The 72,089-nt window shown below is 44.7% G+C and overlaps 2 protein-coding genes across 2 annotated transcripts; both read right to left on the bottom strand.

The window, feature by feature from the left end:
- Window positions 1–22,324: 22,324 nt before the first annotated feature.
- LOC135057422 (paraneoplastic antigen Ma1 homolog) lies at window positions 22,325–23,302 on the bottom strand. Its single transcript, XM_063963314.1, has one exon. The coding sequence runs from the start codon at window positions 23,300–23,302 to the stop codon at window positions 22,325–22,327; it is 978 nt and encodes a 325-aa protein (XP_063819384.1).
- Window positions 23,303–39,224: 15,922 nt separating this feature from the next.
- LOC135057421 (myb-related transcription factor, partner of profilin-like) lies at window positions 39,225–68,941 on the bottom strand. Its single transcript, XM_063963313.1, has 6 exons — window positions 68,907–68,941; window positions 58,530–58,716; window positions 57,841–58,360; window positions 57,219–57,314; window positions 57,034–57,128; window positions 39,225–39,320 (listed from the first exon to the last, which is right to left on the bottom strand). The coding sequence occupies exons 1-6, from the start codon at window positions 68,939–68,941 to the stop codon at window positions 39,225–39,227; spliced, it is 1,029 nt and encodes a 342-aa protein (XP_063819383.1).
- Window positions 68,942–72,089: the final 3,148 nt, after the last annotated feature.

Raw genomic sequence — 72,089 nt, 5'->3', positions numbered from 1 at the left:
GGGGAATATCTGGCACTGGGGGCATATGTGGCACTGGGACCACAGCCCTAGCAACAAGCACTATCCCCTAGCAACGAGCATGACACCCAGTGCATGAAACCCCTGGCAATGAGCATGACACCCAGTGCGTGAAACCCCTGGCAACGAGCATGACACCCAGTGCGTAAAACCCCTGGCAACGAGCATGACACCCTGAGCATGAAAACCCCTGGCACCGTGCATGGAACAAAGAGCATGAAACCCCTGGCAACGAGCAGGTAATTTAAAAGTAATTAGAAGCCTTACTGTAGAACTTAATGTGTAATGGGCATTACGGTGTGTGGCATAATGTATCACGGACATTGCGATGTGTGTCATAATGTGTCAGGCATTACGGTGTGTTGTATACTATATCACGGGCATTGTGGTATAATGTCTCGGGGTCATTGCGGTGTGGAATAATGTATAACGGGCATTGCGGTATGTGTCATACTGTGTCACAGATACGGTGTGTAGCATAATGTATAACGGGCATTGCGATTCCTGTCATAATGTGTCGGGGGCATTACGGTGTGTGGCATAATGTGTCGGGGGCATTACAGTGTGTGCATATTGTGTCATGTGCATTGTTGTGTGTGGCATAATGGCTAAGGCCATTGCAGTATGTGGAATAATGTATACTGGGCATTACTATAAGGAGGAAAAATGACAAATAATGTAAGGGGCATGAATCAGGATTATTTTTCTTTCCTGTGGTGGCTAACGTCTGGGCATGCAGGTTGCAAAACTGGGGTATAAGGCAGTCTTTTCCTGCAATGCCAACCCCCTTTGCGCGAAGCCACACCCATTCCAACGAAGCCACATATTTCTCCCTTTACTTCTGCCAATTATGGGGGGGAGGGGGGGGGGGGCGCCGAAGAATTTTTTGGCTTGGGGGAGAAAAATTTCTAGTTACGCCACTGTTCCTATGGTTTGGTTCCAGTAGCTTCTACAAGCAACCAAGGGGAAGGTAAGACTAAGACAGATACGTCTGTATGGCAGACTACACAAGATGATACATCGGATGATGATGCGGAAACAATAGATTCAACTCCGTATGATGATCAGTCGCAGAGCTTTAGTTCAGAAGATGTAGCTGAACTTATTAATGAAGGAAGGCTGTGCTTTCTCTTGAAGAGCCAGCCAAGACAGCGTTAAAAGCAAAAGCACCTGTATTTAAACGAACAAAATCAGTGAAAGCTGAATTTCCAGTGTCAGATGAGTTGACGGAAATGATGGATGAGTCTTGGGCAGCGCCCAGTAAAAAGTATAAGATTCCTAAGAGATGGGATTCTTATTATCCATTTCCTGCTGTGGATTGTTCGAAGAGAGAAGTTCCTCCAAAAGCATGTTCTGCAACTCGTGCATAAATCTGCTTTACCACTGTCATCTACCTCATTGAATGATGTCACAGACAGAAGGGTAGAGAGCCTATTGAAAAATATTTTTTCTCTTGTAGGAGCAGTGGTAAGACCTGCTATGGCTTCGGCCTGGGTAGCAAAGGCAATGGGCGAATGGATAGAGGAACTAGAGAATGACATCCCCTCTCCTACTAGGGAGCAAGAGGAACGTTTTTGCCGTTTAAGACAATCTGCCCAGTATTTAGAAGAAGCAGCAATTGATGTAGGCACTGTTGCTTCTAAAGCTTCAGCCTTGACAGTAGTCGCTCGCAGAGCAGTTTGGCTACGGACCTGGAAGGCGGATGCGGAGTCCAAGAAAGAATTGGAAGCATTGCCTTTCGTGGGTAATATATTATTTGGATAACCTTTATCGGATATCCTAGAATCAGAGGCTGAATCGAAAAAGGTCAGATTTCCGGCTACCTATAACCCTAAGTCAAAGGGTTAAAATTTCGCTCATTTCGCTGGCAAAGCAAAGCGAAAGCTAAAGAGGAGCCTAAACAACCCCAGTTTAAATCCAGGGGTAGGAAGCAGTGGGCTAGCAAAAAGCCAGCTTCCAAACCTGAACAGAAACCCTCAGCCTGAAGAGACGGGCCTCCGTCTGGAGGATTCCAGGGTTGGGGGGCCGACTCCTGCAATTTGCACAGATATGGCAACAGTCAACAGCAGATGCCTGGGTGCAGAAGGTAGTATCTCAGGGGTATGGGTTCCCATTCAGGAGGCAGCCTCCTCAAAGATTTTTTTGCACCAGCCCGTCTCGTATAGAGTTGAAGGCCAATGCCCTGCAAGAAGCAGTCCAAAAATTACTGCAGTCAGGTGTGATTGTCCCAGTACCTCCATCACAAAAGGGACAGGGGTATTACTCCAATCTATTTCTAATCCAGAAACCAAATGGGTCATATTGACCAATTCTAAATCTGAAGATGTTGAACAACTATATATGGATCCCGAAGTTCCACATGGAGACGTTACGCTCCATAATGTTGGCTATGGAACCGGGAGACTATATGGTATCTCTGGATGTACGGGATGCTTACCTACATGTGCCTATAGCACTATCACATCAGTGTTACCTCAGGTTTGCCATCCTCAAGGAACACTTCCAGTTCCAAGCTCTGCCCTTCGGGCTAGCTACAGCACCCAGGGTGTTTACCAAGATCATGGTGGTTATGGCAGCTTGTCTGCGCAAACAAGGGATAAGAATATTCCCATATTTAGACGACTTATTAATCTTAGCACAGTCGCAAGATTTACTGTTGAGCCATCTCCAACAGACGATAGTTTGTTTACAGAGACACGGGTGGCTCATAAATTGGGAGAAGTCGTCCCTGAATCCGTCACAGCGGATGGTTCATTTGGGAGCCATATTGGATTCAGACCTACAGAAGGTTCTCTTGCCAGAGAAAAAGATAGTCAAGGTGCAGGTCATGGCTCAGGAAGCGTTGCAAGCCCAGACAATGTCGGTCCATGCAGCAATGCGACTGTTAGGTCTGATGGTATCAACCTTCGACATGGTGGAATATGCGCAATTCCACTCCAGACCGTTGCAGCATCTTATTTTGACCAAATGGAATGGAAATCATCAAACGATAAAGAAGCAGATGATAAAGATTCCAGTAAATGTAAAAAGGTCTCTAGCGTGGTGGCTACAGACAGACCATTTAAACAAGGGGAGACCCTTTTGGATAAAAGAGTGGCAAGTCCTGACAACAGATGCCAGCCTGCAAGGCTGGGGGGCGGTGCTCGGAAGCCTATGGTTCCAGGGAAAATGGACCGCAAGGGATAGTCGCCTGCCGATAAATCTGTTAGAAATAAGAGCCATTTACTTGGCTCTGGTTCAGGCAAAGGACAATCTACAAGGAAGACCAGTCCAGATCCGCTCAGACAATGCGACGGCAGTAGCATACCTCAATCATCAGGGAGGAACTCACAGCAAGAGTCTGATGGTGGAAGTAACCCCCATTCTAAAATGGGCAGAACTCCATTGTCAGCAGTATTTGTCCCGGGTGTACTAAATTGGGAAGCGGATTTTCTCAGTCGGCACACCATTCAGGAAACCGAATGGGCACTACACCCAGAAGTGTTTCAGACACTGGTGAACAGATGGGGTCTACCGGAGATAGACCTTATGGCGTCTCGTCTAAACAACAAAGTTCTGAGGTACGGATCAAGAACAAGGGACCCAGGAGCGGTCCTGGTAGACGCACTGTCAGTAGAATGGAGGTTTCAGCTGGCATATCTGTTCCCTCCAATATCTCTGTTACCCAGAGTAGTGAGAAAGATAAAACAGGCAAAAGGAGCAATCATTCTAATAGCTCCAGCTTGGCCAAGAAGGCATTGGTACACAGATCTCTTGAGAATGTCCATGGAACCACCGATACTGCTCCCTCAACGACCAGATCTGTTAATGCAGGGTCCTTGTTGTCACAGTCATCTGGATCGCCTATCTTTGACGGCGTGGCTGTTGAAACCTCTATCTTAGAGGCTAAAGGATTTTCAAAGCAAGTAATCCAAACCATGCTTAGAGCAAGAAAGCCTTCTTCGGCCCGTGTATATCATAGAATATGGCAAGCCTATATTCAGTGGTGTTCTGGAAAAAATTACAATCCGAGATCTTTTAAAGTAGCTAGAATTTTGGATTTCCTGCAGGCAGGATTGGATAAAGGGTTGAAGGTTGCTTCCTTGAGGGTGCAAGTCTCAGCGTTGACTGTATGGTTTCAGCAGAAGATTGCTGACCTACAGGATGTACGTACGTTTTTCCAAGGAGTAGTACATATTCAACCTCCATTTGTTCCTCCTGCAGCTCCCTGGGATTTGAATTTAGTTCTTAAATTTCTCCAGGGTCCTTTGTTTGAACCACTTGAGAGAACAGATCTTAAGTGGTTAACGGTTAAAGTTCTTTTTTTACTGGCAATGGCGTCAGCCAGAAGAGTGTCAGATTTAGGAGCATTATCATGTAAGTCTCCTTTCCTAAGTTTTTTTCCAGACAGAGCAGTTCTCAGAACGAGATCTAGTTATCTTCCAAAGGTGGTATCAAAATTTCACCTGAATGAAGAGATTGTAGTCCCAGCTTTTCAGGTATCGGGACTATCTGCGGGAGAAGCGTCGCTGGACGTGGTCCGGGCTTTTAAAATCTACATAGATCGTACTAGTGCCATCAGGAAAACAGATTCCCTCTTCATCCTCTATGGATTCCATAGAAGAGGATGGCCTGCTAGTAACCAGACGCTGGAGAGATGGCTCCGAATGGTAATATCTGAAGCTTATTCTCATGCAGGCCTCCCCATTCCGGCTAATGTCTCTGCACACTCTACACGTAAGGTAGGTCCTTCTTGGGCAGCACAACAGGGTGCATCAGCAGAACAGATATGTAGGGCAGCCACATGGTCTTCCATAAACACATTCATCAGACATTATGCCTTGGATACTTTTGCCTCTCATGACGCAGACTTCGGGCAAAAGGTCCTCCTGTGCAATCAGGAGCGTCCCCACCACTAAAATGGCTTTGGGAATCCCAATGTTATCCTGTGGATAATCCTGTGGACCCAGCCAGAGAAATGAACGTTATGGTAAGAACTTACCGTTGATAACGTGATTTCTTTTATGTCCACAGGTATCCACAGGGATCCCACCCTGACGCATCTGATTTGAGGATCTAGACAATCACTAAAACCTCTTCCTTCTTGTATGGAAGGGTGTGCATGTGTGTTCTTATCGCCTGTACAGGTCTCTACCTAATGTTCCTGCCTAAAATCACTGTGGAAAGAACTGATCTGACTGAGTCAGTGGGCGGGACTATATAGTGGAGGCCCCAATGCATCCTGGGAGGCCAGAAAGCTTGTGACCGTGTTGGTGCCATTTTCGCTGTCGCTCGACAATATCCCAATGTTATCCTGTGGATACCTGTGGACATAAGAGAAATCACGTTATCAACGGTAAGTTCTTACCATAACATTCATATATATATATATATATATATATATATATATTTGTCTATATATAGGTGGGGGGCTCCGATATTTATCTTGCCTCCGGGCGTCTGGGACAAACTTACGCCACTGTATGAGCTATATCATAAGCTTCGCGCAATTCTTTCCTAAGTTTCTTGATGTACTGTGTGTGCGTGGGAGGGCTATGATTGCCCATGTTAGTTCCAAGGCAAACATCAATAGGCAATCGGGCTTCCCTCCTGAACATAAGCACATAAGGGGAGTACCCAGTGGCCTCATTTATGGTACAGTTGTAAGCATGAACCAATAGACATACATGTCGCTTCCATTGTATCTTATCTTTCATTGACAGTGTCCCAAGCATATTGAGTAAGGTCCTATTAAATCTTTCAGGTTGTGGATCACCCTGTGGGTGGTATGGAGATGTCCTAGACTTCTTGATGCCACAGCAAATACACAATTCTTTAATCAACTTGCTCTCGAAGTCTTGTCCCTGGTCAGAGTGAATTCGGGCAGGCAGCCCATAATGTACAAAAAATTTGTCCCACAACGTTTTAGCTACAGTCATTGCTCTTTGATCAGGGGTTACATATGCCTGGTCATACCTCGTAAAATGATCGGTAACTATTAGTATATTACTTTCTTTACAGTTTGGACCCTCTAAAGAAAGAAAATCAATACAGACCAATTCCATGGGTCCTGAACTGTCTATATTAACCAGTGGAGCTGCATGAGTGGGTAAAGACTTCCGCACAAGGGTTGGGTATCTGCACACTCACTGTATATTTTCAATAGTGTGGGTGTATGTGAATCATCACCATACAATCACAGTATAGAACCCCTTTTAAACTTATCTTGAATAATATTCAGTAACGTGAGGGGGTGCTGTCAATTACAGTGTATATGTACTAGGATTGGGGGGAAAAGAGTAAGAAGAAACTGTATAGTTGACGCACTAGAAATAATTAATCAGTCATAAAATATAACCTTTATTAAATTAATATTAAGAATATACATGAGATTTCATAAACCCAAATTGCAGTGAAACATAAGAGTTAAAATCAGAAACAAACTAACATATATGTGAACCTACAAGATAGGAGTTGGTGAATAAAGAGTTTTAAAAAAGGCGTGTCCTGCGTGTATTTTATATATATCCACTATAGGATTCTTGTATTCAGAGAATCACCAATATTTAATCCATTATAGGTGTGATTCTGTTTTTATGTGATGGCTGTTACAAAAATTAATAACAATAAACACTCTCCCGGTGAGTGATTCCAGGGAGTCAATAATATCTTGTATGTATCGTCATTCACTCCACAAGAATAGTCCCTAAACGTTTCTCCCAGATATAGGGACTGTGAGTGTCAGAGGATATAAATATAATAGAGAGTTATTTAGATAGTGTATGAGCCTCAATTCTGGCCAAAAAGCATTTGTATATGATATCCTATTAGATTAGGGTCAACTCAGAGAATAAGTATCTAGATCTATGGTATAATTCACAGCACAAGGATATATGTACTATCCCACATTAATTATAACACACATGTTTATCTGGGCATATATATGGGGGAAATTCTTCATGCGGGGGATATGGCAGTCCCCACTTCGTGTGGATTACTTGGGGGGATATGGCAGTCCCAAATTTTAATTTTCAGTAATCCACATATAAGAGATATAGCAGTCCTCACATCTATGTGGGTCTTTTAAGGGAATATAGCAATCCCAATTTATACTTTCTCATGACCCACATATGACCTCAATAGGTTCTGTGAGCTGCAATATGATGCGATAATTCTTCTCTGTTTATTTTATTCAGAGATACAAAGTTGTTATTTATGGAGACAGCACTTCCTATTCATAGTGTGTGTCAACCCCATATATTATGTCCCTTTAAATTATATGATTTTCACTGTGTGATTAGACATGCGGTGTGGGATAGTGCCTAATGCATTAGGTACCCCTTGGGGACTAGTATATAAGCCCCACAATCTATGTATATCAAGGAGTTTAATACTCCATTAGTTAGTATAACTGCCGATAAGTATTGCTTTGTAGTGGCTTTTTGCTACACTGTTCTAATATTCAGTCATACAACTATCATCTGTTTCCAAATGTTACCATACTGTTTGTTACAATGTGGTGTGTTGATTATTAGTACTAGTACTGTCTCATCATTTGTTCAAGATGTCTCTTTGTAACAACTTTATCCAGCTGGCATCTAAACAATTTTTCAGATATGATCTGATTAGGAACACCAACACACATTAATGCTGATAATCTGTTAACACAGATTGACATTCACTTGGTTACTATTCAATACAAATATGTGTCAGCTACCATCAGCATATAGTAAGAGACATCAGCTGTTGTCAGCATGTGCTGTTATAAACATTGTTACAGATTATTATCCATGACACTTTGTTGCAGATTCTATTGCTATCCTCCTGCATTGGTGTCTATTTGTGGACAGTCTAGTATCACCTCTCTCTTAATTAATCCTAACAGCCAAAGTAGTATAAATGTTTAACACATTTGTTTTATAACATGGTATATTAAGTACACGCAGGCACGCCGTGTCACAACTGAGGGCCTGAGCTGACGGGAGGCAGCCTCAGTTGTAGGGGCTGAGATGTACCGGAACCTGGGAGGTTGTATCAGACCCCTGGACATGTAAGTAACATGAATAATAACTGCCCGAAGGCGTGACCACGACAACTTGGATAAAAGTCAATGATGTTTATTATGACAACTCCGCAACACAGCAGCAGTAAAAGAAAACGTAAAAGTCAGCAAAGAATAAATACAGTTCCTGGGTACTACAGGATGGCAGGAGCCACAGGGCACTGGTAGTGTGAGATAGTTCTTATGATCTTCTAGATGGAAAGTCCTTACCAGGCCCGACTGTAGCAATGGAGATAACCCAGGATTGTGCCAGCTGGTGTTCCAGGAAAAGCTGGGTTGCTGAAGATAAAACAGCTGCTGTGTATACTGGCTGGAACCAGACTGTTGTTAGCACGGAGTGGATACTGGCTAGAACCAGTTAAATAATAAATGAACTTGGGAGCGATGAAATATGAACTGAAATGTAGAACTTGAGAGCGGAGAAATAATAATACCGGTGGAGAGTGGTAAAGTGTAGAAAGGACACCGGCCCTTTAAGGGAAGCTGTACTCTGCTGGAAGCTGAGCTGGAAGCAGGTAATGTTGTAGCTGGAGACAGATGAATCCACAATGGATTGGAGAGTCAGGCTACACCGCAGGTGGAATGCTGGTGCGGGTCTCTATGGTGGAAGTCTTGAGACAGGAGCTGGAACCTGGAAGACAATCACAGGAGAGAGACAAACAGGAACTAGGTTTGACAACCAAAGCACTGACGCCTTCCTTGCTCAGGCACAGTGTATTTATACCTGCAGCAAGGAAGGGATTGGCTAGGCAATTATGCAGATTATCAATACTGAGAACAGATTGGTGGAAATGATCAGCTGACAGAATCCAAGATGGCTGCGCCCATGCAGACACTTGGAGGGAAGTTTGGTTTGTAATCCATGTGGTAATGAAAACAGTAATGGCGGCGCCGGCCACCGGAGACAGGAGGCGCCAGGCTGACAGATGCACATCCAACCACGCGGACACAGCGGAGGCCGCGGCTGACGTAATCGCCACTCAGACACTCTGCATGCAGAAGTTCAGGGACGGCGGCGGAGGCCGCGGGAGACGCCATGCCAGGTGTAATATGGCGTTTACTGTGACAGCGTCCCAGAGTGACAGGAGAGGATACAGGAATGTACACATCAGGATAACAGATGGGATCCGGTCCTGGAGCGCTGAGCCAGCCTTAGGAGGCATCTGATGGGTAAGAAATGGCGTCCAGATACCCGGATCGTGACAGCACCCCCCCCTTTAGGAGTGGCCCCAGGACACTTCTTTGGCTTTTGAGGAAACTTGGAATGGAATCTCCGGACCAAGGCAGGAGCATGGACATCAGAAGCATTGGTCCATGAACGTTCCTCAGGACCATAACCCTTCCAGTCAATAAGATATTGTAGTTGACCGTAACGGTGACGTGAGTCCAGGATCTTGGCCACTTCATACTCAACGCCTCGTTGAGTTTGGACTTTCGGAGTTGGAGGAAGTGAGGAATGAAACCGATTCAAGATCAGCGGTTTCAACAGGGAAACATGGAATGTCCTGGGTATTTTTAAGAAGGGAGGCAACTGGAGTCTGTAAGCAACAGGATTGATGACTTGTTCAATCTTGAAAGGACCGATATAGTGAGGTGCAAACTTCATACTGGGAACTCTTAACCTCAAATTCTTCGTGGATAACCATACCCGATCACCCACCTTGAGAGCAGGAACTGCTCGACGCTTCTTATCCGCAAACTTCTTGTACCTGAACGATGCCTTGAGCAGAGCTGATCGTACGCTCTTCCAGATATTGGCAAACTGATGCAAGGTGATATCCACTGCGGGAACAGAAGTTGCTGGAAGCGGTTGGAACTCAGGGACTTTAGGGTGGAATCCAAAGTTAGTGAAGAATGGTGTTGAAGCAGATGAAGAATGATACTGGTTGTTATGACAGAACTCGGCCCAGGGAAGTAATTGAACCCAGTCATCTTGAGAGGAGGACACATAGATGCGGAGGAAGGCCTCCAAGTCCTGATTCACCCTCTCGGTTTGACCATTGGTCTGAGGATGGTAAGCCGTGGAAAACTTTAGCTTGACTTGGAGGACTTGACATAAACTTCGCCAGAATTTGGCTGTGAATTGAACTCCTCGATCTGAGATAATTTCTTCAGGAAGACCGTGGAGTCGGAAGATCTCTTGTATGAATACTTGAGCCAACTTGGAAGCTGACGGAAGACCGGTGAGAGGAATGAAGTGTGCCATCTTGGTGAACCGGTCAACTACCACCCAGATGGTATTGAACTTGTTGCACATGGGTAAGTCTGTAATGAAATCCATCGACAAGTGGGTCCATAGTCGACGGGGAACGGATAGTGGAACCAGTTGCCCCGCAGGCGACTGGCGGGATACTTTATGTTGGGCACACTTTGGGCAAGATGCAATAAACTCCAAGACGTCCTTTTTCAGAGTTGGCCACCAATAGGACCTAGAGATAAACTCCAGGGTTTTTTGGATACCTGTATGTCCGGCAAAACGGGAAGCATGGGCCCAATGCATGAGCTTCTTCCTTAGCATCGGCTTCACAAAACTTTTCCCTGATGGGGGCGTAGAGTCCATCCCTACCGTGGAGAATGCCAACGGATTTATAATAGGATGCTTGTCTGAAGACTCTGACTCATTTTCTTGCTCCCATGAGCGGGAAAGGGCATCGGCCTTGCGATTCTGAGAGCCCGGACAGAACTGGAGTTTAAAGTCGAACCTGGAAAAGAAAAGTGCCCATCTGGCCTGACGAGGGTTGAGACATTGTGCGCCCTTCAGGTATAAAAGGTTCTTGTGGTCTGTAAGTATGGTGATTGAATGAGAAGCTCCCTCCAACAGATACCTCCACTCTTCTAGAGCGAGCTTGATGGCTAGCAACTCCTGGTCGCCAATGGCATAGTTGCGCTCAGCTGGGGAGAACTTCCGGGAGAAGAAACTGCAAGGGTGTAAATGGCCATCTTTAGCCCTCTGAGATAACACCGCTCCTACTCCAACGGAGGAGGCATCCACCTCTAAGATGAAAGGAGAGTCGATGTCAGGCTGTTTCAGAACAGGCGCAGAGATGAACCTTTGTTTTAAAAGATGAAATGCTTGCATGGCTTCTTCAGACCACTTGGACGGGTTAGCACCCTTCTTAGTGAAAGCAGTAATAGGCGCCACAATGGTGGAAAAGTCTCGTATAAACTTTCGGTAATAGTTGGCGAACCCTAAGAACCTCTGGACCCCTTTGAGGGTTAAGGGTACCGGCCAATTTTGTATTGCTTGTAGTTTCTCAGGATCCATCTCTAGTCCGGAACCGGACACAATGTACCCTAGAAACGGAATGGACTTGACTTCAAAGACGCATTTTTCTAATTTGCAATAGAGATGATTGACACGGAGACGGGACAGAACCTCTTTAACCCAAAAACGATGTTCCTCTAAATCGTTGGCAAAAATGAGGATATCGTCTAGATAGACCACGACATGACGGTATAGAATGTCTCTGAAGATCTCATTGACAAAATGCTGGAAGACAGCTGGAGTATTGCTCAATCCGAAGGGCATGACGAGGTACTCATAATGTCCGTCACGGGTGTTAAAGGCGGTCTTCCACTCGTCACCCTCACGGATCCGGATGAGATTGTATGCACCTCGCAAGTCCAGCTTTGTAAAGATGGTAGCTCCGCTAACTCTGTCAAAGAGCTCAGTAATCAGGGGTAAAGGATAACGGTTCTTGATGGTAATGTCGTTCAAACCTCTGTAGTCGATGCACGGCCGCAGACCACCATCTTTCTTTTTTACAAAAAAGAAGCCTGCGCCGGCTGGAGAAGAAGAAGGTCGAATGAACCCCTTTGCTAGGTTCTCTTTAATATATTCCTCCATAGAATGCGTCTCAGGCAGAGACAACGGATAAGTTCGGCCTCGAGGTGGAACCTTCCCTGGAACGAGATCAATCGGGCAGTCCCATTCTCTATGAGGAGGAAGGATATCAGCAGAAGCTTTACTGAACACATCCGTGAAATCTTGATATGGAGGAGGTGGAACATCAGACGACCTGGGGGAGGAAGAACAGACAGGCAATACTTTAAACAAACATGTCTCAGCACAGGAGGAACCCCATGCCAGGATTTGCGTAGTCGTCCAATCAATTGTAGGATTGTGAAGACGGAGCCATGGAAGGCCCAGGACCACAGGATGTGTGGCTCTTGGAATCACTAAAAATGAAATAAGTTCGGAATGAAGAACTCCCACTCTCAGACGAACTGGTAGAGTCCTTAAAGAAATAACTGCATCAAAAATTTTGCTGCCATCCACGGCAGTTAAAGAAATGGACGAAGGAAGTCTCTCGGTGGGTAGGGACCACCGTTTAACATAGGCTTCGGTAATAAAGTTCCCAGCTGCTCCGGAATCAAGGAGGGCAATGACGTTCCGATAACGTTGAGCAACTTGAAGCGAGACTGGGAGATTACAATCTTGAGGAGATGGAGAGGAGATCATTACTCCTAGCCGGCCCTCTCCTTGGCGAGCTAGGATTTGGAGTTTCCCGGACGTTTGGGACAGGCATTAATGGTGTGAGACGGAGCTGCACAATAGAGACAGAGAAACTCGGAGAGACGTCTTCGGCGCTCAGCAGGAGTTAAACGGGAACGGCCAAGTTGCATGGGCTCATCTTTAGATGGTGACAGTTGACGAGGAGGAGGAGCAGAAGATTTTGGAGCAGATGATCTTCCACGCTCAGTTGCTCTCTCTCTGAAACGTAAATCAACTTTCGTGCAGAGTGAGATTAGCTCATCTAACTTAGAAGGTAAGTCTCTGGTAGCTAACTCATCTTTAATACGCTCAGATAAGCCATGCCAGAATGCAGCATACAGGGCCTCGTCGTTCCATGCCAGTTCGGATGCCAGGATCTGGAACTGTATCAGATATTGTCCTACAGTACGTGACCCCTGGCGTAAACGGAGAATCTCGGATGAAGCTGAGGTTACCCGGCCTGGCTCGTCGAAGATGCGCCTGAATGTTGACACGAAGGCAGTGTAGGAAGATAGCAGGGTGTCGGACCTCTCCCATAACGGTGATGCCCAATCAAGGGCTGAGCCACTGAGAAGAGAAATAATGTAGGCAATTTTTGTACGGTCACTGGGAAAATTGCCAGGTTGTAGCTCAAACTGAATCTCACACTGGTTGAGAAATCCCCTGCAGAATCTTGGAGATCCGTCAAATTTTGCTGGCGTTGGAAGATGAAGACGTGGAGCAGAAATGGGTAAGGTGGGTGGGGTTATAGCTGGAGTCACTGTGGTTGACGCACCAGACGCGCCTGATCCACGGAGAGTTGTCTGAATCCCATCCAGCCGAGTAGAGAGATCCTGGAGACAGCGGATGATGTGGCCCTGTGCAGCCTCCAGATGTTCTAGTCGGGCTGCCAGTTCTTGCATCGGCCTGGCCGCTTGATCCTGGTCTCCGGCTGGATTCATTAGGTCAGTGCTTACTGTCACAACTGAGGGCCTGAGCTGACGGGAGGCAGCCTCAGTTGTAGGGGCTGAGATGTACCGGAACCAGGGAGGTTGTATCAGACCCCTGGACATGTAAGTAACATGAATAATAACTGCCCGAAGGCGTGACCACGACAACTTGGATAAAAGTCAATGATGTTTATTATGACAACTCCGCAACACAGCAGCAGTAAAAGAAAACGTAAAAGTCAGCAAAGAATAAATACAGTTCCTGGGTACTACAGGATGGCAGGAGCCACAGGGCACTGGTAGTGTGAGATAGTTCTTATGATCTTCTAGATGGAAAGTCCTTACCAGGCCCGACTGTAGCAATGGAGATAACCCAGGATTGTGCCAGCTGGTGTTCCAGGAAAAGCTGGGTTGCTGAAGATAAAACAGCTGCTGTGGATACTGGCTGGAACCAGACTGTTGTTAGCACGGAGTGGATACTGGCTGGAACCAGTTAAATAATAAATGAACTTGGGAGCGATGAAATATGAACTGAAATGTAGAACTTGAGAGCGGAGAAATAATAATACCGGTGGAGAGTGGTAAAGTGTAGAAAGGACACCGGCCCTTTAAGGGAAGCTGTACTCTGCTGGAAGCTGAGCTGGAAGCAGGTAATGTTGTAGCTGGAGACAGATGAATCCACAATGGATTGGAGAGTCAGGCTACACCGCAGGTGGAATGCTGGTGCGGGTCTCTATGGTGGAAGTCTTGAGACAGGAGCTGGAACCTGGAAGACAATCACAGGAGAGAGACAAACAGGAACTAGGTTTGACAACCAAAGCACTGACGCCTTCCTTGCTCAGGCACAGTGTATTTATACCTGCAGCAAGGAAGGGATTGGCTAGGCAATTATGCAGATTATCAATACTGAGAACAGATTGGTGGAAATGATCAGCTGACAGAATCCAAGATGGCTGCGCCCATGCAGACACTTGGAGGGAAGTTTGGTTTGTAATCCATGTGGTAATGAAAACAGTAATGGCGGCGCCGGCCACTGGAGACAGGAGGCGCCAGGCTGACAGATGCACATCCAACCACGCGGACACAGCGGAGGCCGCGGCTGACGTAATCGCCACTCAGACACTCTGCATGCAGAAGTTCAGGGACGGCGGCGGAGGCCGCGGGAGACGCCATGCCAGGTGTAATATGGCGTTTACTGTGACAGCGTCCCAGAGTGACAGGAGAGGATACAGGAATGTACACATCAGGATAACAGATGGGATCCGGTCCTGGAGCGCTGAGCCAGCCTTAGGAGGCATCTGATGGGTAAGAAATGGCGTCCAGATACCCGGATCGTGACACGCCGTGCCCTACACGCGTGTTTCACTGCACTAACAGGCAGCTTCGTCAGAGATTCATTCACGATTGGAACAATCATAGGTAAGTATCATGCACAGTAAACATTTATCTTTATACAAGCATATTTACTTTGTTTTAGTTTCTGTTTTAGTTAGGTATCATATACATCTACATACATGCACTTTACAACCGTAGATATTGTATTCTTTAAAACATAGAACATTAAACTAAATAATATATATATATTTCAATTTAAACGCCAATATTCACAATAATCCCAATATTCCTGTAGTCTCTTAAAGTTATAATCCACAGTTAATGCTGACAGTCCTTATGTATATATATGCATATATATAACCAATGAATCTTTATCCCTTCTGTATTTGTATTATACTGTTGAATATATTTATATATATATTTCCATAAGGCCAATAGACTTCCTTAGAAGAGGAAGGGTAATACTGATGCCATCAAATAGTAGAAGAATGGCTACTATACTGTAAAACTCTATTTGTATCCAAAAGCAGGTTCTTTCCCTGGCTGAGTAATTGTATCCTTCACAGATGAAAGTATCAAATCCTTAGACTAAGCACCTCCATGGAGTACTAATAGTCCCCTCTAGATGTCACTGCTCTCTCACTCTAAGGCTCCTTTTACTGAGGGGTTAGTTAATACCATGTCCCAGTCTTAATTGTGCACAATTACTCGCAATCCTAAGTGATGTCATACAAAGTCTATAATGAGTAATCCTTTCTTTTTTCTTTTTCAGTTTTTTTGTTTTACAGATCCCTTGCCCTCAAACTTCCTTGAAGATTTTGCCTTCAACTCTGGTAAATATAGGTAAACATAACTAAGTCAATACATTCACTATATTAATTAGTCCACTAAGAGTCCTTAATGAATCCTAAGTGATGTCATACAAAGTCTATAATGAGTAATCCTTTCTTTTTTCTTTTTCAGTTTTTTTGTTTTACAGATCCCTTGCCCTCAAACTTCCTTGAAGATTTTGCCTTCAACTCTGGTAAATATAGGTGAACATAACTAAGTCAATACATTCACTATATTAATTAGTCCACTAAGAGTCCTTAATGCTAGTCTATTTCTCTTAGGGTACTATAGCAATGAAAGTATATACAGTATTTTACGATGGAGTCCTTAACTACTCATAGTGTTCTGTCCTTATCCAGTTATCTGTCTATGGAGAGTTATCATCTAGAGTAGTGAAGTGAGTGCAGTGAACGGTATAAATCACAGACCTTAGAAGTCTTCAGTCACAGCTCCAGCTAGTGACCAATCGCTTTCTGGCTTGACTCCGCCCCTTGCTCTCCGATGGGATGACCTTTCTAGTTGCTCTTTATCCTTATCACACAGCTCTACCCCGCTCTCGCAATCAGCTAGGAGGCTGCTTACACCCTCCACTCTTTCAATTCACAGCTCTCCCCCGCTCTCAGTTTTAGCTAGGAGGCTGACTTAACCGCTGATGATTGATAACGTGGGAGAGGGTATCTTACGTATACTCTGGTCACCCTTTGGCTGAACTTCTCTGGGCACCGCCTCTTGTTATCTGTGTAGCCGAATCTTCACGGGCTATCAACACTGTCTTCAACGGCCCCTCCTTTATACACTCCCTCAGCCTGTCACTCTGCTGCTGGTGCCGCCTGCTCTTGTAGCCGCGCCTCCAGCTCTCCTCCCTTCAGTCTCTTCCCAGGCCAGTGTCTCCGGAGCCTGCGCCGCCTCTTTGGGTAGCCGCACCTCCGGCCTTCCTTACCGCTGACGCTCTCTTTCTCTGCTGGGGCTGCCTCTTCCCCAGCCTGTGTGTCCGGAGCTGGCGCCGCCTCTTTGAGTAGCTGCGCCTCCGGCCTTCCTCCCCGCTGACGCTCCCTTTCTCTCTGCCGGCGCCGCCTCTTCCTGGGACCGCACCTCCCTCTCTCCTTCAGGCAGACGGGACCTCCGGTGGCTGCGGCTGGACTCTTCAGTGGGACGTATCAGAGGGAGGTCTCTTCCTCTCCCTCTGGCGCCGCAATGTTTACAGCACAGCTCTTACTGTGCGGTGCAGAGGAGAGAGAGAAGTAGACTCCTCAGCGTCTCCCACACAACGAACCGATCTGTGCTAACTCTCCCCCTTTTATAGGGGCTGTGCAGTCCTCATGAGCCTCAACTTTTTCCCGCTCACCGCGCGAGACACCCCTGGTCAGTTTCAATCGCGTGCTGTTTGTAGGGGGTATAGCCCAGTGTCAATGTAAAAACAGCCGTTAATACTTCCACAGTTACCTCAGTTACCTACAAGCTCAGTATGAGGCATAATACCCAGTCCCCATATACCTCATTAATTATACATATATTTACACATCATTCACAATATCCCTATTTAATTAATAGAACATATACCACAGGGTCACATTTCTCCCCCTTGTGATCTGGAAGATAAGCAAATGTCTCCTTCACACAGATCACCACATTTACATATACTTCCATATACCACAATCCTATGAATAATGGACATTTCTTTACTCTATATAACCAAAGTATGGCCAACTGTTTACTATACTACAGTGAATAATGCGAGGCTCTATTGTGGGGCTTCCTAGCTGGTCATATGTAAGAATCCTGGGTGGCCTACGTATTCTTTGAGGCCTTACTTCACAGTTATCACCCCCAACTACTGAGGAATCAATGTCACTATGAATAGAAGCAATATCATATGAGTCATTCTCTGGTTGAACTGTCAGAACACTATCACTAGAGTCCTTCCCACAATTCCCTCCTTCAGCTCGGTCTCTCTCTATAGAAGGGGATTCCTTTTCTGTTGTGCACAATCGGTTTTTGCATAAAGTAGGGATCGACATTTGGGATATCATATCCATAAAAATATCCCCTACCACCATTGGATATATCTTCCAAAGCATTGTCCTCTCTGGGATGAGAGGGGTCTTGAAAGGTTATTAATCTTCCTTTTCCTGGGTTATTAGGAATATCTTACCCTGAGGTCATATCACGGGAAATAAATCTCTTGTCTAATGGGTAGTAGATGGTGTCTGTGATAGGTAAGTATAGATCCTTCTCCATTCTCAGAAGTTAATCGATATACTGGAATATCGGGTAATTTATCGATTATTCCAGGGGTGGCCAACCAGTTAGCTATAAAGAGCCAACAAATCTTGTTAGGTACGTCAAAGAGCCGAAATCAAGCCGAAGGCGCATGTGCAGAAATGGGGTGTGACCTTGTGCCTGCTTGGCAACACCCCTGGTATAAAAGACAATGGAAATGGCAGATCCACATAAAATACATTTCAAAGCCAGAATCAACATAAAATACATTGAAAAATACACTTCCACATAAAATAATTTAAAAATCCAGATCCACATAAAATATATTGAAAAGGCCATATTCACATTATACACTTCAGCTCCTTCATGTGTCACTCCAGCCAGCTCCCCATTGTGTCACTCCTGCCAGCATCCTCCTGTATCACTCCAGCCAGCTTCCCCATTATGTCTCTCCAGCCCACCCTCATATGTCACTACAGCCCAGTATCTGGTTCCCTCAGTTTTCAGTCGCTGAAGTGCTACTGTGTGTCTGGTTGGAGTGCACCAGTTTCCAGTATCTGTTGTGGTCAGGAGACTGAGTGTCGGGAGCCACATTTGAATAAAGAAAGAGCCGCATGTGGCTCAAGAGCCACAGGTTGGCCACAGCTGGATTATTCGATATGGAATCTCCCGCCATCTGTTTGCAAGTTTTTGACGTTTTGGGAATCCTAGTTGCTTGAGTAAAACTCTACTCCAGGTAATAGTATTTGTTCTTTGACCTTCCTATCATAAAGTTGTTTGTTCTTCTCTCCCTGTTTCTTGGACATCTTATGAGCTATATCATAAGCTACGCGCAATTCTTTCCTAAGCTTCTTGATGTACTGTGTGTGCGTGGGAGGGCTATGATTGCCCATGTTAGTTCCAAGGCAAACATCAATAGGCAATCGGGCTTCCCTCCCGAACATAAGCACATAAGGGGAGTACCCAGTGGCCTCATTTATGGTACAGTTGTAAGCATGAACCAATTGACATACATGTCGCTTCCATTGTATCTTATCTTTCATTGACAGTGTCCCAAACATATTGAGTAAGGTCCTATTAAATCTTTCAGGTTGTGGATCACCCTGTGGGTGGTATGGAGATGTCCTAGACTTCTGGATGCCACAGCAAACACACAATTCTTTAATCAACTTGCTCTCGAAGTCTCGTCCCTGGTCAGAGTGAATTCGGGCAGGCAGCCCATAATGTACAAAAAATTTGTCCCACAACGTTTTAGCTACAGTCATTGCTCTTTGATCAGGGGTTACATATGCCTGGGCATACCTCGTAAAATGATCGGTAACTATTAGTATATTACTTTCTTTACCGTTTGGACCCTCTAAAGAAAGAAAATCAATACAGACCAATTCCATGGGTTCTGAACTGTCTATATTAACCAGTGGAGCTGCATGAGTGGGTAAAGACTTCCTAAGTATACAATTTCTACAGTTTTTACAATATTCCCCAATATCCTGATTCATGAGAGGCCAGTACACACTTTCGGAAATTAATTGCTGAGTCTTCTCATATCCTAAATGTCCATGATGGTCATGTAAAGAACTAAGAACCATGGATATATACTTAGGTGGTATGACAAGTTGGTATTTAACTTCCCCCGATAACTTCTTGGTCTTCCTATAAAGTATCCCTTTCCTTAAAAGTAACTTTTGCCGCTGTTGTAGTAACACTCTAACTTTCCTGGATAAAACTTTGGTATTCAGGATGGGACGAACATGACTTAAATGATCCATTACCATTCTCAGATCGGTATCTTCACTCTGATCATTTCGTATTTGATCATTTGACAATATTTCCAGCCCTCCAAGTTCAGTTCTCGAGACCCAGCAATACATTAAAGGTAATACAGCATCCAATGCTCCCAGAGAACTTATCCTGTCTTGTGGAGTATGAAGTAAACCGGTTATTTGCTGACATAAACTCTGAACTGCTGAAGCTGGAACTTCAACCCACTCATCATTGTTGCTATTGATGCAAGCATTAGGTAATCTGGATAGAGCATCAGCATTGGTGTTATGTGTTCCAGGTCTATACTTCAGGGTAAAATGGTAATTTGATAGTGCAGCTAACCATCGATGCCCCGTGGCGTCTAATTTAGCAGTTGAATTGATGTAAGTGAGGGGGTTATTATCTGTTTGGACTATAAAATTGACTCCATAAAGATAATCATGAAATTCTTCGACTACAGTCCATTTTAATGCCAGAAATTTCAGTTTGTGCACTGCATATCGTTTTTCACTGGAAGATAGCCCTCTACTAACATAGGACACAGGTCGTAATTGATCATCTTGCCATTGATACAATACTCCCCCTAATCCTTCTAATGACGCATCAATATGTAACTCGTATGGTAATTCAGGATTAGCATAGGCTAACACCGGTGTATGAGTTAAACAGAACTTCAATCTTTGAAAAGCTTCCTCACAAGTAGTTGTCCAACATTCACCAAACTCCTCCTGAAGTTTGAAGTATTCTTTGTAAGGCTTAGGATATTTTGCCTGCTGACACTTTTTATATGGCAGATATCCTTTAGTCAACTCTGTCAATGGCCGAGCAATCTTAGAGTAATTTGGCACAAATCGTTGATAGTAGCTGCAAAACCCCAGGAAAGAGCGCAAATCTTTCAACTTATTGGGACGAGGCCAATGCTGTACTGCTGCCACTTTATCTGGGTCTGTAGACACACCTTCTCGACTAACTTCATGACCAATATATCTAACAGTCTTTTGACAGAGTTTACATTTATCGATGAATAACTTTAATCCTTTTTTCTGTAGCCTATCTAGCACCTTGACCAATCGGGCGTTATGTTCTGAGAGGGTTCTTCCGAAAACGATAATATCGTCTAAATAAACTAATACTTCTCGGTAACACATATCCCTGATGGTTTGTTCCATAGCTCTCTGAAATGTGACTGGGGCACCTTTCACCCCCTGAGGCATCTTAAGAAATTCAAAAAACCCGATGGGGCAAATAAAAGCAGTCTTGGCTCTGTCTACTGGTTTCATGGGGATTTGATAGTATCCGCACCTCATATCTAAAACTGAGAACCATTGACTGCCCTGTAAACAATCTAAAGCCTCTTCTACTTTGGGAACTGTGTATTGATCGGTAATGGTACGGTTGTTTAGAGTACGATAATCAATACATAATCTAATATCGCCATTTTTCTTTCGGGCCACTACAACAGGTGATGCATAAGGACTCTCAGAATTGGCTATGACATGGTTCTCAAGCAAAGTTTTTAAATGTTGTCAGACATCGTCAAAATCTGCAGGGGCTAGCCTACGGGACATTTACCTGAAAGGAGTAGCATCAGTTAATTTAATTTGATGCTCAACTCCCACTGCAGTGCCCAAATCCCACTCTTCCACTGAAAAAACATGCTCTCTAAGATGGAGTTCACCCAACAATTTTTCTTTGTCACTAGGACTAATATCACTACCATGAAAGCAGTCCAGAAGTTTAAATTGGAATGCGTCTGCCGTCCTCAGAGTTGGGTGCTCTATATTACATTTATATATACTGCTCTTTCCATTACTCAATAACTCTGAGGATGACTGAAATGCTCTGTTATAGGGTGGCGTAATAAGATTATCTTGAGCTAAACACCAATCAGATAAAGTTTTAAAGAGATTTGAGTTTGTTCCCACAATGACGGACACATGGCCTTGATCCCCAGGAGAATCAGGACATACTAAAGCAATTAAAGGTAAAGGTTCTTTATACCCATTGGGAGACTGAGAAAACTCTATATGAGTTGATATGTATCCTAAATAAGGGTACTTTTGGGCGCTTAATCCCCATATGGCTAATCCATCAAATGGCAATAAAGGTATCTCAGACAGATACTGTCGGTACCAACTCTCGAATATGATTGACACTTGGGAACCACTATCTAACAGTACCATGCAACTTTTCCCATTTATCAAGGCCTGTACCCTTGGAGCCTTTCCCATCATTCCCTCCGGAATGGGATCAGACCACTGGGCACTCCCCATTGCACACACTATGATAGGTCGGGAGTCAATGCGGCGTTCATCGACATCCCTCTGGCGTTTTCCGGCTGTTCTACATTTCTGTCAGTATGGACTGGATTGTTCCTTCTATTATATCCATTCTGAGGACACTCAAAAGATCTATGTCCCTGTTGTCAACAACGGTAACAAGTGATGTTATCCCTATTATCTTGCCTCCTAGCCTACCCTCTACCTCTTCCCATGGGCACTGCATTTAATCTACTACTTTGTAAAGTAATAAATTGATCCAATTTTCTATTTTGGTCTTCTAATAATTTGTATAATTTGTCATTGGCGGGTGAAATTTCAGACGAGGGTGACACCATTTTTACTCTTTTCAGACTTTTTTCTCTGTTCTCTATTTGGACTTCCTCTATCTTTACTTCTTTGATTAATTCACTCAGGTTGGAGGAGGGGTTCTGGGCACACTGCACCTCAGTCTTTGAGCTACTGGATTACTGGCTAAAGCCCCTCTTAAAACATGTTTCAAGCGTCTTTCATCGATTTCTCCCTGTTCAATCCCTCCTTTGTCTAGAAGTTTATAAAGGATTTTATCCAAGCGATAGATGTAGTCCGTAAAAGTCTCATTTGGTTCCTGGTAAGTATGATGGAGTCGAGACAGTATGTCCCCTACTTCTTCTATTGTACCAAATGAAAAATCTAAAGCAGTGCAGTAATCTTTTAAAGTTGCTTGAGAATGGCTTCTACGTGTGGCATGTATGATCCCCATAGCTGGACCTTGGAGACTCTCCACAATCCTCTGTTTTTTTATATGTTCAGGGCATCTCCACTCCTCTGAATGTTGTACCGCTGCTTCTCTCCAAACATCATAACTTTCTTCTCCCGTGGGTACGGGAAGAATCCCTGAAAAAACCCTTAACCTCCTATAACCACCCTCATAATGCCACCTTTCAAAGTGACTTACTACCTTATCCATGACTGCTTCTACTTGGGGCTCTATATGATCATTATTAGGTAGATTAGCTTGTGAAGAGTCACTCATACTCTGATGACTCCTGCGATTTCTATCTTTATTCTCAGGAGCTTCCGGGGCTTCTTCATCCCCTATAACTACCTGACTAGGCCAGATTATAATCCACCTTCTCCCTGGTACACTTTCGACTAAAACATTAATAGGGATCAAAGAAGCATCTAAATAATTCAGATTATTTATTAAAACCGCACAAGTTTCCCCTAAAGCTCCTTTCCATTTGTCTACTATAACTGGAGATTTTATCCCACACAATTTATTCACCTCTTTAATCACCTCTTCATCTGATATATTGGTAAAATTTCCCGCTATACCTATACTACTTTTAACATTTACACCTTGGTCTGTACACCAAGTATATATATCTTTTTCACTTATAATCTCCATGGTAAACAGGAGTGTATGATTATCCGTATCAGCAGTGCCTCCAGATGTAACCCTTATATATGATAATCCTACCGATATTTAGCAGAGTGCCTCCACCCAAACTTTTGTTCTAGGGTTTGTTAACCATAGAAAAGGGACTAGCTCGGGACAACCCTAAACCCAATGTTGTATTCTATCCATAGGTGAATGTCAAATTACCGGTTTCCCTTGGATTCATTCACAATTGGAACAATCATAGGTAAGTATCATGCACAGTAAACATTTATCTTTATACAAGCATATTTACTTTGTTTTAGTTTCTGTTTTAGTTAGGTATCATATACATCTACATACATGCACTTTTCAACCGTAGATATTGTATTCTTTAAAACATAGAACATTAAACTAAATAATATATATATATTTAAATTTAAACGCCAATATTCACAATAATCCCAATATTCCTGTAGTCTCTTAAAGTTATAATCCACAGTTAATGCTGACAGTCCTTATGTATATATATGCATATATATAACCAATGAATCTTTATCCCTTCTGTATTTGTATTATACTGTTGAATATATTTATATATATATATTTCCATAAGGCCAATAGACTTCCTTAGAAGAGGAAGGGCAATACTGATGCCATCAAATAGTAGAAGAGTGGCTACTATACTGTAAAACTCTATTTGTATCCAAAAGCAGGTTCTTTCCCTGGCTGAGTAATTGTATCCTTCTCAGACGAAAGTATCAAATCCTTAGACTAAGCACCTCCATGGAGTACTAATAGTCCCCTCTAGATGTCACTGCTCTCTCACTCTAAGGCTCCTTTTACTGAGGGGTTAGTTAATACCATGTCCCAGTCTTAATTGTGCAGAATTACTCGCAATCCTAAGTGATGTCATACAAAGTCTATAATGAGGAATCCTTTCTTTTTTTCTTTTTCAGTTTTTTTGTTTTACAGATCCCTTGCCCTCAAACTTCCTTGAAGATTTTGCCTTCAACTCTGGTAAGTATAGGTGAACATAACTAAGTCAATACGTTCACTATATTAATTAGTCCACTAAGAGTCCTTAATGCTAGTCTATTTCTCCTAGGGTACTATAGCAATTAAAGTATATACAGTATTTTACGATGGAGTCCTTAACTACTCATAGTGTTCTGTCCTTATAAAGTTATCTGTCTATGGAGAGTTATCATCTAGAGTAGTGAAGTGAGTGCAGTGAACGGTATAAATCACAGACCTTAGAAGTCTTCAGTCACAGCACCAGCTAGTGACCAATCGCTTTCTGGCTTGACTCCGTCCCTTGCTCTCCGATTGGGGGTGATAATGGCTGCTTACACCCTCCACGTTTTCAATTCACAGCTCTCCCCCGCTCTCAATTTTAGCTAGGAGGCTAACTTAACCGCTGATGATTGATAACGTGGGAGAGGGTATCTTACGTATACTCTGGTCACCCTTTGGCTGAACTTCTCTGGGCACCGCCTCTTGTTATCTGTGTAGCCGAATCTTCACGGGCTATCAACACTGTCTTCAGCGGCCCCTCCTTCATACACTCCCTCAGCCTGTCACTCTGCTGCTGGCGCCGCCTGCTCTTGTAGCCGCGCCTCCAGCTCTCCTCCCTTCAGTCTCTTCCCAGGCCAGTGTCTCCGGAGCCTGCGCCGCCTCTTTGGGTAGCCGCACCTCCGGCCTTCCTTACCGCTGACGCTCTCTTTCTCTGATGGCGCTGCCGTTTCCCCAGCCTGTGTCTCCGGAGCTGGCGCCGCCTCTTTGGGTAGCCGCGCCTCCGGCCTTCCTCCCCGCTGATGCTCCCTTTCTCTCTGCCGGCGCCGCCTCTTCCTGGGACCGCACCTCCCTCTCTCCTTCAGGCAGACGGGACCTCCGGTGGCTGCGACTGGACTCTTCAGTGGGACGTATCAGAGGGAGGTCTCTTCCTCTCCCTCTGGCGCTGCAATGTTTACAGCACAGCTCTTACTGTGCGGCGCAGAGGAGAGAGAGAAGTAGACTCCTCAGCGTCTCCCACACAACGAACCGATCTGTGCTAACTCTCCCCCTTTTATAAGGGCTGTGCAGTCCTCGTGAGCCTCAACTTGTTCCCGCTCACCGCGCGAGACACCCCTGGTCAGTTTCAATCGCGTGCTGTTTGTAGGGGGTATAGCCCAGTGTCAATGTAAAAACAGCCATTAATACTTCCACAGTTACCTCAGTTACCTACAAGCTCAGTATGAGGCATAATACCCAGTCCCCATATACCTCATTAATTATACATATATTTACACTTCATTCAAAATATCCCTATTTAATTAATAGAACATATACCACAGGGTCACACTTACAATCACAAATCTTCAATCTATTCTATATAAAGGAAACAAATTGGTGGATATTCCTGCGTATCAAGAGACTACACCACTTGCTGGGCATTACAATAAATATCTTAAGGGGAATTGATAAGTAATTGTTCAAACCAGGCGTAGGTAAGGCCATTATATACTGTGCTATATATTTAATATAATTCTTCAATGTTTGCTTGTACTGTAGATGTGAGTTTTGTTTTCTTTAATAAAAGTTGAGTTTTAATTATAACTAAGACTGCCCACAAAACATTAATTTGCAGGAATCTATGACCTGCAAACTTCCTTTGTTCTAGGGAATAGGATTGCCACCTAGCAACAGCAGGTGGGTTATGTAGTAAGCATCCTGATTTTCCTCTGGAAGGCAGGGAAGTGAAATTTTTTAAATCACTAACCTGCCGACACTAACAGTGAAGTTGCACCTGCCCAGCAGGTTAGGTTGTACACAGGTCACATGCACACTAGCAGCTGGCCGGGGCTAACACTCACTGAATCAGATTTTTAAAAGCTTACTGGTAGCAATCCTAATAACAAGAACACTGACTGAACCATTTATTTAGGCATACAGTACTGGTGAAGCTTGTGAAAGGCAAACCCTGAGAAGAAATAATATATATATATATATATATATATAAACCAAGAATATGGGCACAAGCGACCAATGGTGTCTATATTAAAGGAACGTAAAAAGATTTTTCATATATAAAAAAATGCATATTTATTTTACACGATTTAAAAAACAGTAATATACTTTAGTTTAAGAAAAAATACTCAAGCATAAAAATTCATATAAAATGGGCAAAAATTATGATTAAAAAGAAAAATAAATATAAAAGTACAAGGTACACATCGATTTGTAGTATATGTGTATAAAGTGCTTATCTTAGGTACAGGAGGTTGGTCTGGGAAAGATCATGGAATTACCAACGCGTTTCGTCCTTCAGGACTTCATCAAGGGTAGTGTGGTACTGGGACAGGGTTCATATTTATACCTCTGTCAATTAGAAGACTATGTGTGACATCACTTCCTCCCACAGTGATGCTTAGGGAGAACAATATTCTTAGTGTGATTCATATTTAAATAAATTGGATATGTGTGATATAAGTGTTTTAAAACAAAGCTAATCATTATCACCAAGTTACAAAACGAGTGGTTTGGTGAGTGTAATGGATTAATTGTTCACAAATGTGCTGGCAGCAAGTACTTCCGCCCCACTTCCTGTGGTATGACGGGCTCTTCTGCGCTTGCGCCCGCTTTTGTGTTCAGACTCAAGAGCGGGCGCAAGCGCAGAAGAGCCCGTCATACCACAGGAAGTGGGGCGGAAGTACTCATTGCCAGCACATTTGTGAACAATTAATCCATTACACTCACCAAACCACTCGTTTTGTAACTTGGTGATAATGATTAGCTTTGTTTAAAACACTTATATCACACATATCCAATTTATTTAAATATGAAACACATTAAGATTATTGTTCTCCCTAAGCATCACTGTGGGAGGAAGTGATGTCACACATAGTCTTCTAATTGACAGAGGTATAAATATGAGCCCTGTCCCAGTACCACACTACCCTTGATGAAGTCCTGAAGGACGAAACGCGTTGGTAATTCCATGATCTTTCCCAGACCAACCTCCTGTACCTAAGATAAGCACTTTATACACATATACTACAAATCGATGTGTACCTTGTACTTTTATATTTATTTTTCTTTTTAATCATAATTTTTGCCCATTTTATATGAATTTTTATGCTTGAGTATTTTTTCTTAAACTAAAGTATATTACTGTTTTTTAAATTGTGTAAAATAAATATGCATATTTTTGTATATGAAAAATCTTTTTACGTTCCTTTAATATAGACACCATTGGTCGCTTGTGCCCATATTCTTGGTTTTTATAACACTATTTACAGCAGCTTACCACTGCTGTTTTTATTTAGGGGCCTGCTGACACCCTTTGTACCAAGGGAGTGTAACTTTGGACATACATTGTACATATTTGTGAAGGTTAACTTACCATAAGTGGCGCTATTTTTCTTTTTTATTGCATATATATATATATATATATATATATACACTGTATATATAAATATATATTCACTCTTTTAACTCTGGTTATATTTGCACTGTATAATATATATATATATATATATATATATAAGCAGAACAAGAAATGGAAGTTAGAACAACTTTCTTATAATTTTAGACAATAGCAGTTGGAATAACAATAAGTGTACACAACTAGAGAATAAAGTCTTTTGTGTGAAATGACTTTTTCGGCTATATTTGTCTTGTTTTCCAGAAATGGATGGCAAAACAATATTATAAAGAAACCTTTGTTTTGCAAGTAAACAAACAGAAAAAAAAAATTGAGGCTTCTCAATTTCTAGGGTCCTCTGTAGCCAGACTCTGTAATATTCATGTCAGTAGAGAGAGCACCATGTTCCGTCAAACTCAATCTGACAGGTCGACACGCCCCTAAATATGCAAATTCTGCCCCTAAACACACCCCTAACCACACCCCCGACACGCCCACTGTTCAGCCCCTTCTGATGTTGTTTTATATAAAATAAGCTTACAAATGAGTTATAAGCGGTGTTTAATCATTGAAAAGCCTCCTGTGTATTAACTCTTAGATGTTGCATCAATGTATATTATTTCCAATTGATTTGTGTGTTGTTAACGCTTAGTTGCAACAGTAAATGTTATTTCCAATTGATTTATTAAATAAGCATGCAAGCTATGAATGCTGTTTATTAAATTCGAGTGTGATATCTATAAAAGTGTATTCTGCTATGCCTGCGAACAAAAGAAGCTAACCGAAAAAAGCATATAAAGCAGAAAAAGAAAGAAAAAAGCAGCTGTAGGCCTGACACACATAGTGCTTTCAGTTTCACAAAAGTTATAGAGCCACAAATCTACACTCTAGGGGCTGTCTTTATTATTATTATTATTATTGTTATCATTTATATGGCGCACACAGGGGTTCCAAAGCGCCTAACAAAGAACATAAACAAATGAGCACAGCAAGAAAATGACTTACAGTACAAGACAATGTAGGACAAATACATGGTATATAAACATTGTTGCATCAGGGGACAGAACACTGAAAATAATTTGTATCTCAGATGTTATAAATAGTTTTTGCATGCATTTTCTATACATGGATTTATGCATGTTGTGTCTTACCCAGTGGATAAATATATATAAAAAAAAACAAATGTTTGTTTAGTAACAGGAACAATTTATTTAGTCTTTTTCCTATTACAGTCATAGTTACAGGTGGAATAGTGTATATAAGATATAAGAATGTTATGCAGGCTGCACTCCGTACAGATATTTGTTCCTGGCAATCTTCTTCAACATTTCGATTTAATTCTCATGTTTCATTTTTTGTTTAAATATTAAATTTACAAACACCCAAAGAACTTAAGACCCTATACCAGGACTGTTTGACCAGCTTTTACACTGAAAAGCCTAGAAGTTTCTCATTGCCTGGTGCATACTTGCCTACCTGCCCCTCTCCATGAGGGAGAAAATGCTCTGTTCCTGGACTTTCCTGGTAATGTATGATTGCCATCACCTGTGCTGAAACATCTTTCTTATCAATTAACCATCTCACCACAGGTGCCGGCAATCATACATTACCAGGAAAGTCCAGGAACAGAGCATTTTCTCCCTCATGGAGAGGGGCAGGTAGGCAAGTATGGCCTGTTGCCAGGTTTGTGTACTTGCAGACTAAGGGGTATATGCAATTGCGGTCGAATTCCCTAAAATGTCGAAAAACTGGACATTTTCGCCCCCCAAAAAAAATTCGACAATGCAATTCAGTACTTTTCGTAAAAAAAAATGGACTTTCAAAATTCGACTTTTTGAAATTCGACATTTGTCAAATTCGACATTTCTGTAATGGTACAAATGCGGCAATTCGACAAAAGTATATTCAATTGAAGATTGTAAATTCGACAACAGTGCTTTTAGACAGTAAATTCGTCATTTTCAATCCGCCACACTTTGCTGGGGGAATCTAATAAAAAAATATAAAAACATGTTTTTTTGTGTTTTTTTTTTATTGGTACTAGCATATCTATTTATATTAGAAGGGATTAGGAACTTGGTTTGTCTATTTTGGAGGCACAAGTATTATTTATATATTTTTAAAAATATTTTTTTTTATTTTTTATTTTTTTTAAATGGAATGGTAAAAATCAGAAAAAAAATGTGTGGGGTCCCCCCTCCTAAGAATAACCAGCCTCGGGCTCTTCAAGCCGGTCCTGGTTCTAAAAATTTGGTGGGAAAACTGACAGGAGATCCCCCGTATTTCTAAAACCAGCACCGGGCTCTGCTCCTGGTGCAAAAAATATGGGGGACAAAAAGCGTAGGGGTCCCCCGTATTTTTTACACCAGCACCGGGCTCCACTAGCTGGACAGATAATGCCACAGCCGGGGGTCAGTTTTATACAGTGCCCTGCGGCCGTGGCATTAAATATCCAACTAGTCACCCCTGGCCGGGGTACCCTGGAGGAGTGGGGATCCCTTCAATCAAGGGGTCCCCCCCCGGCCACCCAAGGGCCAGGGGTGAAGCCCGAGGCTGCCCCCCCCATCCAAGGGCTGCGGATGGGGGGCTGATAGCCTTGAGTAAAATGATTGAATATTGTTTTTCCCAGAAGAACTACAAGTCCCAGCAAGTCTCCCCCGCAAGCTGGTACTTGGAGAACCACAAGTACCAGCATGCGGGTGGAAAAACGGGCCCGCTGGTACCTGTAGTTCTACTGAAAAAAAAAACCCAAATAAAAACAGGAGACACACACCGTGAAAGTAAAACTTTATTTCAGACATGCCGACACATACAAACTTACCTATGTTGACCCGCCGACTGCCACGTCTCCTGATCCGACGATCCGGGGTACCTGTGAATAAAATCCAGTGTCCTGAGTTTTGTAATCCACGTACTTGGCAAAACAAAAAAACGAATACTCGGACCACACGGACTGAAAGGGGTCCCATGTTTACACATGGGACCCCTTTCCCCGAATGCAGAGAGACCCCCCGTGACTGCTGTCACAGAAAGGACCCTTCAGCCAATCAGGAAGCGCCACTTCGTGGATGTGAAGAGACACGACATTTCCCCTGATGTTCCATGGGCGACCTACTTGTGATGTGGACCTGAACCTCCGCCATGTTGCAGACAACCCCGCTCAGGTGAGATGTATTGCCCAAAACTCCCTCTTATCCAAAGTCACCCTGGCGTGTCCCAAGTGTAGCCCTCCGGCATTTGCAAAACTGCACATCCAATCATGCCCTGACAGCAATGCTTACGCTGCGTCAGGGAATGTTTGGATGTGTAGTTACTGATAATGTTGATATTATCTTAAACCATAAAGCTATACCTTTAAACACAGCCTTACCATGGAGCTGCTGCGGTCGCTAGCTCACGCTACGTACTTCGTACGCTATTTGCGCACAGGGTCCCGTACCGTATACGCACTCAGCGTACAAACGCCGCACTGTGGGTACAAAGCACACACAGCGTGCGCACACACAATTAATACACCTTAAAACTAGGGATGAGCGGGTTCGGTTCCTCGGAATCCGAACCCGCCCGAACTTCATGTTTTTTTACACGGGGCCGAGCGACTCGGATCTTCCCGCCTTGCTCGGTTAACCCGAGCGCGCCCGAACGTCATCATCCCGCTGTCAGATTCTCGCGAGGCTCGGATTCTATCGCGAGACTCGGATTCTATATAAGGAGCCGCGCGTCGCCGCCATTTTCACACGTGCATTGAGATTCATAGTGAGAGGACGTGGCTGGCGTCCTCTCCGTTTATAGAGAAGAGAGTGAGACAGTAGAGAGAGACACAGTAGTAATTTTGGGGAGCATTAGGAGGAGTACTAGTTACTTGCTGAAGTGATAGATAGTGTGACTGTATATTATCTGACTTGTGGGGGAGACACTGACAGTGGGGAGCAGTTAGAGTCTGAGAGCAGGACTCAGGAGTACATATAACGTACAGTGCACACTTTTGCTGCCAGAGTGCCACACTGCCATTGTGACCACACTGACCACCAGTATAATATATATTGTGATTGTCTGCTTAGGAGTACTACTTGCAAGTTGCTGATAGTGTGACCAGTGACCTGACCACCAGTCACCACCAGTTTAATATATATATATATATATATATATAATTGTATATAATATATATATAATATTGTATACCACCTACCCGTGGTTTTTTTTTTTCTTTCTTCTTTATACATACTACTATAGTAGCTTACTGTAGCAGTCTGCGGTGCTGCTGAGCTGACTGTGTCCAGCAGGTCCGTCATCAGTCATTACATAATAAATATATATACCTGTCCGGCTGCAGTACTAGTGATATTATATATATACATATTGATTTCATCTCATTATCATCCAGTCTATATTAGCAGCAGACACAGTACGGTAGTCCACGGCTGTAGCTACCTCTGTGTCGGCAGTCGCTCGTCCATCCATAATTGTATACCACCTACCCTTTTTTTTTTTTTTTTTCTTCTTCTTTATACATACTACTATAGTAGCTTACTGTAGCAGTCTGCGGTGCTGCTGAGCTGACAGTGTCCAGCAGGTCCATCATCAGTCATTACATAATAAATATATATACCTGTCCGGCTGCAGTACTAGTGATATTATATATATATATATATATTGATTTCATCTCATTATCATCCAGTCTATATTAGCAGCAGACACAGTACGGTAGTCCACGGCTGTAGCTACCTCTGTGTCGGCAGTCGCTCGTCCATCCATAATTGTATACCACCTACCCGTGGTTTTTTTTTTTTCTTTCTTCTTTATACATACTACTATAGTAGCTTACTGTAGCAGTCTGCGGTGCTGCTGAGCTGACAGTGTCCAGCAGGTCCGTCATCAGTCATTACATAATAAATATATATACCTGTCCGGCTGCAGTACTAGTGATATTATATATATATATATTGATTTCATCTCATTATCATCCAGTCTATATTAGCAGCAGACACAGTACGGTAGTCCACGGCTGTAGCTACCTCTGTGTCGGCAGTCGCTCGTCCATCCATAATTGTATACCACCTACCCGTGGGTTTTTTTTTTCTTTCTTCTTTATACATACTACTATAGTAGCTTACTGTAGCAGTCTGCGGTGCTGCTGAGCTGACAGTGTCCAGCAGGTCCGTCATCAGTCATTACATAATAAATATATATACCTGTCCGGCTGCAGTACTAGTGATATTATATATATATATATATATTGATTTCATCTCATTATCATCCAGTCTATATTAGCAGCAGACACAGTACGGTAGTCCACGGCTGTAGCTACCTCTGTGTCGGCAGTCGCTCGTCCATCCATAATTGTATACCACCTACCCGTGGTTTTTTTTTTTCTTTCTTCTTGATACATACTACTATAGTAGCTTACTGTAGCAGTCTGCTGTGCTGCTGAGCTGACAGTGTCCAGCAGGTCCGTCATCAGTCATTACATAATAAATATATATACCTGTCCGGCTGCAGTACTAGTGATATTATATATATATATATATTAATTTCATCTCATTATCATCCAGTCTATATTAGCAGCAGACACAGTACGGTAGTCCACGGCTGTAGCTACCTCTGTGTTGGCAGTCGCTGGTCCATCCATAAGTATACTAGTATCCATCCATCTCCATTGTTTACCTGAGGTGCCTTTTAGTTGTGCCTATTAAAATATGGAGAACAAAAATGTTGAGGTTCCAAAATTAGGGAAAGATCAAGATCCACTTCCACCTCGTGCTGAAGCTGCTGCCACTAGTCATGGCCGAGACGATGAAATGCCAGCAACGTCGTCTGCCAAGGCCGATGCCCAATGTCATAGTACAGAGCATGTAAAATCCAAAACACCAAATATCAGTAAAAAAAGGACTCCAAAATCTAAAATAAAATTGTCGGAGGAGAAGCGTAAACTTGCCAATATGCCATTTACCACACGGAGTGGCAAGGAACGGCTGAGGCCCTGGCCTATGTTCATGGCTAGTGGTTCAGCTTCACATGAGGATGGAAGCACTCAGCCTCTCGCTAGAAAACTGAAAAGACTCAAGCTGGCAAAAGCACCGCAAAGAACTGTGCGTTCTTCGAAATCCCAAATCCACAAGGAGAGTCCAATTGTGTCGGTTGCGATGCCTGACCTTCCCAACACTGGACGTGAAGAGCATGCGCCTTCCACCATTTGCACGCCCCCTGCAAGTGCTGGAAGGAGCACCCGCAGTCCAGTTCCTGATAGTCAGATTGAAGATGTCAGTGTTGAAGTACACCAGGATGAGGAGGATATGGGTGTTGCTGGCGCTGGGGAGGAAATTGACAAGGAGGATTCTGATGGTGAGGTGGTTTGTTTAAGTCAGGCACCCGGGGAGACACCTGTTGTCCGTGGGAGGAATAGGGCCGTTGACATGCCTGGTGAAAATACCAAAAAAATCAGCTCTTCGGTGTGGAAGTATTTCACCAGAAATGCGGACAACATTTGTCAAGCCGTGTGTTGCCTTTGTCAAGCTGTAATAAGTAGGGGTAAGGATGTTAACCACCTCGGAACATCCTCCCTTATACGTCACCTGCAGCGCATTCATAATAAGTCAGTGACAAGTTCAAAAACTTTGGGCGACAGCGGAAGCAGTCCACTGACCAGTAAATCCCTTCCTCTTGTAACCAAGCTCACGCAAACCACCCCACCAACTCCCTCAGTGTCAATTTCCTCCTTCCCCAGGAATGCCAATAGTCCTGCATGCCATGTCACTGGCAATTCTGACGAGTCCTCTCCTGCCTGGGATTCCTCCGATGCATCCTTGCGTGTAACGCCTACTGCTGCTGGCGCTGCTGTTGTTGCTGCTGGGAGTCGATGGTCATCCCAGAGGGGAAGTCGTAAGCCCACTTTTACTACTTCCACCAAGCAATTGACTGTCCAACAGTCCTTTGCGAGGAAGATGAAATATCACAGCAGTCATCCTGTTGCAAAGCGGATAACTGAGGCCTTGACAACTATGTTGGTGTTAGACGTGCGTCCGGTATCCGCCGTTAGTTCACAGGGAACTAGACAATTTCTTGAGGCAGTGTGCCCCCGTTACCAAATACCATCTAGGTTCCACTTCTCTAGGCAGGCGATACCGAGAATGTACACGGACGTCAGAAAAAGACTCACCAGTGTCCTAAAAAATGCAGTTGTACCCAATGTCCACTTAACCACGGACATGTGGACAAGTGGAGCAGGGCAGGGTCAGGACTATATGACTGTGACAGCCCACTGGGTAGATGTATGGACTCCCGCCGCAAGAACAGCAGCGGCGGCACCAGTAGCAGCATCTCGCAAACGCCAACTCTTTCCTAGGCAGGCTACGCTTTGTATCACCAGTTTCCAGAATACGCACACAGCTGAAAACCTTTCACGGCAACTGAGGAAGATCATCGCGGAATGGCTTACCCCAATTGGACTCTCCTGTGGATTTGTGGCATCGGACAACGCCAGCAATATTGTGTGTGCATTAAATATGGGCAAATTCCAGCACGTCCCATGTTTTGCACATACCTTGAATTTGGTGGTGCAGAATTTTTTAAAAAACGACAGGGGCGTGCAAGAGATGCTGTCGGTGGCCAGAAGAATTGCGGGACACTTTCGGCGTACAGGCACCACGTACAGAAGACTGGAGCAACACCAAAAACGCCTGAACCTGCCCTGCCATCATCTGAAGCAAGAAGTGGTAACGAGGTGGAATTCAACCCTCTATATGCTTCAGAGGTTGGAGGAGCAGCAAAAGGCCATTCAAGCCTATACAATTGAGCACGATATAGGAGGTGGAATGTACCTGTCTCAAGCGCAGTGGAGAATGATTTCAACGTTGTGCAAGGTTCTGCAACCTTTTGAACTTGCCACACGTGAAGTCAGTTCAGACACTGCCAGCCTGAGTCAGGTCATTCCCCTCATCAGGCTTTTGCAGAAGAAGCTGGAGGCATTGAAGGAGGAGCTAAAAGGGAGCGATTCCGCTAGGCATGTGGGACTTGTGGATGGAGCCCTTAATTCGCTTAACAAGGATTCACGGGTGGTCAATCTGTTGAAATCAGAGCACTACATTTTGGCCACCGTGCTCGATCCTAGATTTAAAACCTACCTTGGATCTCTCTTTCCGGCAGACACAAGTCTGCTGGGGTTCAAAGACCTGCTGGTGACAAAATTGTCAAGTCAAGCGGAACGCGACCTGTCAACATCTCCTCCTTCACATTCTCCCGCAACTGGGGGTGCGAGGAAAAGGCTCAGAATTCCGAGCCCACCCGCTGGCGGTGATGCAGGGCAGTCTGGAGCGACTGCTGATGCTGACATCTGGTCCGGACTGAAGGACCTGACAACGATTACGGACATGTCGTCTACTGTCACTGCATATGATTCTCTCACCATTGAAAGAATGGTGGAGGATTATATGAGTGACAGCATCCAAGTAGGCACGTCAGACAGTCCGTACTTATACTGGCAGGAAAAAGAGGCAATTTGGAGGCCCTTGCGCAAACTGGCTTTATTCTACCTAAGTTGCCCTCCCACAAGTGTGTACTCCGAAAGAGTGTTTAGTGCCGCCGCTCACCTTGTCAGCAATCTGCGTACGAGGTTACTTCCAGAAAATGTGGAGAAGATGATGTTCATTAAAATGAATTATAATCAATTCCTCCGTGGAGACATTGACCAGCAGCAATTGCCTCCACAAAGTACACAGGGAGCTGAGATGGTGGATTCCAGTGGGGACGAATTGATAATCTGTGAGGAGCGGGATGTACACGGTGATATATCGGAGGATGATGATGAGGTGGACATCTTGCCTCTGTAGAGCCAGTTTGTGCAAGGAGAGATTAATTGCTTCTTTTTCGGTGGGGGTCCAAACCAACCCGTCATTTCAGTCACAGTCGTGTGGCAGACCCTGTCACTGAAATGATGGGTTGGTTAAAGTGTGCATGTCCTGTTTATACAACATAAGGGTGGGTGGGAGGGCCCAAGGACAATTCCATCTTGCACCTCTTTTTTCTTTCATTTTTATTTGCGTCATGTGCTGTTTGGGGAGTGTTTTTTGGAAGGGCCATCCTGCGTGACACTGCAGTGCCACTCCTAGATGGGCCAGGTGTTTGTGTCGGCCACTAGGGTCGCTTATCTTACTCACACAGCTACCTCATTGCGCCTCTTTTTTTCTTCTTTGCGTCATGTGCTGTTTGGGGAGTATTTTTTGGAAGGGCCATCCTGCGTGACACTGCAGTGCCACTCCTAGATGGGCCAGGTGTTTGTGTCGGCCACTAGGGTCGCTTAGCTTACTCACACAGCTACCTCATTGCGCCTCTTTTTTTCTTCTTTGCGTCATGTGCTGTTTGGGGAGTGTTTTTTGGAAGGGCCATCCTGCGTGACACTGCAGTGCCACTCCTAGATGGGCCAGGTGTTTGTGTCGGCTACTAGGGTCGCTTAGCTTACTCACACAGCTACCTCATTGCGCCTCTTTTTTTCTTCTTTGCGTCATGTGCTGTTTGGGGAGTGTTTTTTGGAAGGGCCATCCTGCGTGACACTGCAGTGCCACTCCTAGATGGGCCAGGTGTTTGTGTCGGCCACTAGGGTCGCTTAGCTTAGTCATCCAGCGACCTCGGTGCAAATTTTAGGACTAAAAATAATATTGTGAGGTGTGAGGTATTCAGAATAGACTGAAAATGAGTGGAAATTATGGTTTTTGAGGTTAATAATACTTTGGGATCAAAATGACCCCCAAATTCTATGATTTAAGCAGTTTTTTAGGGTTTTTTGAAAAAAACACCCGAATCCAAAACACACCCGAATCCGACAAAAAAAATTCGGTGAGGTTTTGCCAAAACGCGGTCGAACCCAAAACACGGCCGCGGAACCGAACCCAAAACCAAAACACAAAACCCGAAAAATTTCAAGTGCACATCCCTACTTAAAACCTTATACAGTTATACAATGCAATGATATGATTACACTTTAAACCTTATGCAGCAAAGCTCTGCAATGATGTTATACCTTTAAACCTTATGCAGCGCTGGCGATACAAAGTATCCACAGTGCGTACACCTTAACAATGCTTATACACCTTAAACAGGTTAATCTACTTTAAAGCCCAGGCAGGAAAGTGAAAACACAACACCGTTTGTAGTTGAAACCACAGGGATCTAAGGCCTCCGTGGATTGATTCCAAAAGATAAAACAATACAAGTTATACACTACAGACTAACAAGTAAATCTAAACAGAATAATGGCTACAGAGAATGTACGTACGTGAGAATATTCGCAAGCGCAACCCAGATCCGGTCCTCCGCCATCTGATAGATAGCGTTGTGAGCCTTCTGTCTGACTAAGCCTGCTGTAGGCTCTCTTTATTCACTTCATCCAAAACATAACACAATGGATACTGTAATCTCTTTGTCCATTGGACACAGGGATGGTCATTTACATTACAGGAGAGGTCATAGGTGGATTTGAATAAGTGGGCGATGTCCCTCCCCAACTGCCCCTGTGTCTGGACTCCCCCCGCATACACAATACACAGTAAACACAGTCAATGTTCATATTCTACTTTTGCACATAACTATACGCAGGAACAAGCGATCTTTCTCAAACCAACACCAGAATGTTTCCCTTAAAATACCCTACAGCTGGACACCAAACACCACCTTGTAACCTTGTTCTGTCCCCTCCTATCCTGTAAAGGTGAATTCCTTTGTTCTGTTACTATTTTAAACAGCTATTTCTTTCTGATGTGGTGCAGGGGGCTATGTGTACAATGTGCACTATAAGGGTTAAATATGTAATGTTCTAATAACCCTCTATGCGTTCACAAACCCTACCGTAAATGCGCATACCACGCGCCAAGGCGCATGGCCAAGGAAAGCTCCGTTACGCAAGTTGCGGATATGCGCAAGCACGGCAGAGTGAGTGCACGCACAGCGGGCATGTGCATGGGGTTAGTACATGGGGCATGTATTACAATATTTTTCGACTTTGACAGTCCACCCTTTGGCAGTCAACAAGAACTGCCACTATCTAAACATTAAACGGAAAAATATACAATACAATCTACAAAATAATTGGATGGTAAGAGGAGAGGAGTAGGCGGGAAATGTATGGCCTAGTGGGATAGTAAAAGCATGTATGTATGAAATTCATGTCTGAGGGGCATGTATCATGTTCTAGATAAGAACATGTTCTAGATAAGCTTCGAGGTATTGCGAAGTATACATTAAATCCTTCTTATCCCGTATTAAGGGTCTGTAAGTGGGCCAACAAACACTACCGAGCTCTTTTCGGCTTCTTGTTCCAACAAATGGGGTGCACATTTAGTTGATGACACATGGAGGGGGAAAAACATGTGAATGCTAATATGTGGATATATATATCACCTGTCGACTATGTGTGTCACTACCTGAAGGTTGTAGAGATGAAGATAAGAAACATATTACAAATACATTCACATAATAATGTGTGCAATCGTCCTTGGGTGTTGATTGAAGTCTTGTCCGGATGGGTGTATCCTTGCTGTGGGTGGTAATCAAAGTCTTTCAAGTGTCCATAAAAAGTCTTAAAAAGTCTTTATAGTGTCTATCAAAGTCTGTAGAATGTCCATCAAAGTCTTCTTCCGAATGGATGTATTTTTGCTTGGGAGAAAAACAAAGGAGAAACGGGTGAAAGAAACGGACCGTGGAATCACGTCTTATCACAACATTGTCTCTATTGATGGGTCATAAATTAAATCAGTTGTTGTAACAATGCCCCCGCTCCTCAAACTCATCACTTTGGTACTGCGCTTGCGCTGCGTTAAAACTCGAACACACCTGAATATCAAGCCAATCATTATGACAACTCCCAGGATACAAAGGAGAAACTTTCCTACACTCACAATAACATTTTGAGCCCATTCTCCTAAACCTGAGAACCAATTGCGTGGGTTCAACCATGAGACCCAGCCGGTCAGTTCATTACTCACAGCAGTAAGGGTAAGGTTGTGTCTCCTCCTGAACTCCCACTTCAATTGCAAGATATCATCCATCTTCTGATCTATGACCTCAGTTGGGTCGTCAGTGCTGTTTGTAATGTACGTGCAGCACTTTACACCATATTGAGTTGCCAAGGTGACACAGTACCCGCCTGTCACCGCTGTGATGTAATTGAGAACCATCCTGAGCTGGATCAGTTCCGTTTTGTAAGCTTGCAATTCCCTCCCAGTATACCTGAAGGTGTCATCATACATCTCGGTGATATTATCTATCAGGTTCGCTAGCGAATGAATATACCTAAAATGTATAATTCCTTTGGCGGTACGGGTGATATCTAACGCGAGTAGGAATTGAATCCCGGTGGATTCGTGGATCAAATCAGAGGCTGCGTGCTCTGTCCTATCTATAAGGTGTCTCTTAACGATGTGTTCATAGTGAGTGTGAGTGTAAGGAGCTTGAGCATTGCGGTGAATGTCTTTCATCTTATTATGGGTTATGGTCATTACTTCTGGCAACACTCTTCCAATGTAACACAATCCCTCTGAGTTTGGGGCAAGCCACTTATACGCCTACCTCCCGCATATGAAATATGCATCATCGGGGAGAACATATGGGACAGAATATGACATTACCATATTGCAAACCTTCCAGGTGAAAAATCCTACCCCTAACTCTCTCATCTGTTCAGTACACGTATCAGGCTGTATGATATGCGCACAGTACCCTGGAGATACTTCTCCAACCCGCATGGTCCTACTTCCTAGAGTATACCTGTACTGAAAATATCTTCCACCTTCGGCTATTTGGCGTATAAGTTCTGAGTCTACGGGCATTCTGTCGGTTCTGTGTGAAAATGCCATGGTTTGGTTATTCCATGTCACTTCCCAATTTATCGGCTTTCGGGAATTGGAAATGTTGAAACATACTAAGGACCTATCCACATGATATTGGTGGAGATTCAAACTAGGGGGCCTAGAAATATAAAATTTCTTGTCCACCGGTCTCCCACCCCTTAATTCAAGTACCTCATCTATTGTTAAAGGATACGGTACTAGTCCTGACTTGCTCTGACCTTGAGGTACTTGTGAGCACACCCAGCATTCTGTTTGGTTTAAAACCTTACCCACTAATGAGTGATAATCACTCAATGGATGACGGTCCATGTTGATATTAAGGCTGGACTGACATCTCTGGATGCACACGTCCTCAACTATGTTTTCACAGTTTCTACAGATAAAATTTTCTTCAGCCAATAACCCTTCACAGTGTCTCCTAGTTTCTTGACTACCAGATCGTTTTCTGATACTCGCCTTTGCTCGGTGAATGTGTTGCTCTTGGAATTCTACAAATCCGTCCTTGCCATCAGAACCCATTCCAGATCCTTTCTCGACCTCTCTGGTACTCTCACCGAAACAGACTGCTCTGGTCAACAACAGGGTCAACAGGAAAACCCGGAATGCAGTCTCTTGGGGTAAGTCCCTCTTGTTAAGGGAAGAGGAAAAGAATGAGAAGGGGGGAGGAAAGGAGGGTGATGGGAGGTGGAGAAAATAATAAAAGGGAAAAAGAAAAACTGGTGCGACAACCGCATCTGGTCTTATTGTTCTCAGTGCTCAGGTGCCGTCTCAACCTTCCCGGAACAGACACTCCAGTGATATGATTTCCTCTACCGAGTCAGTGACCTTTCTGTAGGGAACATAAATCTTGCATTACCATGTGTCTAACTGTTGTGTGAAATAAACCATCCGTAGAACATGAAAAATACAAAAAGAGAGAGAGAGTGATAAAAAGAAAATTTGTCAGATTTGCGTTCACCATCAGGCTGTCCAGTGGCGGAACCAGCGAGCGGTGGGCCCATGTGCGACAAAATGGCTTGGGCCCCCCCCATCCCATCCAAGTCCACCCCCTCACCCCTGGAGAGGATCTGGTGAGGGGGGACCTGCTCAGGGAAGTGGATACCTAGCAACAGTGCCGTAACTAGACATTTTAGCACTGTGTGCAAGAAACGGCATTGGAGCCCCACCCCTGCATGCAAAACAGGGGCAGTGCGCGCCGTAGGCGCTCGCAAAAATACATAGTGGCGTGGCTTCGTGGGGAAGGGGTGTGGCCACAAAATAATACCAATTCATAAAACGGTGCACAGTAGTCTCAATTATTCAAATTACGCCGCACAGTAGCACCACTACACCAGGTAGAGACCCTTTTACACCTTACGGTGGACAGATTCCTCTTTTTACACATTACAGCAGACAGCGTCCCCTTTTTACACATTACGGCAGACAGCGTCCCCCTTTTTTACACATAACGGCAGACAGCGTGCTTTTTTTACACATAACGGCAGACAGCGTGCCCTTGTTACACATAGCGGCAGACAGCGTACACTTTTTTCACATAACGGCAGACAGCGTGCCCTTGTTAAACATAGCGGCAGACAGCGTACACTTTTTTCACATAACGGCAGACAGCGTGCCCTTGTTACACATTACGGCAGGCAGATTCCCCCTTTTTACACATTGCGGCAGACAGCGTGTCCTTGTTACACATAGCGGAGTACAGCGTACACTTTTTTCACATAACGGCAGACAGCGTGCCCTTGTTAAACATAGCGGCAGACAGCGTACACTTTTTTCACATAACGGCAGACAGCGTGCCCTTGTTACACATTACGGCAGGCAGATTCCTCCTTTTTACACATTGCGGCAGACAGCGTGTCCTTGTTACACATAGCAGCAGGCAGATTCCCCCTTTTTACACATTGCGGCAAGCAGATTACCCCTTTTTACACAATGCGGCAGGCAGATTCCCCGTTTTTACACATTACGGCAGGCAGATTCCCCATTTTTACACATAGCGGCAGGCAGATTCCCCATTTCTCTAAACGTCCTAGTGGATGCTGGGGACTCCGTCAGGACCATGGGGATTAGCGGCTCCGCAGGAGACAGGGCACAAAAATAAAGCTTTAGGATCAGGTGGTGTGCACTGGCTCCTCCCCCATGACCCTCCTCCAAGCCTCAGTTAGGTTTTTGTGCCCGTCCGAGCAGGGTGCAATCTAGGTGGCTCTCTTAAGGAGCTGCTTAGAAAAAGTTTTAGGTTTTTTATTTTCAGTGAGTCCTGCTGGCAACAGGCTCACTGCATCGAGGGACTTAGGGGAGAGAAGTTCAACTCACCTGCGTGCAGGATGGATTGGCTTCTTAGGCTACTGGACACCATTAGCTCCAGAGGGAGTCGGAACACAGGTCTCACCCTGGGGTTCGTCCCGTAACCGCGCCGCCGACCCCCCTTGCAGATGCTGAAGATTGAAGGTCCAGAAACCGGCGGCAGAAGGCTTTTCAGTCTTCATGAAGGTAGCGCACAGCACTGCAGCTGTGCGCCATTGTTGTCACACACTTCACACCATTAGGTCACGGAGGGTGCAGGGCGCTGCTGGGGGCGCCCTGGGCAGCAATGTATAATACTTTTTATGGCTAAAAAATACATCACATATAGCCCTTGAGGCTATATGGATGTATTTAACCCCTGCCAGATATCTCAAACTCCGTGAGAAAAGCCCGCCGGAATAGGGGGCGGGGCTTATTCTCCTCAGCACACAGCGCCATTTTCCTGCTCAGCTCCGCTGTGAGGAAGGCTCCCAGGACTCTCCCCTGCACTGCACTACAGAAACAGGGTAAAACAGAGAGGGGGGGCACTTTTTTTGGCGATATTTTATATCTTTAAGCTGCTATAAGGATACAACACTTATATAAGGTTGTTCCCATATATATTATAGCGCTTGGGTGTGTGCTGGCAAACTCTCCCTCTGTCTCCCCAAAGGGCTAGTGGGGTCCTGTCTTCAATAGAGCATTCCCTGTGTGTCTGCTGTGTGTCGGTACGTGTGTGTCGACATGTATGAGGACGATGTTGGTGTGGAGGCAGAGCAATTGCCGATAATGGTGATGTCACCCCCCAGGGAGTCGACACCGGAATGGATGGCTTTGTTTATGGAATTACGTGATAATGTCAGCACATTACAAAAATCAGTTGACGACATGAGACGGCCGGAAAACCAGTTGGTACCTGCCCAGGCGTCTCAGACACCGTCAGGGGCTGTAAAACGCCCTTTACCTCAGTCGGTCGACACAGACCCAGACACGGACACTGAATCTAGTGTCGACGGTGAAGAAACAAACGTATTTTCAAGTAGGGCCACACGTTATATGATCACGGCAATGAAGGAGGCTTTGCATATCTCTGATACTGCAAGTACCACAAAAAGGGGTATTATGTGGGGGGTGAAAAAACTACCTGTAGTTTTTCCTGAATCAGAGGAATTGAATGATGTATGTGATGAAGCGTGGGTTAACCCAGAAAGAAAAGTGCTAATTTCAAAAAAGTTATTGGCATTATACCCTTTCCCGCCAGAGGTTAGGGCGCGCTGGGAAACACCCCCTAAGGTGGATAAGGCGCTCACACGCTTATCAAAACAAGTGGCGTTACCGTCTCCTGATACGGCCGCCCTCAAGGATCCAGCTGATAGGAGGCTGGAAACTACCCTAAAAAGTATATACACACATACTGGTGTTATACTGCGACCAGCCATCGCCTCAGCCTGGATGTGCAGTGCTGGGGTGGTCTGGTCGGATTCCCTGACTGAAAATATTGATACCCTGGATAGGGACAGTATTTTACAGACTTTAGAGCAATTAAAGGATGCTTTTCTTTATATGCGAGATGCTCAGAGGGATATTTGCACTCTGGCATCGAGAGTAAGTGCGATGTCCATATCTGCCAGAAGAAGTTTATGGACACGACAGTGGTCAGGTGATGCGGATTCCAAACGGCATATGGAAGTATTGCCGTATAAAGGGGAGGAATTATTTGGCGTCGGTCTATCGGATCTGGTGGCCACGGCAACGGCCGGGAAATCCACCTTTTTACCTCAGACCCCCTCCCAACAGAAAAAGACACCGTCTTTTCAGCCGCAGTCCTTTCGGTCCTATAAGAACAAGCGGGCAAAAGGCCAGTCATATCTGCCCCGAGGCAGAGGAAAGGGTAAGAGAGGGCAGCAAGCAGCTCCTTCCCAGGAACAGAAGCCCTCCGCGGGTTCTGCAAAGCCCTCAGCATGACGCTGGGGCTTTACAAGCGGACTCAGAAACGGTGGGGGGTCGACTCAAGAATTTCAGCGCGCAGTGGGCTTGCTCACAGGTGGACCCCTGGATCCTGCAGATAATATCTCAGGGTTACAGGTTGGAATTCGAGAAGTCTCCCCCTCGCCGTTTCCTAAAGTCTGCTCTGCCAACGTCTCCCTCAGACAGGGCGACGGTATTGGAAGCCATTCACAAGCTGTATTCTCAGCAGGTGATAGTCAAGGTACCCCTCCTACAACAGGGAAAGGGGTATTATTCCACACTATTTGTGGTACCGAAGCCGGACGGCTCGGTAAGACCTATTCTAAATCTGAAATCTTTGAACCTGTACATACAAAAATTCAAGTTCAAGATGGAGTCACTCAGAGCAGTGATAGCGAATCTGGAAGAAGGGGACTTTATGGTGTCCCTGGACATCAAGGATGCTTACCTGCATGTCCCAATTTGCCCTTCACATCAAGGGTACCTCAGGTTCGTGGTGCAAAACTGTCATTATCAGTTTCAGACGCTGCCGTTTGGATTGTCCACGGCACCTCGGGTCTTTACCAAGGTAATGGCCGAAATGATGTTTCTTCTACGAAGAAAAGGCGTATTAATTATCCCTTACTTGGACGATCTCCTGATAAGGGCAAGGTCCAGAGAACAGCTGGAGGACGGAGTAGCACTAACCCAAGTAGTGCTGCAACAACACGGGTGGATTCTGAATTTCCCAAAATCTCAGTTGACCCCGACAACACGTCTGCTGTTCCTGGGAATGATTCTGGACACGGTTCAGAAAAAGGTGTTTCTTCCGGAGGAGAAAGCCAGGGAGTTATCCGAACTTGTCAGGAACCTCCTAAAACCAGGAAAAGTTTCTGTGCATCAATGCACAAGAGTCCTGGGAAAGATGGTGGCTTCTTACGAAGCAATCCCATTCGGCAGATTCCACGCACGAACTTTTCAGTGGGATCTGCTGGACAAATGGTCCGGATCGCACCTGCTGATGCATCAGCGGATAACCTTATCGCCACGGACAAGGGTGTCTCTTCTGTGGTGGTTACAGAGTGCTCATCTGTTAGAAGGCCGCAGATTCGGCATACAGGACTGGGTCCTGGTGACCACGGATGCCAGTCTGAGAGGCTGGGGAGCGGTCACACAGGGAAGAAACTTCCAGGGAGTATGGTCAAGCCTGGAGATGTCTCTTCACATAAATATACTGGAGCTAAGAGCGATTTACAATGCTCTAAGCCTGGCAAAACCCCTGCTTCAGGGTCGGCCGGTGTTGATCCAGTCGGACAACATCACGGCAGTCGCCCACGTAAACAGACAGGGCGGCACAAGAAGCAGGAGAGCAATGGCAGAAGCTGCAAGGATTCTTCGCTGGGCGGAAGATCATGTGATAGCACTGTCAGCAGTGTTCATTCCGGGAGTGGACAACTGGGAAGCAGACTTCCTCAGCAGACACGATCTACACCCGGGAGAGTGGGGACTTCATCCAGAAGTCTTCCACATGATTGTGAACCGTTGGGAAAAACCAAAGGTGGATATGATGGCGTCTCGCCTCAACAAAAAACTGGACAGGTATTGCGCCAGGTCAAGAGACCCTCAGGCAATAGCTGTGGATGCTCTGGTAACACCGTGGGTGTTCCAGTCAGTGTATGTGTTTCCTCCTCTGCCTCTCATACCCAAAGTACTGAGAATTATACGGCAAAGGGGAGTAAGAACGATACTCGTGGCTCCGGATTGGCCAAGAAGAACTTGGTACCCGGAACTTCAGGAGATGCTCACGGAAAATCCGTGGCCTCTACCTCTAAGACGGGACCTGATTCAGCAGGGACCGTGTCTATTCCAAGACTTACCGCGGCTGCGTTTGACGGCGTGGCGGTTGAACGCCGAATTCTAAGGGAAAAAGGCATTCCGGAAGAGGTCATCCCTACACTGGTTAAAGCCAGGAAGGAGGTGACTGCACAACATTATCACCGCATTTGGAGAAAATATGTTGCGTGGTGCGAGGCCAGGAAGGCCCCCACGGAGGAATTTCAATTGGGTCGATTCCTACATTTCCTGCAAACAGGATTGTCTATGGGCCTCAAGTTGGGGTCCATTAAGGTTCAAATTTCGGCCCTGTCGATTTTCTTCCAGAAAGAATTGGCTTCAGTTCCTGAAGTCCAGACTTTTGTAAAAGGAGTACTACATATACAGCCCCCGATTGTGCCCCCAGTGGCTCCGTGGGACCTTAATGTAGTTTTGGATTTTCTCAAATCCCATTGGTTTGAGCCACTCAAATCGGCGGATTTGAAATATCTTACATGGAAAGTAACCATGCTACTGGCCCTGGCTTCAGCCAGGAGAGTGTCAGAATTGGCGGCTTTATCGTATAAAAGCCCATATCTGATTTTCCATTCGGACAGGGCAGAACTGCGGACGCGTCCTCATTTTCTGCCTAAGGTGGTGTCAGCGTTTCACCTGAACCAGCCTATTGTGGTGCCTGCGGCTACTAGCGATTTGGAGGATTCCAAGTTGCTGGACGTTGTCAGGGCATTGAAAATATATATTTCAAGGACGGCTGGAGTCAGAAAATCTGACTCGCTGTTTATACTGTATGCACCCAACAAGCTGGGTGCTCCTGCTTCTAAGCAGACGATTGCTCGTTGGATTTGTAGCACAATTCAACTTGCACATTCTGTGGCAGGCCTGCCACAGCCTAAATCTGTCAAGGCCCATTCCACAAGGAAGGTGGGCTCATCCTGGGCGGCTGCCCGAGGGGTCTCGGCATTACAACTCTGCCGAGCAGCTACGTGGTCGGGGGAGAACACGTTTGTAAAATTCTACAAATTTGATACCCTGGCTAAAGAGGACATGGAGTTCTCTCATTCGGTGCTGCAGAGTCATCCGCACTCTCCCCCCCGTTTGGGAGCTTTGGTATAATCCCCATGGTCCTGACGGAGTCCCCAGCATCCACTAGGACGTTTAGAGAAAATAAGATTTTACTTACCGATAAATCTATTTCTCGTAGTCCGTAGTGGATGCTGGGCGCCCATCCCAAGTGCGGATTGTCTGCAATACTTGTACATAGTTATTGTTACAAAAAAATCGGGTTGTTTCTTGTTGTGAGCCGTCTGTTCAGAGGCTCCTACGTTGTCATACTGTTAACTGGGTTCAGATCACAAGTTGTACGGTGTGATTGGTGTGGCTGGTTTGAGTCTTACCCGGGATTCAAAATCCTTCCTTATTGTGTACGCTCGTCCGGGCACAGTATCCTAACTGAGGCTTGGAGGAGGGTCATAGGGGGAGGAGCCAGTGCACACCACCTGATCCTAAAGCTTTATTTTTGTGCCCTGTCTCCTGCGGAGCCGCTAATCCCCATGGTCCTGACGGAGTCCCCAGCATCCACTACGGACTACGAGAAATAGATTTATCGGTAAGTAAAATCTTATTTTTTATACATTGCAGCAGGCAGATTCCCCGTTTTTACACATTGCGGCAGGCAGATTCCCCATTTTTACACATTGCGGCAAGCAGATTCCCCATTTTTACACATTGCGGCAAGCAGATTCCCCATTTTTACACATAGCGGCAGGCAGATTCACCATTTTTACACATTGCGGCAGGCAGATTCCCCGTTTTTACACATTGCGGCACACAGTCCCCCTTTTTTTGTAGGAAAGAAAGAAAAAGAGAAAGAATGAAAGAAAGAAAGAAAGAAAGAAAGAAAGAAAGAAAGAAAGAAAGAAAGAAAGAAAGAAAGAAAGAAGGAAAGACAGAAAGAAGAATTATACTTACCCTCTTCGCTGGCTCAGGCTCCTCGGTGCAGCGTCAGACGATTCCCAGGCAGTAGAGAATGAGGAGGAGGGAGGTGGAGGAGGGAGCCGCAGCAGCGCTGTGTCATTGGTGGAGGCGCTGCTGCTGCTGCCCCTCTGCTTCACTATAGGCTGTTCTCGGAAGACAGCCTATAGTGAAGCAGAGGGGCAGCAGCGCCTCCACCAGTAACAAAGCGCTGCTGCGGCTCCCTCCTTCACCTCCCTCCTCCTCCTTCCCCCATCCGTGCCGCTGCTCCTCTCCTCTGTGGGCGGCTGTGCGCTGCGGGCAGCGGTTGCCCGCAGCGCACAGCGGCATGTAATGAGTCAATTCGACTCATTACATGCTTGGGCCCCTGGACAGAGGCGGGCCCCAGTGCAACGCACTGCTTGCACTGGCGGTAGTTCCGCCTCTGAGGCTGTCACACCATCATGTCTATCGGTATCTCTGCACAGTCTTCCTCCACCAGTATTTCCACTCTCCACCCTCTGTGCATGGCCAGGCACAATGATGCTGGTGAGATATACTGGGGCTGGGCAGACCTCTGAAAAGACCGAGTAGACATGTGACGTTTGAGCTGTAGTTCTGTCGGTGAACGTCAGAGATGATGAGGAAACATTTTTAAAGATAAATTACAGAGTTTACCTGGCCGCCCCTGTATCTACAAGGAATGATCTACCAACTACATCAACTGTGACCTCAGGTTCACTTCAAAGGCTAGCAATTAACTTCACTGGCTGCAGACTACAGGTGCGGCCCAAAATTTTTCATATGTTATCCCTGATCCCAATTACGTGTGTCATACTGTGAGTCATGTTCTGGTCTAGGGGGTTGATATACCTTATGTGGGTCTTTAAAATTACAGTTCCGTGCGTAATGTCCTTCCTTCTGACATTTATAACATTTTACCACATACGACTTACCATCAGGGGTCTGGGGTTTAGGCTGATGTGGCTTCGTTGTCAGGGCTTTTATACTTACTGTCATCAGCTTATCCCCCTGTGACTCCCTGTGCCTAATGATGTTCCGATCATGCTCAATAGTGGACTCTCTTAATGCAGCCTTCGAGATACCTCTCCAGCTAGGTTGAGTGGTTTGTACCCTTGTTCTCAACGTTTCTTTTAAACCGTCCATTAATACGGACACCGCTACCTCCCTATGATGCACATTTTCCTTAATGTCCGCGACCCCTGTGTATCTAACCATTTCCTGCAGTGCTCGATGGAAATAGAAGCCGTTTCACCTTCTTTTTGTCTAATGGAGAAGATTTTATTCCACTTGACAACAGTTGGCAAATATACTCCTAACTGCAGATTGATCTGTTTTACGTTCTCCTGATTGTATTCATCAGTGAGAGGTACCTCTGCATCTAATTTACAGTCAGCAATGAACTTCACAGGGTTAATATTAGAGGGCAAGCATGCCCGTAGCACTGTCAGCCAATCTTTGTTATTGGGTTCGGTGGCGTTACCTAGTTCTCTAATAAACCTCAGACATGTGGCTAGATCTTTCCTGGGATCGGGAAATTCAGACATAATTGTCCTCAATTCTGTCCGGGACCAGGGGCAATGCATAGCAATGTTCCTGACGGGAGTGATTCCCAGAGCATCAGTCTTCCCATTGGGGACTGCGATCACCCTGACAGGATTCAGTTCAATTACATCATTCTGGGTTGCTTCTACAATGTGAGGTGCAATTGTCTCTGCATAATGTACTGTACCGTACTTACCTGTAGACACGACCTCACCTGTCCCTCCACTAGGGGCCTTTGCTACTGCTCTTACTGGTTGGGCCGTGCCCACTTGGGTATCTTGTATGGTGGCTGCTAGAGAGTGCCGATATCGTGCTGGGCTCATCTTCTTGGTCGCAGTCCTGAGGGAAGTTTAAGATGGGATACAACTTGCACGGGATAGTATTAATACATTTATTAAGTGCACTCTTATCATATATTAGTACGCCATTCTCTGTAGCCACTTTCTCTCCTGTAATGTACGGTGGTGGTGGTGCAGTTGCTATCAGTTTCCTGCTAGGGTTGGAACCAGCTATTTGAGCCAATCCCCTTTGCATATCACCCTCCTGTTGCCATAAATGTAAACAATCATAATGTCTAATCCTTTGTTTTCTGGATTTTATTAGACATATCCTTCTCCTTAAATTTTGCAACACCTCAGGACTAAAACTGCCTACCTTAGGGAACGGTTCCCTATCTTCCGCAGTCATATGTTCCCATTCATTGCATAAAACCTCTGCGTGTGATCCATATTTCTCACACATTATGTACCTCGCCGACCCTTTGGGCCGCGGAATATCAACCTGAGCCCTGGTTGATGGTCCCTTACTTGAGCAACTGGCCCCCATTCTTTGCAGGTATTGCCATCTCAGCTAATTCCTACAAAAACCAAATTACTCAGAGGTAAGGCGACTGTGAAAGTTCTCAGAGCGCTCTCACCCACTCACGCCCACGTTGGCCAATACACCTACACACTGTCCTCAGCGCTGGTCGTACCCAACCTGGGGCCCTACGTAACCTCTATTTACTGAGAGTGTGTGGGAGTGACTTACCTTTCCCAGTAAATATTGGTCATTGGAGATTTCCTGAGTGACCAGCGAAACTCCCATAAAATAAAAAAACTGTTACACAAATCACGTTGCGTGTACAATTAGCGTCTATGATCCCGTGATTTTACGCAAATGGCGTAATGAGTATCAAGTTGAACTAACTATTGCACACACTAACGCGCAGTACAATCGCACGGCGTATAAGTAACTATTACTTATCCGCTATACGACCAATGGAATCGTTTTTCAGGCTGCGAAACCTCAGCCGGAGCGTATCTGAACGGGCCTATATGGGTACTACGCAAACCCCCGGGGCTGCGCTCTCACCGCTGACCTTTCTCAGGCCACGGTATTCAGAGCCTCGCTTGACTTAGTCAGCGGATTTCTGACTTCGCTGACCTCTTGGTCTGCTGTTATACTAATTGCTCCTTTATACCTTAATCAATGTAAATGTGAGAAAGCCACTCCCACGCCACCAAGTGTCCACTCACCTGATGTGGTCTCCTACGGGATCCCGAATTCTGGGTTCACAAAACCTTTATTTGCACACTCACGCTCGTTCACTCATATACACTTTGATTTTTCTGTACAGAAAATTAACTTTCATTCAGATAAAACAGTCTAGTCCCAGAGGTGACACAGTAAGAGAAGGTTTCTTTTAAACTAAATATTGGAAACTGAACAAATTTGTGCTATTATCGCGTGGCTACCGTATCGCCTAAACTGAAACAATGCTATTGTGTGATTTGTATTTAGTGGGCGTACCTGTACGCACGTTGCGTAAACACGCCACATGTGTACGCCTTTACATTGCGTCCGCAGTCCCGAACGCTGTCCGAGACACGTGTACCAAGGCCGTACGTCCGCAGTACTACAAATCCCACACTTCTATAAATGTAAGCGATATTTAACTATAATCACTTACTTAACACACACACAGTTTCCACTGTATAAACCTTTACAACTAGGCCAGGCTATGTGTGCATTTTACACTTACTTCCCTTAAATATTAACTCTATATTTTAACTAAATAGCAACAAATTTTCTCAGTACAGGTCAAAATTAATCTAGTAATCAATGCTTATGGCAATAATGCGAGCAGGTATACAGAGTACAAAATACAGGTCTAAATAAATCTAGTAATCAATGCTTCCAATAGTATGATTCATATTGGATAGCTATCTTGCAGAACATACATTGATACACACATAATTATAATATTATATATTTGTACCATTCACTGGTCTCCTGAGACTCATTTACTTATTAAGTGCTTCTAATTTGCATATGAACGCTGTGCTTTTGGCTGTCTGTAAAGGTGGTTTTTCACTGCTAGGAAAAAGCAGTTACACCGGTTAATTTGCATTTCAATGGCTATTTTACAACAAGCAGAGTTAACTGAATCCTAGCGGTAAAGAAAAAAAAACTTTGTTTATATCTGTGTGTGGTTCTTACATCACGTATTCATCTTACTATTAACTTTTATTAAGCCCCATCTGAAACTATTTGTAATTGACTATGGCATTGGTAACTCATAAATGGTGATTTATTTTTGACCAAGGACGGCTGATTATTCCGGGCAGTGAAAATCAGCCATTTAGAAAAAAATGACCTTCCCAAAATGGCCGCTGCTCCTCCCCCTTCCACATCCATGAGGGTTACACAAAATGGTGGACAGGCCATGTGGTTAGTCCAAAATGGAGGACAAACCATGCTGCTTCCTTTGTCACAAAGAAAACACACACCATGCAAGCCCCTGAAGTTATTTTAGGCCTGAGTTAAAAATAAAACTATATCAAAGCTATGCAAACTTTTAAATATACTTTTAAACCTACTTAAACAGATAAACAATCCAATCTGAATCAAACACAATATGACCTTGAACCTTGTTTTGCAACAATAAAAATACATTTTAGCATCTTAAATATTATGAGAAACGCCTTGTCCCTTAAAATTTCCTATCAGCGTCTTACTGATACCACAACAATACATTAACGTGGATGTTTTTTTTCGTCAGCATTTTGCGATGCGTCCATCATTAGCCGGTCAATTACAGCCGCGTTTGTAATGTACAGTGCATCATTAAGAACGTGATATCCCGTGAGAGCCACCAATTGATAATGTTGATATTATCTTAAACCATAAAGCTATACCTTTAAACACACCTTTACCATGGAGCTGCTGCGGTCGCTAGCTCACGCTACGTACTTCGTATGCTATTTGCGCACAGAGTCCCGTACCGTATACGCACTCAGCGTACAAACGCCGCACTGTGGGTACAAAGCACACACAATTAATACACCTTAAAACCTTATACAGTTATACAATGCAATGATATGATTACACTTTAAACCTTATGCAGCAAAGCTCTGCAATGATGTTATACCTTTAAACCTTATGCAGCGCTGGCGATACAAAGTATCCGCAGTGTGTACACCTTAACAATGCTTATACACCTTAAACAGGTTAATCTACTTTAAAGCCCAGGCAGGAAAGTGAAAACACAACACCGTTTGTAGTTGAAACCACAGGGTTCTAAGGCCTCTGTGGATTGATTCCAAAAGATAAAACAATACAAGTTATACACTACAGACTAACAAGTAAATCTAAACAGAATAATGGCTACAGAGAATGTACGTACGTGAGAATATTCGCAAGCGCAACCCAGATCCGGTCCTCCGCCATCTGATAGATAGCGTTGTGAGCCTTCTGTCTGACTAAGCCTGCTGTAGGCTCTCTTTATTCACTTCATCCAAAACATAACACAATGGATACTGTAATCTCTTTGTCCATTGGACACAGGGATGGTCATTTACATTACAGGAGAGGTCATAGGTGGATTTGAATAAGTGGGCGATGTCCCTCCCTAACTGCCCCTGTGTCTGGACTCCCCCCGCATACACAATACACAGTAAACACAGTCAATGTTCATATTCTACTTTTGCACATAACTATACGCAGGAACAAGCGATCTTTCTCAAACCAACACCAGAATGTTTCCCTTAAAATACCCTACAGCTGGACACCAAACACCACCTTGTAACCTTGTTCTGTCCCCTCCTATCCTGTAAAGGTGAATCCCTTTGTTCTGTTACTATTTTAAACAGCTATTTCTTTCTGATGTGGTGCAGGGGGCTATGTGTACAATGTGCACTATAAGGGTTAAATATGTAATGTTCTAATAACCCTCTATGCGTTCACAAACCCTACCGTAAATGCGCATACCACGCGCCAAGGCGCATGGCTGTGGAAAGCTCAGTTACGCAAGTTGCGGATATGCGCAAGCACGGCAGAGTGAGTGCACGCGCAGTGGGCATGTGCATGGGGTTAGTACATGGGGCATGTATTACAATATTTTTCGACTTTGACATTACGCAAGTGCCGGAGGGTTGCATTTGGGGCCGATGTAACCTGCTTGTGTCGTGTTGCTTGTACCTTTACTTTTTCCATAGAAGGGTGACACTACCAATAGCTGGAACCTCATACTATTCTCTTCCACAGGTCTTGCGGAGTATCCTTCCCAAGTGGCGTGGATGTGAAGAGATACGACATTTCCCCTGATGTTCCATGGGCGACCTACTTGTGATGTGGACCTGAACCTCCGCCATGTTGCAGACAACCCCGCTCAGGTGAGATATATTGCCCAAAACTCCCTCTTGTCCAAAGTCACCCCGGCATGTCCCAAGTGTAGCCCTCCGGCATTTGCAAAACTGCACATCCAATCATGCCCTGACAGCAATGCTTACGCTGCGTCAGGGAATGTTTGGATGTGTAGTTACGCAAGTGCCGGAGGGTTGCATTTGGGGCCGCTGTAACCTGCTTGTGTCGTGTTGCTTGTACCTTTACCTTTTCCATAGAAGGGTGACACTACCAATAGCTGGAACCTCATACTATTCTCTTCCACAGGTCTTGCGGAGTATCCTTCCCAAGTGGCTTGAATCCTCATGGATGAAAAGGGACACGTCAGTTCCCTTGCTGTACCATGGGCGACCTAACACAATACCACTGCATCTCATATTTAACATTGTATTTACTAATAATTTAAATAAAAACCACAGAAAACTTCTCATTTTAAAAATTTATTGAAGAAATATATAAAATTGTATTTTATTTTTGAAATAAAAAATGAAATGTAATAAAACAAAAAAGTAGTTTGTTCTTCTTTACATTCTTTTCTTGTGTAGATAGATATCTGTGGGGGGAAAAAAACATATTAAGTAAAGACAGTAATGATGTAATGTTCATTCCTTTCCCAAGAACATTTGTGGAACCACACAGCCCAGCATGACCCATTGCTGGGCTGTGTGGTTCCACAAAGGCAGGCGGTCCAAAGTGGAATAGTGGTGTCAGTGGTCAGCACTTTGACACGCCTGCACTTGTGGAACCACACAGCCCAGCATGACCCATTGCTGGGCTGTGTGGTTCCACAAAGGCAGGCGGTCCAAAGTGGAATAGTGGTGTCAGTGGTCAGCACTTTGACACGCCTGCACTTGTGGAACCACACAGCCCAGCATGACCCATTGCTGGGCTGTGTGGTTCCACAAAGGCAGGCGGTCCAAAGTGGAATAGTGGTATCAGTGGTCAGCACTTTGACACGCCTGCACTTGTGGAACCACACAGTCCAGCATGACCCATTGCTGGGCTGTGTGGTTCAACAAGGGCAGGCGGTCCAAAGTTTCTTGAATATATACATTGAAACATTGCTTTACTCACCTTGGTACGCACAACACGAACTATGCCGTCCACTTCAATTTTCCACCCAATCCTATGAATAAGCCAAAAACAAACACTAGTGAATAGTAAATTCACACAACAGTGAAAGCCTATTGTACACCAATACAAAAAGGATTTTTTGATTAAAAAAAAAGTGGTATCAGAATAGCTCTTTGGCCCATCATACATGTAGCCACAAGGAGCTTTCATCCGTTACCACACGCGCCCGCATACATGCCCGCGCATGCATGCCTAGACATAAAGCTCCTTGGTAGTACCCGGTCACGGGTGGGGGAGCCCAACACAAATATAAAACAATAGTAAGGAAAAAAAAACTAATGGGAGGGGGAGAAAGGGATACATGAAAACATAACAGTAAATAAAACAATACGACCGGGCTTATGGTGGTTGTCTATCCGGATCCTCTTCTTTCTCCTGATGGGGCGTCGATGCCCTGGGCGGCTGGGGAGTGTGTTGACTGTGTTGACTTGGCCTCTGTGCCCATGCGGGTGTAGATGTTGCGGCCGGTGTTGGTGGTGGAGGCATCTGGTGGGTGGGGTACATCCCTGTATATCCTTGGTACAGCTGTGACCGTCTATACCAGGATGGTGGTGGAGGAAGGGAAGGAGGCGTCCATGTGGCTTGTGATGGCGGAAGTGGTGGATCACCAGCGTGTTGATGAGCTGGCTCTGGGAGCTTATCGTACATCATCTGCAGTGTGGTTGCGATGATCTGTTGGCTGGATGCCGAATGTCGTTGGCTCTCCGACATGTTGTCAGTGCTGTGTGCCAGGCATGATGTGTTCTCCACCAGCCGGTTGATGGATGTGGCCAGAACGTGAAGGATGTCCATAGTCTCCCTGTGATCTTCTCGTCTGGTCTTTTGCATTTCGGCCGTGCTGTCGTCATGAGCCTTTTGCATTTCAACCAGACTGTTTGCAATCTTCTCTATTGTCTTCTCAATGGCGTCCAGTCTGGTTTCAACGACATTCGTGTAAGTATCCTGGCGGGAAGTAATGTGGGATGCCAGGGTGTGTACCCTCTGAACATTTGAGGGATCCTGCCCTTCCTGTACGTCGGCCACCAATTGCATTTGTGCAGCTGAAAAGAAAATTAGAAATTATTATACACATTCATACATTTGTTTGAAGGCTCACAATTCGATATTTACTTACACAGGGATGTAGAAACAGCAGGCTGCTGCACTTCCACCTCGTCATCCTCTGACGAATCCTGTAGGAGATCCGGCCTGTAGAAGTGACCAATCCCCGATGCAAGTCCTCTGCTGGTCTGTGGCACCTCTGTTTGCAATAGAAAATAAAAATTAAAGTTAATAAACTATACCAAACTGGTGCACCCACCCACCACCCCCCCAAAAAGTAAATACAAACCTTCTCCATCCTGAGGTGCCGCTGCTCCAGGAGCCTCGCTTATCCTCAATTCTGGAGACTTTTCAAGGGTCCGGCTGGATACTTCTGCACGGCTGTCTTCAAACCCAAGAAAAGTCTCATCCGTTAACTCAGTAGACTCAAACAAGTCGGGTGATGGGTCCACAAGGGTAGTGTCTTGTTGAGGCTCTTCGGTCACAGTCCCAGAGCTCCTGGAGAGATGAGCTGGTGATGGCCTTCGTGCAGGAGCTGTAGTTTGGCGCCCATCTGGTGGTGTGGTCGCCGACGGTGTCTGGCACACAGGTGACGTTCTGCGCGCTGATGTCTGGCGCGCAGGTGATGGTCTGCGCGCTGACGACGTCTGGTGCGCAGGTGACTTTCTGCGCGATGGCGATGTGTGGAGCGCGGGTGATGGTCTGCGCGCTCCCGATGCTTGCTGCGCAGGTGATGGTTAGCGCGCTGCTGTCGATGCCTGCTGCGCAGGTAATGGTCCACGTGCTGGCGATGTCCTGCGTGCAGGTGATGTCCTCTGGGCAGGCATGTCTGTGGGGAAAAAAAAACACATTAGCAAATAAAAAAAATAAAAAAATAAGATTTAGAACAGCTTATCTGAATGTATTCTTACCATCAGGCCTCCTTTTGGACTGCTTGTCTCCCGCCGTCTTCCGTCTTCTGGGCGGTTCTTCCTCCTCGGGAAAGCCAGCAGGACGGATAGAGTCCACACCTCCGCGAACTCCTTCGACCATGGCAGGGTTCATGCGCCTTTTAATAACGTTCTCCCAGGGTAGCCACTTCAGATTGAGAGCCGGACCACCTCCCGTAGCTGTCTCATCTCGGCGCTGAATCCCCATCTTCTTCTTGGTCTGTCTGCGGCAATCACTATACCGCTTCATGCAGTTTCTGGTGCTCCGGCGGTTTCCAGATACTGCAGTGACTTGTCTCGCGATGGCATCCCAAATGTTTCGCTTGGTCTTAGCTGCTGTGGACTGTGCCCTTGGTCCATACAGAACGTCGTAGGACCTGTCGACGCCATCCACTAGGGCACAGTTTTCCGCCTCAGTGTATCTGGGTCCACGCGGCTTCTTCGGTCCTGCATCTTCACCAGAGGCTTCCTCCTCCGACTGCTCCTCTGGCTGGCTTCTTGCCTTTAGGGATTAAAAAAACAAAACATGCATTTACTAAGATCGGTATGTACCTGTGAGTGTCAGTATCCCTGGCAATGCGCAAAGATACCTGTAGGTGTTCATGGCAGTGCGCAAACTAGGGTGTGTCAAGTTGAATGCTATTGTGTCTGCAGGTGTTGTCAGTATTTACCTGTCTAGGCTTTTTCTTTTTCTTTGACTTCTCCATTTGGTCCCTTGACGACCGTGGCTGGTCACTGCATGCCTGGTCGGTCGTATCCTCCTCCTGGGTCGGCTCCCACTCCTCGTTGCTATGCAGGGAAAGTTCTTCTGAGGGGTGGGGGGAATGGGGGGATCGGGCCGCTTGTCTCTGGACATCTCTGTTGCAAAAAGAAAAAATATATATTTTTACAAATTTAACACACATTACAAAATTACATGCAACCACACGTCATGCTGCTGGGACCCTAGTTCTCAAGCAGGACCAAATACACATAAAAAAAAAAAACAGCCAAATAAGACAAAACCCCCGTACAAGCATCCCTGCACATACTGGAGGTCAACAATGGCTGACACACACACAAAATGGCTGACACACACAAAATGGCTGACACACACAGTCACCCCAAACAAGCCAAAAAGCATCCCTGCACATGCTGGAGGTACACCAGTGCTAAAATAGGATCAAAAAAACATGTTTGGCAAACAAACGACATGACATGTCGACCGCATGGCCGACACAAATTTGCTCCAAGTCACCCCAAACAAGCCAAAAAGCATCCCTGCACATGCTGGAGGTACACCAGTGCTAAAATAGGATCAAAAAAACATGTTTGGCAAACAAACGACATGGCATGTCGACCGCATGGCCGACACAAACTTGCTCCAAGTCACCCCAAACAAGCCAAAAAGCATCCCTGCACATTCTGGAGGTACACCAGTGCTAAAATAGGAGCAAAAAAACACGTTTGGCAAACAAACGACATGACATGTCGACTGCATGGCTGACAAACTTGCTCCAAGTCACCCCAAACAAGCCAAAAAGCATCCCTGCACATTCTGGAGGTACACCAGTGCTAAAATAGGAGCAAAAAAACATGTTTGGCAAACAAACAACATGGCATGTCGACCGCATGGCCGACACAAACTTGCTCCAAGTCACCCCAAACAAGTCAAAAAGCATCCCTGCACATGCTGGAGGTACACCAGTGCTAAAATAGGAGCAAACAAACCTGTTTTAGCAAACAAACGACATCACATGTCGACCACATTGATACCGACACGCACTAAAATCACCCCAAACAAGACAACAAACATCCCTGCACATGCTGGAGGTACACCAATGCAAAAGCATGACCCAAAAAGTCATTTGAGTCAGTTCTGGATACAGGACGAGCTCCATGAAATAATTTCATAAATAAAGAAAATAAGCATTTTAAGCACTGTCCAGAGCGGAAACAACTGTAAATTTTGCACCAACTTGTAGCCTTTGGTTATCAGAGTACTTGGACCTTTTTTCTAAGCACTGAATATAAGTCAATGAGATGGCAGGATGGAGATCCAAAGTGCCTTCTAACAACCATGACTATGCATAATGGTGGCCGCTATATCGACCAGCCATCAACAATCACACTGGATAACATGCAGATATAATTCACAGGAATTTATAGGTTAACCTGACTTGTGTATTATAGTAGTGTTAAAAAGTGCTCTATTTGTCTTTATACGTTTATCTATATTCTCAGAATGTCCCGTTGTAGAATAACTGAATGACATGCTGACAAGGTCAACAGATTACACTATTTAATTAAAAGCATTTGGTAGTAAAAAAAAAAATGAAAAAGAAAAAAATTCCCCAGCAAAGCTCTGCATAACTGAACGTCTGAAAAAAAAAAAACATTTACAATTCTTAGAAAGTAAAAAACTGAACCTTCAGCATCCAATATAATATTTTCATGAGACATTGGGGTATATTTACTAAGATTCGTAATTGTCGGGATTTGGAGGGAGATTAAATACAAATGACATCGAATGTGTGAATTTGCAACTTTTTGAATTTCTTACGCCTCATTTACTATGCTGTCGTTTTCTGCATTTTCGCATTTTCCGATGTCGATGTCATTCGTAATTTCGGGCAGTGTTTTACGGGAGTGATTAGTAAAACACTGCCGAACTTAACACAATGAATCCCGGCCGGATCTGTGAGATCCGTGCAGGGCTTCATTGTGTACCTTAAAAGAAGTGTATAAAGTGTTAAAAATCCTGAAAAAAATCGCGTGGGGTCCCCCCTCCTAAGCATAACCAGCCTCGGCTCTTTGAGCCGATCCTGGTTATAAAAATACGGGGGGGGGGGGATTGACAGGGGTTCCCCCATATTTTAACAACCAGCACTGGGCTCTGCGCCTGGTCCTGGTGCAAATAATACGGGGGACAAAAGACGTAGGGGTCCCCTGTATTTTTAACACCAGCACCGGCTCCACTAGTCAGAGAGATAATGCCACAGCCGGGGGACACTTTAATATTGGTCCCTGCGGACCTGGCATTAAATCACCAACTAGTCACACATGGCCGGGGTACCCTGGAGGAGTGGGGACCCCTTAAATCAAGGGTCCCCCCTCCAGCCACCCAAGGACCAGGGGTGAAGCCCGAGGCTGTCCCCCCATCCAAGGGCAGCGGATGGGGGGCTGATAGCCTTTTGTGTAAAAAAAGAATATTGTTTTATGTAGCAGAACTACAAGTCCCAGCAAGCCTCCCCCGCAAGCTGGTACTTGGAGAACCACGAGTACCAGCATGTGGTTAAAAAACGGGCCCACTGGTACCTGTAGTTCTACCACAAAAAAATACCCAAATAAAAACAAAACACAGACACCTAGAGGTTAAGTGGGGTCACTCTTGTGGTTGGCCCCACTTAACCTTGCGGTCTACCGCAGACCGCAAAGTTCCCACCATTGGATACAATGGAGCGCCTCTGCGCTATAATGTATCTACAGTGCGCCGCCTGACTGACAGTTCAGGCACGCACTGCCAATCAGGAGAGTGCAATGACGTGGCGCTCCCAGATTGGCTGAAGGGACCCTCTTTGACAGCAGTCACGGGGTGTCCCGCCAGTCGGGGAAAGGGGATCCATGTGTAAACATGGATCCCCTTTCAGTGCGTGGATCGTGTATTCCGTTTTTTTATTTTACCAAGTCCCTGGATTATAACTGTTAAGAAGAGGACCGATCTACCCCGGATTCTTTGTAAGTATAATTTTATTTACAGGTACCCCTGGATTCTACTGGACAAGGGGACCGACTGCTTCGTGTCAACATAGGTAAGCATGTATGTATGTAAGTGTGCATGCATGTTTAATAAACTTTTACTTTTAAGGTGTCTGTGTTTTGTTTTTATTTGGGTATTTTTTTTGTAGTAGAACTACAGGTACCAGCGGGCCTGTTTTTTCCCTGCATGATGTTACTTGTAGTTCTCCAAGTACCAGCTTGCAGGGGAGGCTTGCTGGGACTTGTAGTTCTGCTACAAAAAACAATATTATTTTTTTTACACAAAACGCTATCAGCCCCCCATCCGCCGCCCTTAGATGGGGGGGACAGCCTCGGGATTCACCCCTGTTCCTTGGGTGGCTGAAGTAGGGGGACCCCTTGATTTAAGGGGTCCTCACTCCTCCAGGGTACCCCGGCCAGGGGTGACTAGTTGGTGATTTAATGCCAGGGTCGCAGGGACCAATATAAAAGTGTCCCCCGGCTGTGGCATTATCTCTCTGACTAGTGGAGCCCGGTGCTGGTGTTAAAAATACGGGGGATCCCTACGTCTTTTGTCCTCCGTATTTTTTACACCAGGACCAGGTGCAGAGCCTGGTGCTGGTTGTTAAAATATGGGGGAACCCTGTCAATTTTCCCCCCGTATTTTTACAACCAGGACCGGCTCAAAGAGCCCGAGGCTGGTTATGCTTAGGAGGGGGGACCCCACGCAATTTTTTTTCATGATTTTTAACTCTTTCACACCCCTTCCCACTGATAAACATGCACGGATCTCACGGATCCGTGCATGCCTATCAGAACACGGTAAAAAAAAGCAGGTCTATTTGAAAACTGCTTTTTTTTACAATTTGTATTTTTTCACGGCAGTGTTTGGCTATTGCCGGCAGTGATTGTGAATTCGAATTTTTAGTAAATTACCGAGTTGTATAAAATAACAGGCGTGTTTGACCGATGGTTTATTCATTCGTATTTTTTTTCTTTGCCTTCAAAAAAAATACGAATGCCCTCATCACTGCCGAGATTTGAGTTTAGTAAATTCCCGAGATGACACTTTGATGAAAAAACAAAAACTCGGTCAAAATCGGGAGCTTAGTGAATATACCCCATTGTGTATTCAGGAGGCACGTGGTGTCAATTGCAAAGCTTGTTCCTGCTAAACTATTCCCCTCTCCCAGCAACCACACAGCGAGGGATTATATCATTATACATTCACACTGCCTTTTATAACAAGAAGAACTAATTTTATGCCCATTCTGATAAACCACTAATGACGTATGAAATCTGAAAAGTTAGGATTAGAATATAACCCTTTGAACTACATTTCACAAGCTATACCTTACCAATACCATATTATAGGTAAATCCCGTTACTGCAACAACTGTTATTTTTTTCAGGGCTTCCAATGCTAATACTGTTAGCAAATTCAAATGGGGTCTATCAACATGGAAGATCCCAGAAGGCTAAACACAGCATTGTGTGGGGGCTGCAGATACCACTGCCCTGTGCAGACAACAAATATTTCATTTTACATCGTACTTGCCTACTTTTGAAAAAGCATTTCAGTGAGATTGTGAAAGTAAGACATATCAGTGCGGGCTCGTACTGTTACATCTGAGAGGCGTGTCATGAAAATTACTTACATCCAAATGTAAATGAGCCCCAAAGTTAGCAAGATCTACTTGCTGAAGAAAAGACACTGATATTTTGAAGTATTTCTTTGTGTATTGTGTATTACATAAGGTTCCATATACTGTAAGTGGCCACGAGAAACCTTATTTAAAATGCATGTAGCCTTAGGGATCATTGTGCCTTATAACCAATACAGGTAAATGGCGCTAATGATCCCATTTGTATGAATCGCTGATTTCTTTTCTTTTTTTTGTCAGGGAGATTGAGGGACTATTCAGGAAGCCATGGAGATTGCTACTATTTCAGGTAGTCTCCGGCAGAATGAGGAAGGGTAGTCAACTATGTTATACACCTAATTGTTTATAATTTTTTTAAGTGCTTTGAAAGTAAATAGGGGAATGCTAATATGGATGAATAATAACTAAGCCAGCTGTATAATGAAACTGGTTAGCAAATGCTACCAAGACTGGGCCATTCCTCTGCATCGAAACAATCAATAATGATCACGTTCTACCAGCTGCCTATTCTCCAGTCTAGAGGCGGATGGGGACACCAACCCCTAAAGTACAGCTTGTTTTGCACATATATACAGTATGTATACATATATGAATAATGTCTGGGCATGCCCCAATTTGTTTTTACAGTGACAAAGCATAAGTCAATGCAAAGACAATAAAGAATCCGGGTTCTGTTCTAAAAATATTCACTATTTGAATTTTCTAAATGATGTTTAATTTGTAATAAAAGAAAAAGGCAATGTAGTATTGTTGTTAAATATACTGCATCGCTTGAAAAACTTATGTATGTTTGACTTCAATAAGTGGCCAAGATACGAGTTAACAACTGTTTTTAGACAAATAACATGTGGTTATTGTGAAATGTTCACCATTGCAGTACTTGTGTTGCCTCACATGTTAATAATACATCCATTCATTCTAATAGCCTGCCATGTAATTTAACAACTGGTCCTGTGTAAGAGTCATTTTTCTGTCTGTGTAGCCTACTATGATAATACTGTAGCTATTTACACTTTTATTGCTTCCCAACCACCATCCCCCATGAAACCACTTTCATTCATACTGCGCTCTGTATCATACTGGGACTTTTCAAACAGAGTATAAAATACTGGTACACAGAAAAGGTACTGCGTGCAGCTGGCTATTTTTGTACTACTGTTTACATTGTTTCATTGTTAATATTACATTCCCTACCTGTTGTAACCATTTTTAATTCCTCTTTATTCGCCTTACAATATTTATCAACAACACAATAACCGTTGGTGTTTACCACATTTCTAACTCGCTGTTCTAATACAGATTTCACATGCACTGCTATGTCTAGTCAAAGGAAATAATATAGCTAACCATTTTCGGTTAGCTGCCTGTCGTAACATTTATACTCCATTAGGCAATATCAATACAGTTTAGCATCTATAAACCATCAATTAAGTATTATTCTTATTATTAGTTGGGTTAGTGCAGCACAGTTAAAATGGTTCTCTCTCTCTCTCTCTCTCTTGTCCCCTAACTGCTGCTATTTGATAATATATCATTATTCGTAGCATGTATGCAATTTTACACCCAACAACACGTCAATTACAAATCTGAATTCTCATAGCACTAGTGACAGATCTTGATTAATGCCCAGACATGTCTGTTTGCAATAATAGTTCAACTATCTATCACAAACAGATTCCCATACAACTTGTGTGAGCTCATTATGTTTTTGGGAATCTGTTTGCATGACACATTAAGGGATAACTTATCTGTGACGATGTGTACATTGTTACAAATTCTCATAGCCCTAGTAACAAATCTTAATTAACTTGCACCTGTCTTGTCTGTTTGCAATAATAGTTCAACTATCTGTAAAAATATACAATCATAATAAGGATACACAATCCTTAAATCAGCTCTTAATTAAAGCAAATGGATTGTCTGTTTGCAATAATAGTTCAACTATCTGTAATAATAAAGATTACAGTTCTAGTGCTATATCTTAATTAACACAACTGGCTTGTCTGTGTGCAATAATAGTTTACCTATCTGTCACAAACAGATTCCCATACATCTTGTGTGAGCTCATTATGTGTGCAAAAATAATGCTAAATAAGTTTAATCCACTTTTAAACACATCTGTATTCGACGCATAAAACTTATCAAAGCCGCTATAACTCCCTGGGTTTAATACGGTGTAATACGCATTCTTCATATGCTTTTTTCAGTTAGCCGACCGTCGTAACACGACGCTTCTTTTATTCGCAGGCATAGCAGAATACACTTTTATAGATATCACACTCGAATCCAATAAACAGCATTCATAGCTTGCATGCTTATTTTATAAATTAATTGGAAATAACATTTACTGTTGCAACTAAGCGTTAACAACACACAAATCAATTGGAAATAATATACACTGATGCAACATCTAAGAGTTAATACACAGGAGGCATTCATAGCTTGCATGCTTATTTTATAAAACAATTGGAAAATAGGATTTTAATACTTACCGGTAAATCCTTTTCTCTTAGTCCGTCGAGGATGCTGGGGACTCCATAAGGACCATGGGGTATAGACGGGATCCGCAGAAGACATGGGCACACTACAAGACTTTGAATGGGTGTGAACTGGCTCCTCCCTCTATGCCCCTCCTCCAGACCTCAGTTAGAAAACTGTGCCCAGGGAGACGGACATTTCCAGGAAAGAATTTATTGTTTAAACACGGTGAGTGTCACACCAGCTCACACCACGAATATACCGCAGAATGTGGTATTCAAAAGAATACCAGCCAACGGCATGAAAAATACACAGCCACATGCTGAGAGAATATGTAACACAACCAGTGTGTCAACACAACCAATATAAGGACACCGCCTGCCATGGCATGCACAACATCAGTAACAGCCTGACAGAAAAGAAACACCACAAGAGTGTAACCATAACCAATTACTGCAGACACAGTATGCACTGGGATGGGCGCCCAGCATCCTCTACAGACTAAGAGAAAAGGATTTACTGGTAGGTATTAAAATCCTATTTTCTCCTACGTCCTAGAGGATGCTGGGGACTCCATAAGGACCTTGGGGTTTATACCAAAGCTCCAGACCGGGCGGGAGATTGCAGACGACTCTGCAGCACCGATTGAGCAACATGAGGACCCCATCAGCCAGGGTATCAAACTTGTAGAGCTTAGCAAAAGTGTTTGAACCCGACCAAGTATCCGCTCTGCAAAAATGAATCGCCGAGACTCCTCGGGCACCCGCCCAAGAAAACCCACTTTCCAAGTAGAATGGGTCACCACCGAATTCGGTAACAGCAATCCAGCCGTAGAACGAGCATGCCGAATCGGATCACAGATCTAGCATGTAACCGACTACAGAGACGCAGGCGCCCCAATCACGCTGGGAGCATACCGGACAAACAGAGCCTCTGTTTCCGCAATCTGAGCCAAATTGGCGACATAAATATTCAAAGCTCTGACTACATCGAGAGACCTTGAATCAGCCCACGTAACCACAGGCATCAAATAGGCTGGTTCTGCGAAACACCTAAACCACTGTTGGCAGAACTATTATCTGAGTTCTCAATATCACTCTATCTACCTGGAAGATCAAACAGGGGCTCTTGTGAGACCCAGCCGCCACTTGCGACACCCGCCTTGCGGACGCCAAAGCCAAAAGCATGACCACTCTCCAAGAGAGAAAATTTTAACACAACCTTTCAGAAAGGTTCCAATCATTGTGACACAAGAAACTCAACACCACGTCAAGATTCCACGGTGTCAATGGGGGCACAAACGGAGGTTGGATGTGCAGTACTCCTTCCACGAAGGTCCGAACTTCCGGAAAGGTCGCCAATACTTTCTTGAAAGAAAATTAATAAGGCCAAAACCGCTGTAGAAAGGAGCCTAACTTTCGGCCTGCACTCCGTAGTAGCCACCTTGGATTCACACCGAGACACATATTTTCTCCAAACACGGTGGTAAGGCTTTGCCGTTATCTTCTGTTCTAGCCTGAAGAAAAGTGGAAATGACTGCACTGGAAATACCCTTTCTGGCTAGGATATGGAGTTCAACCACCACGCCAAACGCATCCGCGGTAAGTCTTGATACACGCCCGGATCTTGCTGTAACAGTTCCTCACGTAGAGGAAGATGCCAGGGATCCGCTATGAGCAAATCTCGAAGAACTGGATACCAAGCCTTCCATGTTCAGACCGGAACAATGAGGATCACCTAAACCTTTGTTCGTCTTATGTTTATCACCTTCAGAAGAGTGAAAACGGAGGGGACACATAGACCGACTGAAAACATCCGAGGTGTCCCGAGGACGTCCACTGCTATAGCTTGAGTGTCCCCTGACCTGGAACAATATCCCTGAGATCTCTCGTTAAGGCGAGACACCAATACGTCGAATTGAGGCACCCCTCAAAGACCTGTCGCTTCAGTGAAACTTCTCGATGACGACTGTATATCTTCCGGATGGAGATCGCATCTGCAGAGGAATCTATTTCTCCGTCGTTCACATCCGGACCGAAGACTGCTAATATAGCGTTTACCAGTCCTTTCAACCAGCGGAAAACTTTTACGGCATCTGGCATTGCCGCTTTTCTCCATGTTCCGCCCTAGCGGCTTACTTATCAAGTCCTCCGACAGAGTTAACACGGCAGATCACAAAGCATATGTTCATTGAAAATAGCTCTTAATTCAAGAAAACTTATTGCAGACAAGCTTCCCACCTTGACCTTTTCCTCTGGAAATACTTCCCTTGCAAGGACTGCTGCCCAGTCTCGGAGATCTGCTTGCACGGACACCAGGATCTCATCCTGGATTCGAACCTTCTTCCCTCTAGGAGGTGAGAACTGAGCAGACACCACAGGAGCGATATCCTGGCCATTAGGATTATATCCTGGCGCCTGTGCAGGTGAGACCCGGATCACATTTCCAAATTGTTCTGTGAAAACCACTCTGGTCCTCGACCTGCTCACTGAAAAGCCTCTTAGGCCGCACCATCTTCTTCATCAACAGAATACATTGATGGATTGTCACTGCAAATCTGATCCGACTCTGGATCCTCAGACCTCTTTCCACAGGAAAACACAGAACTTCAACCGTTCAGTAACTACTCTGATACCCACCTCCGACAACTGCGTCGTTGGGAACAACAGCCATTCCCTGTGTTGAAGAACAGTCAGAGAGAAACGATGATTTGCACCACTCGTTTCTTGACCTCGCCTTAATCAGGAGAACGTCTCAGTACAGAATGACAATAGCTCTTAATATTGAAAGAACCCATCATACTGCCATCACTCCGGCGAAATGGCAAAGATAATCCTGGATACCAACCCAGGTAATCCGAATGCGGAGAAACACCATTTAACCCCTTTTCTACCTTTACGTGCTGGAGCTCTCTCTGAGAGAAAACATCCTGTAGGTCAACCACGTAAAGTGAAATCTTTTTTTTTTTTTTTTTTAGGGACAGCAGGACAATGCCCTGAACCTGACGCAACACTGGTATGGCGTCGCGTACTACCACCCCTTCCAGAGGGGAAATGGCAAGATCTATTTGAAAAATTAGTGAGGGGAAACATCTGTAAAAGCCAGAATGTCCCCCTTTGTATTCTATACTAGACTCACAGGTCCTAGTCCATTCCCGGACTGATTGAAAAGTAGTAGACGAGCACTCACCGGAGTAGGCTCCAGTCAGATAGACCCAGCGACATGCGGTGGATGTGGTAGAAACAGAAAACGACATCCACTTCTGCGAACCTAACAAGGCTGCAGAACTCTTACCTTTTCACCTTTCACTATCTGCACCGAAAGGGGAAAAAGAACGGTCTCGAACCGGTTCAAAAGATTGTAGCCCACGACAGGATGTGTCACCAACCGTTGTGAAGAAGTCTAACTCACAAAGTTAGATTTACCAGTAGTATCCGCCAAGACTGACTGAACAGAGGCATATCTCTCGGAGTCAGCCTCAGCATTCCCCCGGCCGCACCTCCTGTGTTCGCACTGTAGCCTGTCGCAATGTTATAGAGAAGAATCAACTTAAGAAACATCCCCTCACTTTTCAGGATAATACTATCGGATGCCTTTCCGAATATAAACACTCCCCCATGTGCATGTAATGCAAATAATTCCAAAGCATAGAAATAAAATATCACTTAGCTTCCTGTGTACGATCCTTTGTGACAGGGCCCGTGTCGACCAGGATTTGACATTCACAGTATTTTATCCACGGCGTGAAAAGAATAAACCTTCGGATTCCATGTGAGGATCTGAGACCAACTCATCACAGCCGACCTAGAGCTTTATCAACAGAGCGACCAGCACATGAGAAGGAATACATTAATTTCAACTTTCAGTATAAATCATAATATGAATATACCTAACGTAATAGACAAATACACACATATATATATATATATACACAATACGGGCGGTGTGCGGCACTCAGGCTGTCAAGGAAGAAATCACCACTGTCCAAACTTCTTCAACGTTTCAATTTTACTAAGAAAATTGTCATCAGGAACAATTGATGACAATTTTCTTAGTAAAATTGAAACGTTGAAGAAGTTTAGACAGTGGTGATTTCTTCCTTGTCAGCCTGAGTGCCGCACGCCGCCCGTATTGTATTTACCCCATTGGAAAGTGAAGGCACCAGGGAACTTTGAAACAGTTATTGGAGTGCCGGACCCTCTGCACTATATATATATATATATATATATATATATATATATATAACATACATATAAGCGGATTGTCCAGAACCGTCTGGTCCGTAGTGACATTAATGTGTTCTGAATGTGTATGACCATGTACCGAAATGCCCCAGTTGTGGATCTAACAGGAAACCTTATGGTCGACCGAAAACCTAGCATTCGTCGACAGCAGGGAATAGTAACCAGGCAAAATAACATTCTTGCGACCCCAAGGGGTCTGAGGGAAGTATACATAATTAATTTTAATAACACTCCCCCACATATACTACCATGTCTGTACTCGAGCTACAGGCCCATGGAACCGTACCATACATATACATATAAATAAATATACAGGTATAAGGCAGTTAGAGCATGTTAAATTACACCCAGTAATAACAGTCGGTGCCGACAGGACCACCCACATGCTACTGTGTCTCCCAAACAGTGTTTACTTTTAACAAGCATACAACCACCCACCTGCTGATACTACATCTACTGAATCAAGCACCAATGGGTGTCGGCGAAGCCGACAGTGATCCCCACAGCTATTTGTGACAGAACACTCACGCATGTCGACACATGTTGACTAAAAAGCAAAAGTGGGTATATCTGACAATGAATACACAGAGATATATACACACAAATAATGATTACATGCCAAATTTCCTTTCATACAGCACTAACACACTGTGCCCCCCCTCATGTGCACTATATAGATGCTTTTGGCGGGGCGATGGAGAAAATGGTGCTTCATCTGTGTGTGAGGGCTAAGCCCCGCCCCTAAACGGTGCGCTTCAGCCCCTATAGTAAAATACTGTCTTATGCTGGCGGGGGTCCGTATACAGTGCACACGCACTGTATACGTATACACGTTTTATACACCACAAAGAGGTTTAGAAAGCTGCCCAGGGCGCCCCCCCCTGCACCCTGCACCCTTGCAAAGCCGCTGTACGAGTGAGCAATGGCGCGCAGCGTGGCCGCTGGATATACTGGCGGGGGATCGTACACGGTGCCCAGGCACCTAATATGCATCTCCACCAGCGGGTTTTAAGCCTCAGTAACTTGCTGCCCAGGGCGCTCCCCCCCAGCGCCCTGCACCCTGTGAGTGCCATTGGTGTGTGGGATCATGGAGCGCAGCGCGACTGCCGCACTGTACCTCTGTTACTGAAGTCTTCTGCCATCACTGAAGTCTTCTGTTCTTCACATACTCACCCGGCTTCTTTCTTCTGGCTTCTGTGAAGGGGGTGACGGCGCGGCTCCGGGAACAAGCAGCTACGCGAACCAAGTGATCGAACCCTCTAGAGCTTATGGTGTCCAGTAGCCTAAGAAGCATAGCCCTTGAACTAAGATGAAGTCGGTCCTGCTACTCTCCCCTCACTCCCACGCTGCAGGGAGCCTGTAGCCAGCAGGTCTCCCTGAAAATAAAAAACCTAACATAAAGTCTTTCAGAGAAACTCAGTAGAGCTCCCCTGTGTGTGACCAGTCTCTCCTGGGCACAGAGTCTAACAGGTCTGGAGGAGGGGCATAGAGGGAGGAGCCAGTTCACACCCATTCATAGTCTTATAGTGTGCCCATGTCTACTGCGGATCCCGTCTATACCCCATGGTCCTTATGGAGTCCCCAGCATCCTCTAGGATGTAGGAGAAATAACATTTACTGTTGCAACTAAGCGTTAACACACAAATCAATTGGAAATAATATACACTGATGCAACATCTAAGAGTTAATACACAGTAGGCTTTTCAATGATTAAACACCGCTTATAACTCATTTGTAAGCGTATTTTATATAAAACAACATCAGAAGGGGATGAACAGTGGGCGTGTGGTTAGGGGTGGAATTTGCATATTTAGGGGCGTGTCGACCTGTCAGATTGAGTTTGATGGGAAATGGTTTTCTCTCTACTCATGTCCCTCAGGGGGCCTAAAAAGATAATAGACTAATGTCTGGAACAGTACCCAACAGAGAGCAACAGCTACTTTGTAACAATATTTTTTTTGGGGAGGGTGGGATGCGCTGTTGCTAAGTGGCAATCCTATTCCCTAGAACAAAGGAAGTTTGCAGGTCATAGATTCCTGCAAACTACTGTTTGTTCGTCGGGAGGATTGCCACCTAGCAACAGCAGGTGGGCAGACTACCACACACCTGATGGTGGTTCTGAGAGACC

Source organism: Pseudophryne corroboree, chromosome 3, assembly GCF_028390025.1.
Source record: "Pseudophryne corroboree isolate aPseCor3 chromosome 3, aPseCor3.hap2, whole genome shotgun sequence".
Taxonomy (NCBI): Eukaryota; Metazoa; Chordata; class Amphibia; order Anura; family Myobatrachidae; genus Pseudophryne; species Pseudophryne corroboree.
The sequence above is the reverse complement of the archived record's forward strand: the minus strand, read 5'-3'. Positions and strand labels throughout refer to the sequence as shown.

Bases quoted from the DNA above. Each gene is read 5' to 3' on its own strand.
- LOC135057422 (XM_063963314.1), bottom strand. From the start codon at position 23,302: ATGGAGATTATAAGTGAAAAAGATATATATACTTGGTGTACAGACCAA.
- LOC135057421 (XM_063963313.1), bottom strand. From the start codon at position 68,941: ATGTCGCTGGGTCTATCTGACTGGAGCCTACTCCG. The intron at 57,315-57,840 runs GTAAGAATACAT...TTGGGTTTGAAG, and splicing joins GTCCAAAAGGAGGCCTGATG to ACAGCCGTGCAGAAGTATCC. The intron at 57,129-57,218 runs GTTTGTATTTAC...TATTGCAAACAG, and splicing joins GGCACCTCAGGATGGAGAAG to AGGTGCCACAGACCAGCAGA.